Source organism: Salvelinus sp. IW2-2015, linkage group LG35 (assembly GCF_002910315.2).
Source record: "Salvelinus sp. IW2-2015 linkage group LG35, ASM291031v2, whole genome shotgun sequence".
NCBI lineage: Eukaryota > Metazoa > Chordata > Actinopteri > Salmoniformes > Salmonidae > Salvelinus > Salvelinus sp. IW2-2015.
This window is the reverse complement of record NC_036874.1, coordinates 16,359,753-16,430,280: the sequence shown is the minus strand read 5'-3', so window position 1 is coordinate 16,430,280 and position 70,528 is coordinate 16,359,753. Positions and strand designations below refer to the sequence as shown.

Sequence of the window (70,528 nt, the reverse complement as noted above, 5' to 3'; positions counted from 1 at the left end):
GAGGGGGGAAAGGAGAAGATTAATTGTGTGTCGTCTGCATAGCAATGATAGGAGAGACCATGTGAGGATATGACAGAGCCAAGTGACTTGGTGTATAGCGAGAATACAGACAATGACTCTTCATCGTTTCACCACTCTCGCCACCCTGTCTGCACAAACACCAGGAATCTTCCCCTTCAGTTGGTCAACTTTAACATTTACTGCTACCCCAGTAATCACTCATTTCAATGGCGCCCTTTTCTTGACAGCGAAACAATTCACATTTCTTGCCTCCATTCGTTTAACGCTGAGCGTCTTCTCCTTCTGACCAGCAGAAACACAAACAATTATCACAAGACCACTTCTGATTACCCTCACTGATTCCACAGTACTCAACTCTGTTTTCACCCACCCTGAAACCACAAATGGATCAGCCAAAAGGCAAGGGTCCACTTTTTCCAAAAACTTCACTCCTAGTGTCAGTCTCATCTTTATCCTGACCCTCGGTGCAAGCCTCGGGCTCTGAGAACTTCACCACACCTACCGCTTCCGATACCACACCCTCATTCACTTCCATTTCTCCTCCTGTCTTCAGCTCACTCTGCTTACACTTTCTACTATTCTTCTTTAGCAAACCATCTCCATTTTCCAGCCATTTTTCACAGACTCAAGCTCACCATCTTCCTCCCTCTCTCAGACCTCCTCTGCCTCTCTTTCCCCCTCCATTCCTCCTCTGTATTCCAAGTATACATCTCCTTATGATAATACTACACTTGTCCTGACATATATCTTGATCTTGCTTTCTCAAGGGACGCCATTTAACCGGCTGTCACAATCTCCGTACAATCAGCACGAACCCCACGGGACGTAGCGCTTAACAGTGCATTCCACTTATAATGCAGTTGCTTTGTCTTGATGTTATTTTTCATCAAAAGCTACAGCAACACTTTTCAATTTCTATCAAGCGCGCTCTCTGCCTTCCTTCTCCCTTGCCGGTCACATGACAAGTTCCACTTCGTTGAAACCGGACGCTGTCCTAACCTACTACGAAAGTCACTTTTTATCGAATTGGCGTGAAAAGGGTGTGTCCCTGTTGCAGAGGACATGTTCTACTGCTGGCTCATCACACGCTCCATTTTATTGGAACCAAATTGCATAAGAAAACATTAAATCTAGTTGTTGATTAGTGTTACAAATTGTATTTGCTAAAGGTCACAATAAATGTATGTTTATAGCCTATTTTGACAAATATTTTTAACCATATATGCCTCAGTCTATTAGTAGGTGTAAAGGTTTTCTTCCAGGGGTGAAGGAGAGGACCAAAGTGCAGCGCGGCTAGTGTTAAACATGTTTAATGAAGAACAAGTGAACACTACAAACAACTTACAAAATAACAAACGTGCAAAACCGATACAGACCTATCTGGTGCAGAACACAAACACAGAGACAGGTAACAAACACCCACAAAATCCCAACACAAAACAAGCCTCCTATATATGATTCTCAATCAGGGACAACGATTACCATCTGCCTCTGATTGAGAACCATATTAGGCTGGACATAGAAACAGACAAACTAGACACACAACATAGAATTCCCACCCAGCTCACGTCCTGACCAACTAAACACATACAAAACAACAGAAAACAGGTCAGGAACGTGACAGTAGGTCTAATAGAATATAGAGATGAATAAGTATAACTTTAACCCAGCTGTTTCTTATCTTTCATTTTAGAGACTAGGCTATTCAACTAGGGACATGAGTCATGACTTCATAGATTACGGCGTGCACGTCTGCCCAGTGAGTCTACCTTCCCCATGACAGTCACTATGGCTGCGATGCAGACAATCGTCCTGTCCTGTCTTCTTTTCACATGCGGGAAAGTTCTGGGGCTGTCAGGTGAGTGCATAAAATTGCCTAACAATATACATTCAACAATTTAAATAATGTATTTAATATAGCCTAATCAACAATAGAAAACAATGCAGCTATGTGTTGTTAGTTAGATAACCATTCGATAATGCTGTAGTCGATCTATCTGCGCGTCACCAGCACTTCTTTTTCCAGGAAACTTTTGGCACATCACGGATATTCACTGGGACCCAACCTATAAACACACCGAAAATCCTGAGCTTGTGTGTGCATCCAGTGGAAAACGTCCTGCGCCCAGTGCGGGAAAATTTGGACACTACCTCTGCGATGCGCCATGGGACCTTATTAACTCCACAGTGTATGCAATGAAACACATTCTGCCAGATCCGGATTTCATCGTCTGGACAGGGTACAACAAACTAACATTTCTTTTATGTAGCCCTTGTGTGTGTGTGTGTGTGCGTGTGTGAAAATGTAAATACTTGTCCATTTACCTTCTTAAAGTAAAATGTTCCGTTGAAGAACATTGAGGATTGCTGTACTGTATATAAAGCTACCCATGTGATTGACTTTATCTAAAAGAGGCCCTTATAACAACCTCACATTTGCCCTACAGAGATGACACACCGCATGTCCCGAACGAGGATCTGGGAGAAGAGGCAGTTCTCTCCATTATCAGCAACCTCACCCACATCATAAAGCTTGTTTTTCCAAGTTTGTTTAACCTCCATTGCTTTTGAGGGGGAAGTCCCTCTGGGGCAAACTGAAATATATTTTGTTTTCCTTTTGGATATATTCGTCAAAGCCATATGATCAACTCATGCTACCTTTCAGGTACTAAAGTGTACTCAGCGCTGGGAAATCATGACTACCATCCGAAGAGCCAGCTACCCCCAGTCCAGAACAACATCTATGAACAGACAGCACAGCTGTGGCAGGGCTGGTTGGAACCAGAGTCTCAAACAACCTTCCGCACAGGTAAACTACAACAGATCCTGCCTAGGCCTGGTCAAAAGTTAAAAAATATATATATATTGGTCACATGCCCTGAATACAACAAATCAAATCAAATCTTATTTGTCACATACACATGGTTAGCAGATGTTAATGCGAGTGTAGCGAAATGCTTGTGCTTCTAGTTCCGACAATGCAGTAATAACCAACGAGTAATCTAACCTAACAATTCCACAACTACTACCTTATACACACATAAGTGTAAAGGGATAAAGAATATGTACATAAAGATATATGAATGAGTGATGGTACAGAACGGCATAGGCAAGATGCAAGTAGATGGGCAGTATAGTGGTACGAGTATATACATATGAGATGAGTAATTGTAGGGTGAATTATAAACATAAAGTGGATCGATAGTAAACGGGAGCCGTCTATAGTGAACGATAGGAGCATACAAAAGATGGCAAAGCACAGCAATATCTAGAGAATAGCGTTTCATATCATGTATCACGGTATCACTTGCTCTGAAAACCTAGAAGTAGTATTTCCCACCCTTAGGGAATTCATGTCTAAGCTAAAGGTGCCGTGGCTTATGGCTGGTAGCGGCTAAAACTGAGTTATATTAAGTGCATTGTTTAAAGTGGCTTAGCTGATACATTTTTACATACATTTCCATCAATTCCCATTATTAAAGTGTTGGAGTTGGAGCTCAGTCATTTGGCAGCACCACTTAAAATGTTTAGGTGGTGGCTGTTTTAGCAAACTGTATCTTTCGCCACTTGTGAGCGCATAGAAAGCCTGTCTTTTCAGCTGACACCACACTCCGAGGGCCCTCACCTCCTCCCTGTAGGCCGTCTCGTCGTTGTTGGTAATCAAGCCTACCACTGTAGTGTCGTCCGCAAACTTGATGATTGAGTTGGAGGCGTGCATGGCCACGCAGTCGTGGGTGAACAGGGAGTACAGGAGAGGGCTCAGAACGCACCCTTGTGGGGCCCCAGTGTTGAGGATCAGCGGGGTGGAGATGTTGTTACCTACCCTTTATCTACCCTCACCACCTGGGGGCGGCCCGTCAGGAAGTCCAGTACCCAGTTGCACAGGGCGGGGTCGAGACCCAGGTGTAGACTTTAAGTGTAGACTTAAAGTGTAGAGTGGAGACTACACTTTAAGTGTAGACAAGTGTAGACTTGTTTGCTTACTCCCGGGTGGCGCAGTGGTCTAGCTGCGCCACCAGAGTCTCTGGGTTCACGCCCAGGCTTTGTCGCAGCCGGCCGCAACCGGGAGGTCCGTGGGGCGACGCACAATTGGCATAGCGTCGTCCGGGTTAGGGAGGGTTTGGCCGGTAGGGATATCCTTGTCTCAGTATGTAAAATGTAATAAAATGTATGCACTCTACTGTAAGTCGCTCTGGATAAGAGCGTCTGCTAAATGACTAAAATGTAAAACTTTTTTAGACTTTACAGTGAAATGCTTACTTATGAGGCAATTCCCAACAGTTTAGAGTTAAAAAGTAAGACACATATTTGCTAAATAAAAAAAGGAAATAGTAATACAATAAAAACAATATATATACAAGGAATATCAGTACTGAGTCAATGTGCAGGGGTACGAGGTAGTTGAGGTAATAGAGTATGTGCATATGGGTAGGGGTATACCACTTGGGGCCAGTTTCCGGGGCACAGATTAAGCCTTCTGGACTAAAAAGCATGCTCAATTGAAATAATTCATTAAAATAACTTTTTAGTTCAGGACTAGTGTTAATCTGTGTCTGGAAAACCAGTCCATGGAGTCTGGAATGGAATTAGTCAACTCCAGTCCAATTAGTTGTATTGTCTTTCCCTTTTTTTCTTTATAGGTGGATACTATACAGAGAACCTGCTGAACCGACCAGGTTACAGGGTTTTAGTCCTCAACACTAACCTATACTACGACCAGAACAGTGCCACAGAAAAAATTGACGATCCAGCCGGCCAGTTCAACTGGGCAGACCAAGTTCTTACAGAAGCTGCCAACAACAAAGAAAAGGTCTTACCACTATCTCTATGTTGCAAGAAATAGCAAGAGAAGATAAGTGCCTAGTAACTCTGCCAGTAAAAGCCAAGCATCTGTTAGAAAATATAGAGATAACATACTCCTGTTTTCTTCGTATGTAGTGGAGGTGATTTGGAATCAAGCTCTCATGGAGAGGTAGCCCTGTCTGAGACTTGTAAAGCAGATGTTGCATACAGACTTTGAGGATATCCCTTTATGATTTAATCGCAATCCCACACCGATTTCTCTCTTAGGTTTACATCATTGGCCACGTTCCACCAGGGTTCTTTGAGAAGAAGCGGAGTAAGCCTTGGTTTCGACCCAACTTCAACAAACGTTACCTAGAGCTGATCCAGAAGCATCACTCTCTAATTATCGGACAGTTCTTCGGCCATCATCACACTGACAGCTTCCGCATGTTCTACAGCTCGGAAGGTACAGTGTCATTTAACAGATGCACATACTATACATTTTGTTACACCATCTCAAGACATTCAACATTAGACAGGGCCATAGTCTGTTTCTGCTCTTTTGTCAACATTGCAGTAGAGTTGGCAAGAGCACAAACATGTCTGGGACCAGGCCAATTCAACATTTGAACATGATTGTTCAAACATTGGATGCAGAGAAAAATGTATGTGTGCTGCCAATTTATAGTACTTGTGCCTCTAATCTATAGTATCTCACCAACTGTCTTTCCCCAGGTTCCCCCATCAGTACCATGTTCCTTACCCCTGGTGTCACTCCCTGGAAGACCACCTTACCTGGGGTTATAGACGGAGCCAACAACCCTGGCGTCCGCGTCTTTGAATATGACACCCAAACTCTTCTAGTCAAAGTAAGAGCCGTTGGACTCTTCTTAGAAGCCCCAAAAATCTGTCAATTTAATGGTTGCTCAGAAACAAAATCTTACCACTCTGCCTCCTCCATTATTGCCTGATTAATTGAAATGCATTCCAGGTGACTACCTCATGAGGCTGGTTGAGAGAATGCAAAGCTGTCATCAAAGCAAAGGGTGGCTACTTTGAAGAATCTCAAAAACAACATATATTTTGATTTGTTTAAAACTTTTTTGGTTACTGCATTATTCCGTATGTCTTATTTCAAAAGCAGCCAGGTGCAACAAAAAAGCTGGTAGTGTCCAGATGCATCATTCAAATAAAAAAATTACCAGCTAGCAGGGGGTGGCAGGTAGCTTAGTGGTTAGAACGTTAGGCCAATAACGAAAGAACCCTGGTTTGAATCCCGAGGTGAAGAATCGGTCCATGTGTACTTGAGCACCGTTAAGTCGCTCTGGATAAAAGTGTCTACTAAAATGTAATGACTAATATGTAGCTATCCAAGCCAAAAAAGAGTTGACCTGCCAGTCCATCTGCAAAATCTGTGGGTAAAAACCATCAGATATAAGCAATAAACTCACAATGTTCTCCAAAACAGCTGATTAAAATAACTACACATTTACAGCAGCTTTGTGCTTAGGCTGCTACTATGGTGCCATGGCTTCTCTCTTTTCCACATTGTTCCCCTTACTTCAATGCTGTTCCCTATTGTTATTTTTAATGACGTAATGTGTGTTGTGAGTGACCCATGTAAAAAAAAAAAAAAAATCAGACTTGACTTCACTAAAGTAGACTCAGTAGTGTGAAAAAGGTATTAGTGTCTCCAATCTGTCTCAACCCACAGGACATGGTGACCTACTACCTGAACCTGACCCATGCCAACGTGGCCCAGGCACGCTGGGAGAAAGAGTACCGCTTCACTGAGAGCTTTCGTGTGCCTGACGCCTCCCCGGCCTCCATGCACCAGGCCGTAGAGCGCATGGCCAGCGACCGCTGCTACCTGCAGAAGTACTACGAGTTCAACTCAGTCAACTACGACCTGACAGAATGCAACAGTGACTGCCGAGTCGACCACGTGTGTGCTGCTAGAGAGGTAGACTTTGAGAGGTACGAGCATTGTCTGGAGAAAGAGAGGGCATCATCGACTGGTGTTGCCATGTTGCCAGTTCTATCTGTGGTGATCAGTATTGTCTGGGCAAGCTGTTAATGATCTCAATGTGCACCAAAGACATGGACCCATTACTACTGGCTGCCTACAATGAAAGGACTGAACGGCTGCCCCAATCTATGGAGTCCTTCTCCCAAATGTTGCGATTAAGGACATTTACCTTGAATGATTTAATCAGACAGATGAATGTATCCTTTTCTAACATAAGATCTTTCAAGAATGCCTCTTTTTGAATATAGCAATCAGAATTCACAGATTGACTGCATGCGGCATTTTCCAGTCTGTGCATCTCAATTTCAATCATGTACCACGCTTGTTAAAGTACGTTATGCTATGAACATTTTAAAGAAAATAGTTTAATAGGAAGATCCACGACCTTTGATTTCAAAACTCTTTTTGTGACTTATTTTAACTCATGTTAATTGGTGTAAATAAAAATTTATACCACCTGAAAATCTTTTTGATACTCTAGAGAGGCCCATCCTTTGTGGTAGACTGTAGCAAGAATGATCAATGGTTTAATTTGAATTTCTTTCTATATAGTCCCTATTTTAATAAATCACTTAATAATCTTTTGAAGATCAAGTTGGATCATGAAATTGTCAGCCGGTGATAGTCAAGCAAATAACTGTTGTCTCACGGTAACTGACCGTTAATTAATATAAATGGGTTTATGTCCTGGCTTGCACGCATAGCCTACAAGCCACTGATGCATACCTTTGGAACATCTACACAAGTCTAATTAAATGGATATATATAGCCTACACCATCACAATAAATCCACTAAGAAACATGATATGAAGAAAATGTAGTCTATTTTGTCCTTATGTTTGGCACTAATATGGCTGTAGTTCATTTAGCAGACAAGATTTTCTTAGAATTTCGTGGCATTATGTTTTATTATTTTCTAGTATGAAGAATACAATTGAACATAGCTGAATAAAATAGAAAGGATTTTTTCTCCAAACGATTTCCAAGGAAGTCCGCACATGCAGCTATTCTGTCGAGCGGTTAATAAACATGTCCTCCTATATGCTAAATTTAGAGTTATTTATGCAACTTTAGTTGTTACAAACATTGGGCTATATGTTTAGATTAATACATTCTAAGGCTGCATGATGCGACTAATGATGATTTGAAAAAAAGTTACATGAAAGGCATGATTTGTTTCTTGTGCAGACTGCACACACTTCTTCAAGCTCTCATTCACTCACCATGCCTCAAGTTTCCCGGCGGCATCCCCCTTGTGTGGCCATATGTTATGAATTTTATAAATAATGACTAAATGATGTATACATTTAACGTAGAACTATAACTAACAGAATTCTACCCTGTCACTGTATGATTGTATGAAATGTATTAGAATCATAAATCTAAATCTGATGTGTGTAGTTTTAGTCAGAACTAGTACAAGGACTTTTTGTTCCTTTTTAGTATGTAAGCAGGGTGCAAGTGTGAGACAATGTATGAGATAAGAGGAGCTATCGACAGACAAGCTGTACTACTGTGTTCCTTTCAGGACATTCTGTCCCCACCCAGGGAGGGGAGAGATCTTGGGCTTGTAGTAGATTGTATAACAGGTGACAGGCAATGTATGAGAAGGGGAAGACTTGTGAACTATATTGTCATTGTTTCTGAGAGGAGGAAGGACATTTATGACAAAATGTGAGGTATATAGACCAATGTACAGGAAATGATAAGCAGAGCTCTCGTAAATTAACCTGCTGCCTAAGTAGACTGGCCTCTGTCTGTTTCATTTTAATAAGAACCTTACAAATTCTTTGTAACAGACAGAGTATTTTCATTGAATTGGTTAATGAACACGAGAACAAAATTCTCCTAACACCATAACATCCTCAAAAAAAATCCATGCCTTTTGCAGCCAAAGTGGCCATTGTGCCCTTGGGCTGAATATAATAATTATAATTCCCTCCTCCCGGCTGCAGTGCTCCAAGCCACTTTCACTCACATGGCTCTCTCATGTATAAATTCTTATTAGCCAATGCCCGTCACGTGATCGTGTCCTTCTCACAGGCATCTCAGCTAAGAAGTAGGCTACAAGTGAAGACAGACACATCGGGGATGCAACTGCATGCGTCCCTTTTATTGGAGGCGCATATTGAAGACGTTAGAAGAACTGTCCACATTTAGCCTAATTTGTCAGCCAACAAAATGAGTAGGTCTAACAAACAGAAAAAGCACTAGCCTATAGTGCATTCGGAAAGTACTCAGACCCCTTCCCTTTTTCCACATTGTTACGTTACAGCCTTATTCTAAAATGGATTACATAAAAAAAATGCCCAATCTGCACACAATACCCCATAATGACAAAGCGAAAACAGGTTTAGACATTTTTGCAAATTTATAATAAAAAAATATATACTTTACTTACATACAGTACCAGTCAAACGTTTGGACACATCTACTCATTCAAGGGTTTTTCTTTATTTTTTACTAGTTTCTACATTGTATGGAATCATGTAGTAACCAAAATATATTTTATATTAGATTCTTCAAAGTAGCCACCCTTTGCCTTGATGACAGCTTTGCATTCTCTCAACCAGCTTCATGAGGTAGTCACATGGAATGCATTTCAATTAATAGGTGTGCCTTGTTAAAAGTTCATTGGTGGAATTTCTTTCCTTCTTAATGCGTTTGAGCCAATCAATTGTGTTGTGACAAGGTGGTATACAGAAGATATCACATCAGATAGCCCTATTTGGTAAAAGACCAAGTCCATATTATGGCAAGAACAGCTCAAATAAGCAAAGAGAAATGACAGTCCATCATTATTTTAAGATGTGAAGGTCAGTCAATCCAGAAAATTTGAACGTTTCTTCAAGTGCAGTTGCAAAAACAAACAAGAGCTATGATGAAACTAGCTCTCATGAGGACCGCCACAGGAAAGGAAGACCCAGAGTTCTCTGCTGCAGAGGATAAGTTCATTAGAGTTACCAGCCTCAGAAATTGCAGCCCAAATAAATACTTCACAGAGTTCAAGTAACCGACACAACTCAACATAAACTGTTCAGAGGAGACTGTGTGAACCAGGCCTTCATGGTTGAATTGCTGCTAAGAAACCACTACTAAAGGACACCAATAAGAAGAGACTTGCTTGGGCCAAGAAGCACGAGCAATGAACATTAGACCGGTGGACATCTGTCCTTTGTTCTGATGAGTCCAAATTTTAGATTTTTTGTTCCAACTGCCGTGTCTTTGAGACGTAGAGTAGGTGAACAGATTATATCCACATGTATGGTTCCCACCGCGAAGCATGGAGGTGGTGGTGTGATGGTGCTTTGCTGGTGACACTGTGATTTATTTACACTTATCCAGCATGGCTACCACAGCATTCTGCAGCGATACGCCATCCCATCTGGTTTGCACTCAGAGGGACTATCATTTGTTTTTAAACAGGACAATGGCCCAACTCACATAACATTGTTACCAACTCACATACCATGCACTCCTGCATGGTAACCATCCACTGGAAGGTTCTCCCATCTCTACAGAAATCCACCAATCAGACCTTTATGGTAGTGGCCAGACGGAAGCCACTCCTCAGTAAAAGGCACCTAAAGACTCTCAGACAATAAGAAACAAGATTCTCTGGTCTGATGAAACCAAGATGGAACTCTTTGGCCTAAATGCCAAGTGACACGTCTGGAGGAAACCTGCCACAATCCCTACGATGAAGCATGGTGGTGGCAACATCATGCTGTGGGGATGTTTTCAGTGGTAGGGACTGGGAGACTAGTCAGGATTGAGGGAAAAATGAACAGAACAAAGTACAGAGAGATCCTTGATGAAAATCTGCTCCAGAGCAATCAGGACCTCAAACTGGCGCGAAGGTTAATCTTCCAACAGGACAACGACCAAAAGCACACAGCCAAGACAACACAAGAGGGGCTTCGGGACAAGTCTTTGAATGTCATTGAGTGGCCCAGCCAGAGCCCGGACTTGAACCTGATCGAATATCTCTGGAGACCTGAAAATAGCTGTGCAGCAACACTCCCCATCCAACCGAACAGAGCTTGAGAGGATCTGCAGAGAAAAATGGGATAAACTCCCCAAATACAGGTGTGCCAAGCTTAGCGTCAAACCCAAGAAGAATCGAGGCCCGTAATCACTGCCAAAGGTGCTTCAACAAAGTACTGAGTAAAGAAAGGGTCTAAATACTTATGTAAATGTCTGGGTTTTTTTCTGTTTTTTCTAGAAACCCGTTTTTGCTTTGTCATTATGGGGTAGTGTGTAAATTGATGAGGGGAAACAAGGCTGTAACGTAACAAAATGTGGACTAAGTCAAGGTGTCTGAATACTCCTCCTGAATGCACTGCATGTCAGTCTACTATCCCCCATAGTACAAAAGTTGACCTATTCTATTGGTCAACTTGTCCTTCTGCTCAATAAATAAATATTCCAAACATAGCCTACTCTGGGACAGTCGTGGGATGCAATAGAGCCCAAATTAATACAACCCCTCACATCAAAAAAGCTTTTAAAAGCAATGAGGCTTATGCAACAGGTTAGAACGTTTAGATTAAAATGTTGATAAACTATTAGTCTATTTCTTCACATTATAAGCGCAGCAATGCGCAAATGGCAGTAGGCTATAAGCGCAAATGTTCCTAAATGCAATCAATCAGCGGGAAAACTGTTCTCAAAAATGACCGCAAATGCGATTGTGTGTAATGCTTTATTATATAGGTACATTTTTAATGGTGAAAATGATCTTCCCAAACTTGAAACTCACACACCATCTACGTATGTATGCCAGTTTGGCTCTACACCGGTTGTAAAGCAAATGAATGTGCTTAATATTAAAAAGTTATTTTGCCACTTTAGTTGTGATACAAACCTTGTGAAAACACACAGGCCTATGGGCTAGGCTACAGGCGTGCGACTTATTTGAAAAAAAGTCGCAAAAAAAAGGCATGTGCTGTTTCTTGCCTTACTGCACATTCTGGGCATCATTGACAATTGATAATACATCATTCACAAGTGATAAGCTAATATTGTCACCCATCAGACTATTCTTCATTTAATGTTGTCTTTGCATATACTAAATAATGTGTTAAATTAGTTTTGAGTTACACCGAACAAAAATATAAAACGCAATGTGCGAAGTGTTAGTCCCACGTTTAATTTGCTGAAATGAAAGATTCCAGAAATGTTCCATATGCACAACAAAGCTTATTTCTCGCAAATGTTGTGCACACATTTGTTTACTTCCCTGTTAGTGAGCATTTCTCCTTTGCCAAGATAATCCATCCACATGACAGATGTGGCATATCAAGAAGCTGATTAAACAGCATGATCATTACACAGGTGCACCTTGTGCTGGGGACAATATAAGGCCACTCTAAAATGTGAAGTTGTCACACAACACAATGCCAAAGATGTCTCAAGTGTTGAAGGAGTGTGCAATTGGCATGCTGACTGCAGGAATGTACACTGGAGCTATTGCCTGAAAAAGTCATGTTAATTTCTCTACAATAAGCCACCTCCAATGTCATTTAAGAGAATTTGACAGTAGGTCCAACCGGCCTCACAACCGCAGACCACTAATAACCACGTCAGCCCAGGACCTCCACTTCCGTCTTCTTCACCTGCGGAATCGTCTGGAATTTGTTCACGTGGAACTTGACTCCAGTCATGACTCGTGACTGCCGGTGGCGGTAACATGGTCAGGGTAACAGCTCTAGTTGGACCCTGCAGTATTGTTTTTAAAGTAATAAACCTGTCTAATACGTGTCATGATCGTATTTGCTCGTGTCCATACAACAAGTAATGGGAACTCTATAAAATAGCTTAATCTTTCCCAAATGTTTATTAGTGTTTTACCAGAACACCATCTGCTGCATAACCACGTTAGCCTGGTCCCAGATCTGTTTGTGCCATCTTGCAGAGTAATAACCATAGGAGTTGCCAAGACAGCACAAACCGATCTGGGACCAGGATATAACAATGTTACCATGCAGGAGAAATAACATGTAGACAATACATAAAGTTGTCAAGGAATCCATGACCATTCTGAAAAAAAATCCATGAACTGTTGTCAGTAAAGATGACTTAAAGTGGTGCTAATAACATATATAGTGGACTTTGAGCCTCTACGGAAAATACGTGTGCTTGAGCAATGTTTTTCCGACAATGATGAAGCGGCAGCCTTGGGGCTGCAACCGTTGAACGTGCCGGGACTTCGTTTTGTATGCAGGGTCATATTCAATTGGGCACCCAGTGCAAAAGACTGTTTCTTATTAGACAAGTCCAGGTAGTCCCTTCCTGTTTCAGTCCGTTTTCTTCCGTTTGGTGCCAAATGAACATGACCCTGAGAACAGCTGGGGCTGGTCAAAAGAGGGGTCACACGACCAGGACCTGTTTGGCTGAGGTGAACGGCTGCATGGCAGTGTCCAGTGCTTGCCGGAAGTCTTGGAGGCCTACCTCTGAACAGGCAGGGGCGGTCAGTTCCCCTCATCTGGGGAGACAGAAAGATCAGATCAGATCAAATCCACTTGAATCTCAGAACATCAAGCTATGGCAACGAAGAAAGTTCAGTTCAGTCACCTGAATACTTACTGTAAGTGATGGAGGAGTTCCATTGTACTCTTGCCCACAACTCCGTTCAGTGCCAGCTTTGGCCTTGGACAGGTCTATAAGGAAATTAAATAATGATATTTTTGGGGATGTAAATTCACTATCAGATTTAAGCTTTCAGAGCAGTGTTGAAATCAACAGACCTTGAAAAGTTCCTTCATTTCATGCCGCCTCAGGGTCTCCTCTTTGATCACATGACTGGCGCCCATGGCCTTCAGCCTGTCAATAAGCTGTGTGAGGTTTGGCCTGTGAAAAGGGACACACAAGTACATGCAGTTCTTCAACACGGGCCTTCTTGAATACGCAACCTTGCTTAATATAATCACTGCTCTCTACGGAAGTTTCTATAGCAGTCTCTCTCACACATAGACATCACTTTATTAGGGTAGTAGGCTATATTATGACAGTGGGTTACTTACAACAACCCTGTTATAGAACAAGACTCAGTGCTGTTTTCATTATATCAGATTCCCAGCTGATAACCCAGTGTTATCATGAGGGCTGGAATCTCCCCCCTAAATTGTTTTACTTCAGCTGCTGAAAGGTCACATTCTTAAATCAGTCACTAATTCAGATGTTCTCTTTTTGAAATGTAGCTTAGTGCGGTATGCATTGGTTCTATTCACTCGGCACCAAAGAAATCAGACTGAAACGGGGAGGGAGTCGAGGGACTACCTGTGTCACGATCGTCGTGGTAATCATACTCGGCGCAGCGTACGTAGAGTCCCACATGTTTATTAATTGAAACTCACAAAAACAATAAAGAACAACGAAGCGTGACGTTCTGTAGAGCTCACAGGCATCAACACGAAAACAAGATCCCACAAAAACCAGTAGGGAAATGGCTGCCTAAATATGATCCCCAATCAGAGACAACGATAAACAGCTGCCTCTGATTGGGAACCATACCAGGCCAACATAGAAATAAATGCACTAGATCACCCACCCTAGTCACACCCCGACCTAACCAAAATAGAGAATAATAAGGCTCTCTATGGTCAGGGCGTGACAACCTGGACTTGACCCAGAAGAAACACTCATTTTTGTTTTCTGTTGCAAAAGATTTTCAGTTTCGTGCCCTAATGAATATGAACTGTCCGTTTGGATTTACCTGTCTCTGACCACGTTAATGGTTTGGATCTCCCCTGCAGCAGCAATCTGTATGACAGCCTGATCCACACCACTGTTGGCTGCATTCTGGATCACTGTGTCACCTGGAATGAACTCGCATACAAAGAGCAGTGCAATACACATATTATCTAGTGTACTGTGATGAAGGAAGGTTAGGTTCTGTATAAAAGACGGAAGCTCACTTGTATCCTTTTCACACTATTGGGCCAACCCGAACCGACTTTGCTGGCTCTGACATTTTACTTTCATGTTCCTTTTGATAGGTTTGGAATTATGAACTTGAAATCCTTATTAATCATTAGTTGTAATAGAGAAATGAGGGGTGCCATAACCATTAACCTTTGGTGTTAATAGCCCCTTGGCTATCTGAAGGAGGAAAGTATATGGTGGGGGCAATTAAGCTTGGAATGTACTGAGGGTAGGGAAAGCGATCACATGTGGCAGGCATTGATAAAGGGAGAGAGCCATGGATTAGTTATGAAGGGGGGGTTGAGATCAGGTCAGGGAGAAATAAAAGTTTATGGCCCGTATCACTTAGTGTCCTGCCTTGCAGGAAAGACACAATGTTTGTACAGATGTGTAGGAGACTCGGAGGAAGGGTTAAATATCAGTGCTTGTGTGACAAGGTTTTTTGTCTATTGCAACTGTATTGATCCTCTGGGAAGAATAAACTTGGTTAAGCTTTCACAGTGTCTGTTGAGTTTTTACTCTGAAAATCAGAACCTAACACTTTCCAGCAACTTAGGTGGATGTATAACAAGGCCAGAATCATATAGCACCGCTTGGCTTAGCCGCAGTAGTGTGAAAAAGGTATTGGATAAGGGTACAATGGGCAAAAATGGGTAACAGCTAGCTTAGCATCTACATGTTGAAATGGTGAACTTAGCACACCTGGTTTCAGCTCCTCAAAGTCAGAGAGCATCCTAATGGCAGTGCAGGGGTTAACCCCCAGTGTCGCTGCAGAGAACAGGGGGATGTCATTGGGCAGCGAGATCACATCGTCTTCAGCTATAACCGCTGCTGTCCTCCACGTCCCTGCTCATGAGAGAGGGAGAAAAGGACGGGTCGTATTCATTAGGCACCAAATAGAAGAAAACGGACTGAACAGGGAGGGACCACCTAAACTTGTCTAAGTACTTGTTTTTGTTTTCCGTTGCAAAATGTTTGAATATCTGTACCCCACCCTAATGAATAAGGCCCTGCGGCCTAATTTATAAACATTGTGTGGGCACAAAATATGTCCCAAAACATAAGTATGCCAGTTCATGTAAAGGTTGGCATTTAAAAAAACTGGACTTCACGCAAGAATGCCTCCTGCAATTCTTTAGACCATGGATATGATGCATATGATAATTGTGTAGGCTATTGTAGGCACAAGGGTGCGTTCTGAGCCCTCTTCTGCCCTCTCCTGTACTCCCTGTTCACCCACGACTGCATGGCCATGTGTAACGGATGTGAAATGGCTAGCTAGTTAGCGGTGGTGCGCACTATAGCATTTCAATCGGTTACGTCACTCGCTTTGAGACCTTTGAAGTAGTGTGCCCCTTGCTCTGCAAGGCCGCGGCTTTTGTGAGCGATGGTAACGATTGCTCGTGGTTGTCAGTTGTTGATGTGTGCAGAGGGTCCCTGGTTTCGCGCCCGGGTATGGGCGAGGGAGAGACATAAAGTTAAACTGTTACATTTTCACATCGGTTACACAAGCGCCTCCAACTCAATCATCAAGTTTTGCGGACGACACTACAGTGGTAGGCTTGATTACCAACAACGACGAGACGGCCTACAGGGAGGAGGTGAGGGCCCTCGGATAGGTGTCAGTGTAAACCTCACACTCAACGTCAACAAAACAAAGATGATTGTGGACTTGCAGGAAACAGCAGAGGGAGCACCCCTCTATCCACATCGACGGACAGTAGTGGAGAGGGTAGTAAGTTTTAAGTTCCTCGGCGTACACATCACGGACAAACTGAATTGGTCCACCCACACAGACAGCGTTGTGAAGAAGGCGCAGCAGCGCTCCTTCAACCTCAGGAGGCTGAAGAAATTCGGCTTGTCACCAAAAGCACTCACAAACTTCTACAGATGCACAATTGAGAGCATTCCTGTCGGGCTGTATCACGCTTGGTACGGCAGCTGCTCCGCCACAACCGTAAGGCTCTCCAGAGGGTAGTGAGGTCTCCACAACGCATCACCGTGTGCAAACTAGCCTCCTCCAGGACACCTACACCACCCGATGTCACAGGAAGGCCATAAAGATCATCAAGGACAACAAAACACCCAAGCCACTGCCTGTTCATCCCGCTATCATCCAGAAGGCAGGTCAGTACAGGTGCATCAAAGCAGGGACCGAGAGACTGAAAAACAGCTTCTATCTCAAGGCCATCAGATGTTAAACAGCCACCACAACATTGAGTGGCTGCTGCCAACATACTGACTCAACTCCAGCCACTTTAATAATGGAAATTGATGGAAATTGATCAAAAATGTATCACTAGCCGCACTTTAAACAATGCCACTTAAAATAATGTATATGTATATACTGTACTCTATATCATCTTACTGCATCTTGCCATCTTTATGTAATACAATATCACTAGCCACTTTAAACTATGCCACTTTTATGTTTACATACCCTACATTACCATCTACATATGTATATACTGTACTCGATACCATCTACTGCATCTTGCCATTGCCGTTCTGTACCATCACTCATTCATATATCTTTATGTAACATATTCTTTATCTCCTTTACACTTGTGTGTATAAGGTAGTAGTTGTGGAATTGATAGGTTAGATTACTCGTTGGTTAGTACTGCATTGTCGGAACTAGAAGCACAAGCATTTCGCTACACTCGCATTAACATCTGCTAACCATGTGTATGTGACTAATAAAATTTGATTTGATTTGGCTACTTCGAGAATATGAACCCATCATGACCAGAAAAGGTGAAGAATTTATTCTGCAATGGTGATGAAAAATGGATTATGTGTATGAATGCAATATTGTCTACTCAAGAAATGTGAAATTACAGTATTCAGAAGTAAGCTACAGAAGTAACCTACAACTGTCTGTTCCACTGTTAAAAAACTGTGCTCCGGATCGGATGGCATAGAGCAAAATACTTAAATGAGCTTATCTATTTTACTACTGTGAAGTGGGTCCAATAAATGAGAGATAGGACGAATGGTATCCTTGTTGTAGGCCTATGCTAACTATTTAGGCCTATGCTACCTCGTAATTATAAAACCATCACAGAAAAGGTGAGGAATTTATTATGCAATGATCATGGAAATTAAATAAATAATAGCCTAGGAAATACATTTACATTTACATTTACATTTAAGTCATTTAGCAGACGCTCTTATTTCTAAATATTTTAAAATACAAAGAAATCAAATATATTTTCTCTCTTCTCACTAACGGCAAGTTGATTGCATATTGTTATTAACCTGTTTATTGTTATAAATAAGCCTGTCCCTCATATCCCCCATTTGAACAAAATTCTAATCTACTTGTATGCTTGCAACGCAATACTTCAACCACTATAAACTGTCCGTACGCATGGTCTAAAGTTTGCGGGAAGGTGAGCACATTTTCACGTCAAGTTCAGGTTTTATAAATAACAACTTTTTCATGAAAGCTGGCGCATGCATGCTTTGGGGTATATTTAGTAGATTCGCACAGTTTATAAATGAGGCCCCTGGTTTCTAAGGCATGAAGGGCCATTGAAAAGGCTTGAATGTAAACCTAGACAGATATTTCATCTCAGTAGTATCTCGTGAGCATTAAAGTATTAACTCACCTAATCCAGCATCTCTTGGGATCGCCTGGGCCACTCCCTCGTTTCCACCAACTGCTGGAAGGTCAGGTAGGATGGCATAGGTACCTTCCTGCAGGACCAAATACGGACATTGGCTTTGGATATAAAACAACTATGGTTAGGATCAATTTGATCTCGATCCAGTGCATTCATGACAGGAACTAAACAATAAATGTAATTGTGTGTGTCACCACAATAAATGTAATTGTGTGTGTCACCAGTGTGTGTTGTTTTTTTCATGTTTATGTGAGAAGGGTTGACGGGGGGCTGCCAACAATTTTACAAGGACACTCTTAGCACCAACAGAGGGAAGCTCCATGCTCTCGAACCTGTAAAACACACAAGAGATATTTGAAGTCTTCTGGATTCTCTCTTCCGATACATCTGTACCTATGACAATACGTCACGGCAGCATTGCATTTACATCCAGACTCAATGGTACATAGTACTCAATATTTTAACATAGCTAACAGTCTTACTGAACAACTTGAGAAGGCTCCCCGTGGTTTCTGTACAATAGGGCCATTCAGTTGAATACCTACAAATACTACCCCTCGCGCTTGATAGCTGTTGTTGTTGAGTGGTGCATACCCTGGTGAAGGTTCTACATACTGTATGCCTCCTCACCTCGGTTCTTTTACATGATAACCATGCGATACTTGACACCCTCATTTTAAAACATAAATAGCATAAACCCGTAAACCTGGGCATCTTGGATTAACCCTTGGCATGTCAAGGCCCGCCCCCACCATTCATTTTCAACAGGAGCACGCAGAGCAATGCGCAGGTGCGGTGCTCTGCTATACTTTATGCAAATTTCACGTTGCCACCACTGCGGTTAAGCAAGCAGGTGAGTAGTAGAAGATTGCTCATGAAACACAGATCAGCCTGTCATTAGTTCTGAGCAAGCACACCAAAAAAGATGGAGGAAAGCAATGTCTGGTTTTCCAATTCTATAAGATTTTGCTTTGCTATACTCAGCAAATAAAGAAACGTCCTCTCACTGTTAACTGTGTTTATTTTCAGCAAACTTAACGTGTAAATATTTGTATGAACAAGATTCAACAACTGAGACATAAACTGAACAAGTTCCACAGACATGTAACCAACAGAAATTGAATAATGTGTGCCTGAACAAAGGGGGAGGTCAAAATCAAAAGTAACAGTGAGCATCTGGTGTGGCCACCAGCTGCATTAAGTACTGCAGTGCATCTCCTCCTCATGGACTGCACCAGATTTGCCAGTTCTTGCTGTGAGATGTTACCCCACTCTTCCACCAAGGCACCTGCAAGTTCCCGGACATTTCTGGGGGGAATGGCCCTAGCCCTCACCCTCCGATCCAACAGGTCCCAGACGTGCTCAATGGGATTGAGATCCGGGCTCGTCGCTGGCCATGGCAGAACACTGACATTCCTGTCTTGCAGGAAATCACACACAGAACGAGCAGTATGGCTGGTGGCATTGTCATGCTGGAGGGTCATGTCAGGATGAGCCTGCAGGGGAAGGGTACCACGTGAGGGAGGAGGATGTCTTCCCTGTAACGCACAGCGTTGAGATTGCCTGCAATGATAACAAGCTCAGTCCGATGATGCTGTGACACACCGCCCCAGACCATGACGGACCCTCCACCTCCAAATCAATCCTGCTCCAGAGTACAGGCCTCGGTGTAACGCTCATTCCTTTGATGATAAACGCAAATCCGACCATCACCCCTGGTGAGACAAAACCGCGACTCGTCAGTGAGAGCACTTTTTGCCAGTCCTGTCTGGTCCAGCGTCTCACATTACGGACATTGCAATCTATTGCCCTGGCCACATCTGCAGTCCTCATGCCTCCTTGCAGCATGCCTAAGGCACGTTCACGCAGATGAGCAGGAACCCTGGGCATCTTTCTTTTGGTGTTTTTCAGAGTCAGTAGAAAGGCCAGAAATGTTCATTTCTTGTTTATGGTTCATTGAATAAGCATGGTAAACCGTGTTTAAACCCTTTACAATGAAGATCTGTGGAGTTATTTGTATTTTTAGGAATTATCTTTGAAAGACAGGGGCCTGAAAAGGGACGTTTCTTTTTTTGGCTGAGTTTAGAATACAGAGACAAAATCAATGGCATGGAGGAGGATTGCAGAGATTGTTGGTGTTGATGCTGGTTGAAGAGGGATTTGCTCAATGTTTGCTTCTGCTGCTAGCTACCTATGAACATCAAGCAACCTTAACCTCAAAACTGTGATCAAAGCCACCATTTGTGAATGTGTTGAGTAAATTAAATTGTGAAATGTGCCCACCAAAGGACAGAAATCACCAGTAACACACAGTATAACATTGTAAATGATACAGAAAGCATGAATTTACCATGTAATATGCTATCAATTGGATTATGGTATCTTAACATTATGATTCTCATCTATTTTAGCTAATTGCTCTTTCATTAAACTTGTGTCATGATTGATGGTTATAGCTCACTTCCTGTAAAATACATAGGCCTACATGCACATGAATGGGTACTTTGGGTAAAGGAAATTGTGGCTTTGCAAATATATCTTTACCCACCTTCTACACCAATATCTCTGCAATCCTCCTTTATGTCACTGACCCTCTTTTAAATGTACGAACTTAAAAAAAAACTGGCTTCAATTTATTACAATTAGACAGCCCTATTATCTCTCTGTCTTTGTAGTTTTCCTCTCTAGAGACTAAAACTGGAGAATATTTTCATGTCATCCCACAACCTGCCCTATCTAACTACTACACCTACTCAGTGGCGACTCGTCATTCACGGTAAGTGGAGAAAATACCCACCTGTTTTGAGCCCAAAATGTTTTTTTGTTGTTGCCTGTTTTGCATGTTATTTTGGCATTAATACATGTCACGTATCAGTTTGCAAACAAGGTCAAAAAAGAAAATCATTGAGTTGATAAAGCCGCATACAAACATGGTTTCCTTTTTGCTTTCTTGAGTAAGCCTTGTTCAAAATGCAGGTGTTTCAGTCTAGCTCAGTGCTTTCTGCAGTGGTGGGACAGCTTGCAGAAAATACGGAGCATAGGGGTTGCTAATGTTCTCTAGTTGCGCCATGATTGGTTCATCGTTCTGTCAGTCATGGGGACACTACATCACCGCAAAATCTACGGGGAGAGCAAAAACATTCAAGCCCCTTGGCTGCTGCCACAGAGTTACATTAGAAGGACCCATCCAAAAAGGCTCAGGGTCATTGGCCACAGATTAAATTATCTACTGTAGCTTTGATTGGACTGATCATGTCAACATCATACTTTCAAAATCTTAACGAGAAAGCTAGACAAGCAGTCATCATCATGAATAACGTTGACAATCTACTGGCAAAACCTTTCAATCCTTGTGATGTCAACAGAAATGATAGATAAAACGTATCGGTGTTCATCGGCCATTGGACATAAACGTTACACAACAAGTTGGAAATCGCAAATTCAACAATGAGTGGTTTGGAGGGAATCAGTGGCTAACTGCAAGCTTTGCAAAGCAATCACTAGCCTGCTATTCAGTGGAGTGGGTGTGTGGTCCAAGTCAGGGTTTAAGGGTCTCTTTTCCAAGCTTAAAAGGATAAACATTAACATGCCATGGGCCAAAAAAGTTGTAATATATTGGCCGCGTTCAAAACAACTGGAAACTCAGAACTGGGAATTCTCAGACTTCAGTGAGTTCAAGACAACTGGGAACTCTGGGGGGAAAAAAAACTAGCTCTGACTGGGAAAATACGTTTTAAATGGTCATCCAACTTGGAATACCAATTTGGGAACTCTGGCCTTCTAAAGCGCCGACCTGAATATCACTGATGTCATGATTCAACCTTGTCACGCCCCCCCCCCCCCCGAGTTCCCAGTTGTCTTGAAAGCACCATAAATCCAGAGAATGCCAGACTTGATGACAAAGTTTGATGACAAAATTTGCCCACAAGAAATTTGCAACTTTCCTGTTCAAATGAGCGCAGCACAACAGGGTATTGATGTATTGTATGCTGCTGCATAAATTATGTAAGATGCCAGGGAGATATGTACAGTGGCAAGAAAATGTATGTGAACCCTTTGGAAATATCTGGATTTCTGCATAAATTGGTCATAAAATTTGATCTAATCTTCACCAAGGTCCCAACAATAGACAAAAATAATGTGCTTAAACTAATAACAAACAAATTATTGTATTTTTCTTGTCTACATTGAATACATCATTTCAACATTCACAGTGTAGGTTAGGCTAATGACTTCTCCAAAAGCTAATCGGATTCTGGATTCATACTTTTTCTTGCCACTGTATACTGTAGCTTAGGAATTAATACTAAGTGTATGTTGTGTAGTAAGCTGTTAGTAGCCCATGTGCCTCATCCTAATAATCTGGACCCTTTCCCCCTCATAACTTAGTCTACTGTTCTGACTTTGTGATGCACATGTAGCCTATAGCCTATTTTAGAGAAATGTAATCATCGATTATTTTAAGTGCTTTCATTGTCTGCCATCTCTTATGGCCGAAAATAACATCAGAACAGCGATTATTCACCTCGAACTGGACGAAGATTTTTTCTTTTTATGAGCCTGACGCGAAGGATATACTGCTTTCTTGGGAATGGGCCCAAATCCCTGTCATTTGCATTAAGAAAAGACGGCGAAAAAGGGGTCCGAGGTCGGGCTGCCTTCTGAGAATCCGTAGGCTAGTAAGTAAACATCCACTACCATCCGTTGATATATGATCAAGACTATCCTACCAACAGGACATTAAAAAACTGTAATATCTTGTGTTTCACTGAGTCGTGGCTGAATGACGACACGGATAATATAGAGCTGGCGGGATTTTCCATGCATCGGCAGGACAGAGAAGCTATGTCTGGTAAGATGAGGGGCGGGGGTGTGTGTCTATTTGTCAATAACAGTTGGTGTGTGATGTCTAATATTAAAGAAGTCTTGAGGTATTGCTCGCCTGAGGAAGAGTACCTCATGATAAGCTGTAGACCACACTATCTACCAAGAGAGTTGTCATCTATATTATTCGTAGCCGTCTATTTACCACCACAAACCGATGCTGGCACTAAGACCACACTCAACGAGCTGTATAAGGCCATAAGCAAACAAGAAAATACTCCTCCAGAAGCGGCGCTCCTAGTGGCCGGGGATTTTAATACAGTCCAACTTCAATTCATTTTACCTCATTTCTACCAGCATGTCACATGTGCAACCAGAGGAAAAAAAACTCTAGCCCACCTTTACTCCACACACAGAGGTGCATAAAAAGCTCTCCCTCGCCCTCCATTTGGCAAATCTGACCATAATTCTATCCTCCTGATTCCTGCTTACAAGCAAACACTAAAGCAGGAAGTACCAGTGACTTGCTCAATAGGGAAGTGGTCTGATGATGCGGATGCAGGACTGTTTTGCTAGCACAGATTCGACCAATGGCATTGAGGAGTATACTACCTCAGTCATCGGCTTCATCAATAAGTGCATCGACGACGTCGTCCCCACAGTGACTGTACATTCATATCCCAACCAGAAGCCATGGATTACAGGCAACATCCGCATCGAGCTAAAGGCTAGAGCTGCCGCTTTCAAGGAGCGGGACACTAATCCAGACGCTTATAAGAAATCCTGCTACGCCCTCAGACGAACAATTAAACAAGCAAAGGGTCAATACATGGCAGGGCTTGAAAACTATTATGGAAAACACAGCCGCGAGCTGCCCAATGACACGAGACTACCAGACAAGCTAAATGCCTTTTATGCTCGCTTCGAGACAAGCAACACTGAAGCATGCATGAGAGCACCAGCTGTTCCGGACGACTGTGTGATAACGCTCTCGGTAGCCGATGTGAGCAATACCTTTAAACAGGTCAACATACACAAAAACGCGGGGCCAGACGGATTACCAGGATGAGTACTCAAAGCATGCGCGGACCAACTGGCAAATTTCTTCACTGACATTTTTAACCTCTCCCTGACCGAGTCTGTAATACCTACATGTTTCAAGCAGGCCACCATAGTCCATGTGCCCAAGGAAGTGAAGGTAACCTGCCTAAATGATCACCGCCCCACAGCACTTACATCGGTAGCCATGAAGTGCTTTGAAAGGCTGGTCATGGCTCACATCAACAGCATCATCCCGGATACCCTAGACCCACTCCAATTCACATACCGCCCCAACAGATCCACAGATGACACAATCTCAATCACACTCCACACTGCCCTTTCCCACCTGGACAAAAGGAACACCTATGTGAGAATGCTGTTCATTGACTACAGCACAGTGTTCAACACCATAGTGCCCACAAAGCTCATCACTAAGCTAAGGACCCTGGAACTAAAGACCTCCCTCTGCAACTGGATCCTGGATCCGCCCCCAGGTGGTAAGGGTAGGCAACAACACATCCGCAACACGCTGATCCTCAACAATGGGGCCCCTCAGGGGTGTGTGCTTAGTCCCCTCCTGTACTCCCTGTTCACCAACGACTGCGTGGCCAAGCACAACTCCAACACCATCATTACGTTTGGTGACGACACAACAGTGGTAGGCCTGATTACCGACAATTATGAGAGCCTATAGGGAGGAGGTCAGAGACCTGGAAGTGTGGTGCCAGGACAACAACCTCTCCCTCAATGTCAGCAAGACAAAGGAGCTGATCGTGGACTACAGGAAAAGGCGGGCCGAACAGGCCCTCATTAACATCGACGAGGCTGTAGTGGAGCGGGTCGAGAGTTTCAAGTTCCTTGATGTCCACATCACCAACAAACTATCATGGTCCAAACACACAAAGACAGTCGTGAAGAGGGCACGAGAACACATTTTCCCCCTCTGGAGACTGAAAATATTTGGCATGGGTACCCAAATCCTCAAAATGTTCTACAGCTGCACAATCGAGTGCATCCTGAGCAGTTGCATCACCGCCTGGTATGGCAACTGCTCGGCATCTGGTGTCAGAGGAAAGCCCCAAAAATTGTCAAAGACTCCAGTCACCCAAGTCATAGACTGTTCTCTCTGCATGCGGTACGGGAGGCGCCAAGTCTAGGACCAAAAGGCTCCTTAACAGCTTCTTAGACTGCTGAACAATTTATCAAATGGCTACCTGGACTATTTACACTGCTGCTACTCATTGTTTATTATGTATGCATAGTCATTTTACCCCTACTTACATGTACAAATTACCTTGACTAATCTCTACCCCTGCACATTGACTCAGTACTGGGTCCCCCTGTATATTGCCTAGTTATTGTTATTTTATCGTGTTACTTTTTCGTATTTTTTTAACTTTAGTTTATTTGGTAAATATTTTCTTAATTCTTTCTTGAACTGCATTGTTGGTTAAGGGTTTGTAAATAAGCATTTCACGGTAAGGTCTACACCTGTTATATTCGGAACATGTGACAAATAAAGTTAGATTTGATTTAATAATACAGCGTTTTTTAACATTTAACATTAACATTTACTTAGCCTATTTACTAGAATAGGTTCACGCCTAGTTGAGCAGTCTGAAATCCTGGCACTCCGTGTCCTTTCCAACGGCTCTGCTAAAAAACACTGTGCTCATATGAAAAAATACTGCCACTCCAAATTCGCTACATTCATTAAAATCACAATTTAACCAACACCCATCTATTTTTTTGAATACCATTTGGTTTTGAAGTATTGAAACCAAACCATATGATTTGAATGAAAATAATTTTAATAAACTTTTTGGGGGACTTTTTTTGGCAGTATTCGGAAGTTTGGATGACTGAGGTGCCCAAAGTAAACTGCCTGTTACTCAGGCCCAGAAGCTAGGATATGCATATAATTGGTTGATTTTGAAAGAAAACACTCTAACGTTTCCAAAACTGTTCAAATAATGTCTGTGAATATAACATAACTGATATGGCAGGCGAAAACCTGAGGAAAATCCATCCAGGAAGTGGGATTTTTTTGATGTGGGTACTTTTCAATTGAATGCCTATACAGTATGTAATGGGTTAGGACCCAGATTGCAGTTCCTATGGCTTCCACTAGATGTCAACAGTCTTTAGACATTGTTTCAGGCTTGTTTTCTGAAAAATGAGGAAGAATGAGACCATTTTGTCAGTGGACTGTAGAATGAAGCAGAGCTGGTTTGCACGCGTGACCGATTGCGCGCCCTTCATTGTTTATCCTTTCTATTGAATACGCTATTGTCCAGGTGAAATATTACCGATTATTTAGACAATAGACAACCTGAGGATTAATTATAAACATCGTTTGACATGTTTCGACGAACTTTACCGGTACTATTAGGATGCATTCGTCTGCATGTTGTGACCGCCTTTGAGCCAGTGGATTACTGAACAAAACGCGACAACAAAACTGAGTTTTGGGGATATAAAGAGGGACTTTATCGAACAAAATGAACATTTATTGTGTCACAGGGACTCTTGTGACTGCAACCAGATGAAGATCATCAAAGGTAAGTGATACATTTTATTGCTATTTCTGACTTTCGTGACTCCTCTACTTGGCTTGAAATCTGAAAAAGCAGATTTGTATGCTTTTTTGCGCTGTCCTCAGATAATCGCATGGTATGCTTTCGCCGTAAAGCCTTTTTGAAATCTGACACAGCGGCTGGATTAACAAGAAGTTCATCTTTAAGCCGATGTATACCACTTGTATCTTTTTTTTATTGATTTTTTTATTTTTATTTTTAAATCCCATTTTCTCCCCAATTTTCGTGGCATCCAATCGCTAGTAATTACTATCTTGTCTCATCGCTACAACTCCCGTACGGGCTCAGGAGAGACGAAGGTCGAAAGCCATGCACAACCCAACCAAGCCGCACTGCTTCTTAACACAGCGCGCCTCCAACCCGGAAGCCAGCCGCACCAATGTGTCGGAGGAAACACCGTGTACCTGGCCCCCTTGGTTAGCGCGCACTGCGCCCGGCCCGCCACAGGAGTCGCTGGAGCGCGATGAGACAAGGATATCCCTACCGGCCAAACCCTCCCTAACCCGGGCGACGCTATGCCAATTGTGCGTCGCCCCACGGACCTCCCGGTCGCGGCCGGCTGCGACAGAGCCTGGGCGCGAACCCAGAGACTCTGGTGGTGCAGCTAGCACTGCGATGCAGTGCCCTAGACCACACTGAATGTTTATTATGAGTATTTCTGTATTTTAAATTTGGCGCTCTGCAATTTCACTGGATGTTGTCGAGATGGGTCGCTAGCAGAACGCCTATCCCTAATTAATAAACATGAAAAGGTGATCGTAAAAAGCACTCATCATTTCAAATAGGCTACATGCAGGGTTGGGTCGGTTACTTTCTAAATGTAATCCGTTACAATTACTAGTTAGCTGTCCAAAATTGTAATCAGTAACATAACTTTTGGACAGGGTTGGGGAGTACCAGATTACAAAAAACTGTAACTGTAATATGTTACATTACCAGTAAAAATATTGTAATCAGGTGACAGATACTTTTGAAAAACTAGATGATTACTTCAAGGATTACTTTTAAATTCCGAAAGGATGTTCGCGGAAAAAAAATCTTTGACACTTCTCTGTTTTCTCAATGACATTCAAATTAGCATTGAAAAAAGGCGCAAACTTAAGTTTGTTCCACCTAAGTGAGTCTAACCACAAGTCAGAGCCCACTATGATGACACACCAAATGTGTTTGATCGTTCGCGGGAAAAGCACAGGAATAGGCTTTTGTAGTCTACAGTCCAAGGTATGTCTTCCAATGGTGCGACTGCTGTCGGCATCCAAAGATTATCCAACTTGAATAAACACTTGGAGGTAAGGATGACAGCATTGGTATAGTCTACGGCGATAGGGATATCACTTATTATTGATATGTACATAGCGCATTGATGTGAATCACATACTAATAAACATAATTTATGAATTTAAAAGTAATCCTCGAAGTAGTCATCTAGTTTTCTAAAAGTATCTGTAATCTGATTACAATATTTTTTCTGGTAGGGTAACGAATTACAGTTACTGTTTTTTGTAATCCCTTACATGTAACAGATTACATGTAATCCATTACTTCCCAACCCTGGTTACATGTCATATTACACAGCATATAAACACTCTAAATAGATCAGGAGCCAGACAGGGAGCCTAAGACGAATGGAAAGGAATTATTTAGGCTATATTATTTCAATTATTTCAAGGCTTACAAAGCCTACAAAGAAGTACATTGTGAAGGATTTTCAAGTGGGACACTAGGCTGGTAGGGAGTCATGGACATTAAGCGCTCAGCATTTAAACACCATTTCATTGTATTAAATCATTAGGCCTGTAGTCTATAAATTGGCATATAGGCTGTGACTTACTTAGAATTAAATCCAAATTAAACGAAAAAAATGCATTATTATGCTCAGTCTACAGCAGTGTATGTGAGTAGGGGTTGAGTGGTCGGAAATACCGCTCATCATACATGGAGTGGTGTTTAAGCACGACTTGCCACATTCTTTCCAAGCGCTCTGCTAAAAACAGCTCCACTCACAGGAAATAAAACTGTGGCACCAAATTCGCTCCATTCATTAAAATCACAATTTAACCAACACCTATCTATTTTTGTGACTACCTGGACCAACCATTTGGTTTTGAAGTATTGAAACCAAACTATATGATTGGAATGAAAAGTATTTTAATTAACATGAAAAGGTGAATGTAAGAAGCTCTCATCATTTCAAATAGGCTACATGTTATATTAAACTGCATATAAACACTCTAAATAGGTCAGGAGCCAGACAGGGAGCCCAAGAAGGAACGGAAATGAATTATCTAGGCTATATTATTTCAATTATTTCAAGGCTATAGCCTACAAAGAAGTACATTGTGAAGCATTTGCGAGTGCGACACTAGACTGGTAGGGAGTCAGGGACATTAAGCGCTCAGCATTTAATTAAACAACATTTCATTGTTTAAAATCAGCATAGTAATTACATTGCGCACGTAGGCTGACTTACTTATAATTCAATACAAATTAAGCGAAAATACCTTATTAGGCTCAGTCTACAGTGCCTTTGAATTCATTTTTAGAAACACCAGCTTGGCCTTAATCTGTGTCTTCACCCTCATGCGATGGTGCCTGGAGAGCAGGCCAGAAACGGAGAATATCCCCTCAGCGCTTAAGCGCTGGGGATGCTAAACACCATTTTGGTCACTCTTGGCAGTATGGGCAGGGATGCAGATTTTTTTTTTTATATATATCTAGGCCTAAAGGTTTTTTAGGTAAAAACATTTAATTGAAGCCTGTTTTTTTTAATGTTCGTCCTCAGATATGGAGAGCTGCGAAAGCCTGTCTGCAGATGAAGAGGTCCCAGTGAATGTCCCAAGAGACTGCTGGCACATCCTTGTATGCCATGGGTTGTATCTGTACATATGTTAGCAAATGTTGTATATAACACACAATGTAGGCTACAAACGTATTGCAACTGTAGCAGGCCAATCCTTCTCCTGGAGGTATGCTGGGTGTGCAGGCTTCTGTTCCAGCCCAGCACTAACACCCCTGATTCAATTTATCAAAGCTAATGAGTTGACTATAGTGTGTATTATTGCTGGGCTGGAATAGAAGTCTGCTCAGATCAGGTAATGGAGCTCTGGTGGTCACATCTGGTATGGACTTTTTTTCACTCTAAATTATGCTTTAGTTATAATAGTTTATGAAGATGTGTAACATTACCAAACAAGTTAGATTATTTGTACATTTTGAAATATATTTTGATTCATTCATTGAAGTGAAGTGCTTGAACTTGTTTGAATTGTTAACTTAAAAACATGATTCAAAATGAACTAGTGTCAATGTAAATTCATCACAGATCACAATTCTGCAATAAAAAGGTGTGAAGGGGATCTGTCTCTAATATGTCTGTGTTTCTGTGTTGCTTTCGCAAATGAACATGGCCTTTTTATCCTGTTGGGAGCTTTCCAATCGGTTTTATTTGATTGTCACTGTCTCAGGATATCAGCCATGTGAATCAATTTTGCAGCTTATCATAATGGCATGCGTCACTAATGAAGCCAAGAGGCCTACAGTTTGATGGTATAACTGTGCAATCAAAGTGCCCCTTGTCATTGCACATCTGAAGCAGAGAATAGCTAAACTCTCACATAATTTGCATATTGATGAGCTAGCTATATGTTCTCAATTGAAAATTATACCAGTAGATAATGTATAGGAGGCTAACCATAAACCTGATTTTACATGATTTTTCGGACATAAAATTGTTTACTGCAAATCCAATACTTGTATTCTAGGTACAGCACTGCACCTGAAAATAAGGAGCTGGCAATTTGTAGCCTAATTAAAAATATAAAAAAGTAAAATACCTTGTTTATTTTCTGAGAATGATTTTAAAATAAAAAGACAAAATCAGAAGGTCAGTGGCATGGAGGAGGATTGCAGAGATATTGGTGTTGATGGTGGGTAAAGATATATTTGCAAAGCCACAATTTCCTTTACCCAAAGTACCCATTCATGTGCATGTAGGCCTATGTATTTTACAGGAAGTGTAAATGTAAATAACCTAAAATATATAAGAATCCTAATGTTAAGATACCATATTCCAATTGGTAGCATATTACATGGGAAATTGATGGTTAGTGTATCATTTACAATGTTATAATGTGTGTTACTGGTGATTTCTGTCCTTTGGTGGGCACATTTCACAATTTAATTTACTCAACACATTCACAAATGGTGGCTTTGATCACAGGTTGGAGGTTTAGGTTACTTGATGTTCAAAGCTAGCTAGCAGCACAAGCAAATATTGTTGTGCAAATTTCTCTTCACCCAGCATCAACACCAACACCAACAATCTCTGCAATCCTCCTCCATGCCATTGACCTTATGATTTTGTCTCTGTATTCTAGTAAAGCAAAATCATATGGAATTGGAAAACCAGACACAGCGATGACTAGTGGGCTCCCGAGTGGCGCAGCAGTCTAAGCCACTGCATCTCAGTGCTAGAGGCGTCACTACAGACACCCTGGTTTGAATCCAGGCCTTATCACAACTGGCTGTGATTGGGAGTCCCATAGGGCGGTGCACAATTGGCCCAGCATTGTCCGGTGAGGCCGTAATTGTAAATAAGAATTTGTTCTTAACCTGGGGTGGCAGGTAGCCTAGTGGTTAGAGTGTTGTGCCAGTAACCAAACGGTTGCTGGATCAAATCCCCGAGCTGACTAGGTAAAAATCTCTCATTCTGCCCCTGCACAAGGCAGTTAAGCCACTGTAGGCCTTCATTGCAAATAAGAGTTTGTTCTTAACTGACTTGCCTAGTTAAATAAAGGCTAAAAGCTGACTTGCCTAGTTATATAAAAAAATGACTGGCTGTCCTCCATCTTTTCTGGTTTTGCTTGCCCGGAACTAATGACAGGCGGAACAATGTTTCATGAAAGGAAGATTTTCAAGCAAACATCTGCTCCTCACCTGATTGGTTAACGGCAGCTGTGGCGTGCAATTTGCATAAAGTATAGCAGCGCTGACCTTTTTCTATCGCTCCGCTAGCAGGGTTCTCACCGCTCACCTTCCCACAATCCCCTGCGCATTGCTCTGCGTGCTCCCGTTGAAAATTATTGGGTGCGGAACTTCGTTTGTCGAATTTGGAAGTGGTGGAAACCGTCAGCCGCTATCATCTGGCCGCCACTCAAGTAAGAAGAGGACTAGAAAACCTATGGAAAGCGTTATTGAACAGCTTTTGTTAAAGGAAAAATGCAATCTGCGGTCATAAAGAGAGAAAGTAGTATTCAACATCTAGCGAGAGCGCTAAATGGACCAGAAATAATTGGTCTCGTCGCACAGTTCCAGCTGCGCTCTGCTCACATACTCTGGTCAGAGTATAAACAAGAGTAGACTGCCCCTGGCGGATGAATGCGGAACAGTTTTCGACCATTTGATGCAAATAATCAGTGGCCAGACAAACTTTTATTCTAAAGTGTAAACATGTAAATGTATATGAGCAGCATTGTGCATATTGTTGCATTGGGAGAAAAAACTACAACAGGAAACACATTGAATAGTGGCAGATGTTTATTATTCACTAGTAGGAAATTGTATCTTCACAAATCAGTAAACTGTTAGTCACAGTTTTTTTGGAATGCATGCTTTACACCTTAACGAAATGAGGAAGTGAATAACAAATCCAACCAATCATCCCAGTATCCTGAGGTGCCTGAGATACCTGAGCATAAGATTATATGGTTCAAGAGCCAAAGATTTATGGCAGTAAACATTGATACATTCCTCAGTATAATAAATGCACATTCTTTGGAAATGACAGGCAACATCCCCCATAGATACCACACCACTGCATCAAATGGCCTATGATCACAAATGATGTAATAGCACAAAAAGCATAAACATGACACAAGAGTCACTTGTGTATGCAGTAGCCTATATGTTTTTCTGTGGTTTCCATGTAACCCTGAGGACATAATAATATACTCAGTCCTTTGCCTTTTAAGATAAATCTAACTCATCTAACAATCAACAATCAAATCACAATGTGACAACAACACATCAATGGGGAGTCAAAATAGGTTGAGGTAAAACAGTTTTGCTCAAACACACATGGTTCAAAAACGACTTTAGCTGTGCCATACAGGATACCAATTTAGCTAATATAGTTATTGAGGTACAACAAAGCTTTGTTTACATTATATTCATTCAGTTTGGCACTTGCATTGCTTATTTCTACTAGTCCATAACAGTGAAACAGTGTTATGATCTAAGCAATGACCTCTGCAGAAATGAGTAATATTACTTTTCATCAGTCCACAGTGGAGAATTTGAGAGATAGTAGAGGGTTGTGAAACAACTCTGATGTAATTTAATCATCAGAGGGCTTACTAACCAGAGATGAGCAAAATACACATGAGTTGTGTCTCTCTTTTTTAATGGGAAGGGTTTAGGTCATCAGTGGCAATCAGCATTCATTGACATTCATACCGCAACATTTTCTAAACCCGGCAAGTACAAATGTTCATTTAAAAAAAACTTGAATCTTATTATACACAGACGTCTATGCGCGCTATAGTCCCCCACATGACTGAATCAATGGCCATGTGCTATCACCACATTTCTTTACATGACAAAATCCTGAGTTAAAACATGTATCACTTCCTTAAATGTGTACGACTTGGAAAATATTATATCCCATCACCCAATAACAATCTGGGAAATCTTTGATAGTCTGAAATACCATGTTTAGCCACGTATTGAGACGAGACAACCCCAATGTGTATAATACTACTAGCCCCAATCCCTTAATATGGTAACAATATTCTCATAAACTCCCCATCAACAACGATTATAGAGGGAAAAATACAATAATAGAGGAATATTATAGGCCTGTCATGACATATTATTATGTAGGGCAAAATAATACATCAGCAGATGTGGTATTAGATATGTTGACTAAGTATATAATATAGTGTGTAATAACTCATATAGTCTCACATGTCAAAACATTTTAAGACTAGTTTTAAGAGCACGCTATGAATTTGTTTTATTCTTCGTGATTAACTGCCATTTGAAAGCATTTTGTGCGGATTAGAGAAAAAGAGAGTTTTACTGTTATGCCGAGAAATTCAAATCTGGACCCAGAGGTCCTCTACCGTTTTCTTGTCATGCACTTTGATTTGGCACCAGAACACTCCCTTGTCTTTCACTGCACACATACAACTAATATAGACAAACATTGCACCCCAATCCCATCCCTCCCCAACCCTCCTCCATCGCCCCTTCCAAGCCTTCGAAAATAAATCGGAAGTATTCCCTGAGTTTTCAGATTTGTGATTCCTGAGGGACGAGCCTGAGTGGAGGTTATATATACGTTTCGTTCACCACCTACATGCAACAAGTATCTTGTAAATCAAAATATAAAAATATGGAACACATATTCATAAGATTAAACTGAATAGAATAGAATACAATAATGCATCTCCTACATGATTAGTGCAAGAGTGACATTTGCATTGGTTTTGGCATAGATAAAAAGAGAAGATTCACAACACTGGAACGCTAATTGTGTGTAGCAGTAAATCATACAAATTAATTATTAAAAGGGTCATTATAAACTTTGTCAGATATTTTTAGACAACAAAAGTCGTCTTATGTCAAGATGAATCCACATCCTATGCCATTGGTGGTGTAGATGCAGCTATATGCCTCAACTCCAAATGAATGGAAAAGATAAGCACTGCAATTCCATTTTGGATTATGGCATAGCTGGATACAAAACTAGCCTGGGACATGGATTTATCTCAACAGGAGACCCCTTTGAGGTATCTGACAAACTTAGATTTTAGGTGTTACGTCCCTTTAAACTCAAACAGCATTGAACACGATAAAGGCAGACACGAGTAGCTAAGATATCTGATGTCTAGTATGTCTAGTATGTGATGGAAAACCCACCACAGTTAACCTGGTCCTAGATCTGTATTTGTTTGGCGTAACAATGACCATAGGAGTTGGCAAGACAGCACAAACAGAGCTGGGACCAGGCAATCACGGAGTGACCTTAACCTGAATATGAGGAGAAGCTGCAGCGCAATTTAGATACAAATAAATAACAAGCACTATTTTAAAAAGGCTTCATAATAATTCTAAATATATATTAATTGGATGTTAGAGGTCTGTCTTTCAGCTTCTCCTGTAAAACGGGAGTAAAGGCTGATTGGCTTAGCTAGTTCTACATGCACCTCCATGCAGGGCTGGGTCGATATTCATTAGTGCACGCCGTAGCAGAAACGATTCGCAACAAACGAAAACAAGCGTTTCTTATTGGACAAATTCTGGTAGTCCCTCCCTGTTTCAGTCCGTTTTCTTCCGTTTGGTGCCTTGTGAATACGACTGTGGTGTTCCTGTATAGTCCTCACAAGCGGCTTTGGAGGCAATGTCTTAAATAGGTACCTAGTAATTGACGACACTGAATAAAAATGTGTTGCTCCCGCTTTTACTCTTGAAAAAATTTGTTCTCAAAGGGGTTCTTTGTGGTGGGAAAGGGTGCTACATGAAGCCTTTTTCACTCGAAGAACCCTTATGGTTCTAAGCAGCACCTTTTTTTCTAAGACAGTAGACAACGCCTGATGCTGCTGCTGCTTCGACTGTCAAGTATAAACAGGACAAGTATGATTATGTAGATTTATGAATCAACCTCAGTAATCCATTAAAATCTTGCATCTGATTTCTACATGATAAATTACTTATGTTGGATACATTTCACAGGTATTGGTGCGATTACTGGAGTCAGTGATTAAATTCCAAATACTGATGTATGTAGTCTAAGCAGAGGATGATCAAGTTGATTATAGAGATGTAAGATCTTAATTTAAGGCAGTTTGTTACGGCAGGAAAATAAATCTGCAGCAACAGGAAATGTGAATTATTATGTGGATTATAATTAATGGACATTTTATATAAGGGTTGATACATATTTCTTTAGGGCAAATCAAGTCTGACATTTTCAAGTGGAAATCACAAACTTTAGAAGCCTTGAATACACTACAAGTTGCATTTCCTGCTGTGCGGGAAAATTCTCAGAAACAAAAGAGTGATCAAATTAAGATCCTACATCTGTAGGGTTCTAGTGTATGGTTGTAATGTAGCAGCAGAAAATCAGACATGTAACAGAAATGACGCAACCACAACAACAACCGAAAGCTGGCCATAAATGCCATACTTTTTGGTTTGACATTCATTTGTCCCCAGGACATCTGGATGGTCACCTACAATATTGGTAGCCGCCAATACATTGCCTATAGCTATTACCCATTACCCCGTCCCGTTGGTTCGTATGTACCCGCCCATTACCACCTATGAGACTAACATTCATTTGCAGAGGTGTAGTGTCACAACTCTGTCTTTGTCGGATATAGTGGGGTGTAAACAATCAGGAAAGTCAAGAAGTTGTAAGGCAGAAAAAGTGTTGAGCTATCTACTTGACACTGTGATTTTAAGCTTCCTGGTGAGTTTAGTATAGTAGCGTGCTAGTGTGAGTGGTTTCTCATGATCTGCTCTGTGAAAAATAAACAACTTTCTATTCTATAAAGACATCAAAATAGTATGTGATGTGCCATAACTTATTACAAGTTTAAACCCCTCAATAGCGGTTCCATACATTTTTACAAATATTTCCTGAGTGCTATAATAATACAGCTGTATTTGTGAGTGTTACACCAAAAAAGATGAACTTCAGTAACATTCTTTCTTCATGATCGTTTTGTTTACAAAAACCTGAGGTAGTTCCAAAAGCGTCTAATACAGTTGAAAGGAAACTTAGCGGTCATCTATCCAGTAAAGCTTCCCCAAGCTTCCTTCCTGCGTCTCCTCGTTCAATCGGAGCTCACGGGGGGCGGGGGCGAGTGGCCTTGTTCCTCCTCGTCCCCTTTCAAGGAGGAGGGCTTTCCCTGAGAACGTGGCGAGGACTGCTGTGCTTTGATTGGGCAGTTGGCGACCATGTGGGAAATGCTCTGGCAGAAATGGCACTTCTTGGGCTGAGGCGGCAACTTGCACTCCTTGGCATGGTGGTCCAGGCCTCCGCAGTTGTAGCACCTAAAAAACAAGACAAAGTGCGTGTTTGATATTGAAGACACTGCACAGAATCACTGATCTACAAATCCCCTCTCAAATAACTACTCGTTATCTGATGAAGATTAGCGATTCTGCACCTCAGCTCAAACTGATCCCCTAAACCAGGCTGATAAATGTAGGACTGGGCCATATGTATCAAGCGTTGCAGAGTGGTGCTGATTTAGGATCAGCTTAGCCTTTATATCACAATGAATAGGATTGTATGGACAGTGAGGACCTGATCCTACAGATGTAGGATCTTAATTTGATCACCCAGTTGCAGGAGAACTTTCCAGCGATGCAAAAAACTTGTAGTGTATTTGAGGTTTAAAAAGGCTTCTGAAGTTTGTCCTTTCCACTTAGAAATTTCAGACTTGATTTTCCCTGTAAAAAAATGTATCTCATCACCTACACAAATGTCCAGTAATTGTAATCCACAAAATAATTTACATTTCTTATTGCTGCAGGATTATTTTCCTGCTTTAGAAACTGGCTCAAATTAAGATCCTACATTTGATAGGAGTGTTGGGCCAGTAACCGAAAAGTTGGTGGATCGAATCCCCGAGCCAACAAGGTAAAAATCTACCATTCTGCCTCTGAGCAAGGCAGTTAACCCCCAACAACAACTGCTCCCCGGGTACCGATGACGTGGATATCGATGGCAGCCCCCCGCACCTCTTTGATTCAGAAGGGTTGAGTTAAATGCGTTAGACACATTTCAGTAGAATGCATTCTGTTGTACAACAGTTGTACAACAATGCATTCAGTTGTACAGTCAGACCTTTCCCTACATATGGCCCCTGATCTCGTATTGAGTGAGATGCGCTGTCACCTGCAATCCACAAGAGGGCAGCATATGCCAGTTATGCTGCAGCAGCAAACCAAGAAATCTGGCCAGTTCCATGCTGTAGCCCATTTATTTATTTTATTTTATCTTTATTTAACTAGGCAAGTCAGTTTAGAACAAGTTCTTATTTACAATGACGGCCTACCCCGGCCAAACCCTAACCCGGACGACGCTGTGCCAATTGTGAGCCGATCTATGGGACTCCCAATCACGTCCGTTTATGATACAGCCTGGAATCAAACCAGGGTTTGCAGTGACGCCTCTAGCACTGCCTATGACCATCCTTTTTATGAGAATAGGATGATTAAAAGTGGGTTAAAAAGTTCAAATTATCTTTGTTCTACCACATGTGCAAATGCAAATTGAATACAGGATGTACGCTATTTATAAAAGCATGTTTTCTCTGTATGTTTCAGTAGGCTATCTGTTACTTTGAATGGCCTCCCATCTACAAATTAACCACCCGTTTCATTCTTTATCCACAGTACTTTGCTGCAATGAGGTCTTTTTAGCTACATCAATTATATTCCTTCTCCATAGAAAGTACACAGAGTATCACAGTCCATGCATAAGGGTTAAGGTCAATGGTAGCCATAAGAGTAGCCGAACTTTGATAGCTTCGGTTTAAACAGGACCTATAGAATAGCCACGCGTCCAGGGGCGGCTGACAGATGGGCAGTGGGAGTGGGGCTGTCACCGCTGCTATGCCACTGAGGCGCTATTGAAGACCTCCTTCCCCCAATGATGCAGATGAGGCTTGGTCAGGGGAGGCTCAGGGAGGTCAGTTGCTTATACTTGTACCACAGTTGCTTGTACCACTGGCCGTTAGGTTGGTGCCAAGGTGTACCAACACAGAAGCTCTGGCCTGGCCCAACTGTCTCAACATCGATCAGGGAGCACGAGCAGGAAAAGGGAAGTGGTCCTTTGTCTAAACAGCTGCAGCAATGATCTCCCAACTCTGACCTCCGCAGTCCTCTCTAACCCCCGCAACCCCAACCCCCGACATTTTAGTCATACACGGTTGCCATGGTTACAGTGACCTCTAACCCCCTCCCGGGCTCCTACATCTGTTATCAATTAAATGGACAGGGTTTTTTCCCCTCCCTGCATCATATTTACCTACTAAAGGCGTCAGCATGCTTCAGTTCGGATGGCAACTAGCTAAAATCAAATCAAATCAAATTTTATTAGTCACATACACATGGTTAGCAGATGTTAATGCGAGTGTAGCGAAATGCTTGTGCTTCTAGTTCCGACAATGCAGTAATAACCAACAAGTAATCTAACCTAACAATTCCACAACTACTACCTTATACACACACAAGTGTAAAGGGATAAAGAATATGTACATAAAGATATATGAATGAGTGGTGGTACAGAACGGCATAGGCAAGATGCAGTAGATGGTATAGAGTACGGTATATACATATGAGATGAGTACTGTAGGGTATGTAAACATAAAGTGGCATAGTTTAAAGTGGCTAGTGGTACATGTATTACATAAAGATGGCAAGATGCAGTAGATGATATAGAGTACAGTATATACCTGTCTCTTATACACATCTAGATGTGTATAAGAGACAGATGATATAGAGTACAGTATATACACTGTCTCTTATACACATCTAGATGTGTATAAGAGACAGGTATAGAGTACGGTATATACATATGAGATGAGTACTGTAGGGTATGTAAACATAAAGTGGCATAGTTTAAAGTGGCTAGTGGTACATGTATTACATAAAGATGGCAAGATGCAGTAGATGATATAGAGTATAATATCTGTCTCTTATACACATCTAGATGTGTATAAGAGACAGGCCTTCCTGTGACATCGGGTTGCTGAAGTCGGCGTGGCGAACCGAACTCGTGTGATTGCACACTCCCTTGAAATACCTTCGCAATAGTAGTCGCAATAGTACTGTTTGTCCATTTTGAGTCGCCGTAGCCAGTACACTTCCTCAAAATAGTCTGAATTAATCTAGGATAATGCAAGAAATCTGTCATTAATTTTGACGTTTTTGCAGAGGAGATCTTAGTCACGCAATTTTACATCTAACTAAGATGTTTGGTGCAGTAATTCTCAATTAAAAAAAATGTGCATGAAAACGAGTCGTCTCTCGTTGAATGACAACAAAGGCTTTACTGACGAACCCTTATTGTTGAGCAATCACCGACGATGGGGCGTAGACTTCGGCTACCGACTTCAGCTTGTCTCAAGAAAACATTTCGTATGGCCGAAAAAGCCCTTACCGAAGTCCAAAATGAACAAAAACATCACAAAATGTCATCATAATATATGCACAAACTTTTCCGAACTGTTTCAGCACGGAAAAATGTGGACACCTTAAGGTGGAATCAGAAAATAAATTGTGGCTGACTATGGCCATATTTGAAGAAATATGGAGAGTCCAGATAACACTGTTGAAACGAGTGCCAGGGCCCTCTGTTTCTAATCCCATGCTAACACCGCCACCTAATAAAGAACATTGAATATGCCATTGACGAAAATCATTGACAAAAATCGTTTAGAATCTTAGACCTATGTACTGACTAATCATCAAGAAATAGTATAAAACAGTTGATCTTATTCTCCATTGAAAATGTTGGAGTTGGCCACATATGAATCCTCTTATAAGGACCAGCATAGTCTTGGGAGAGTGAATCGTGCACCACAGGCCTCCCAGGACTCTTTGAGGCCGTAACAATCTCCATTCTCACCCTGACTACACTCTGGGCATAATCACAATTGACAGGAGGCCACATTGATACCCCTCTCTAACCCATCACAATATCCACAACGGACAAAGGACCCACAATGTTGGCCCTCTCACTTTTACTTTACGGTGAGAAAAAGTGAAGGGATTTGTGGATTTTAAAAGGAATGCATTATGCAAGTAGTGGGGTATGGAACCTTTTTCATGCAAAAGGGTTCTTCGGGAACCTTCTCAATGGAAAAAAGGCTTCTAGAAGGGTTCTTTATGGATAAAATGGTTCTACCAAGAACCATTAAGAGTTATTTTAAAGGGACAAGCCCAAATAACTCTTAGTTTTGTAGATTGGTTATTATAACTAACATGAGTAATATTTCAACATCAAACACTTTTTTTTATAAATAAAAAACACCTAGAATTAAATATTTCATATTTTACTGTAATGACAGGATAATTATAATTCATCAACTGAATCATCAATCATCAGAAACATTCATGTTACCAGTTCAGGTTACCACCACAAAAACACATTTTGTGGAAGAGGTTTGGAAAAGGTTTTTCAAGAGAGAACCACTGGGTTTAAATCCACAAGGGACGTCCAGAATTAAACAGCTATTGATCCAGGTCACACGCCAAGCCTGCCTGTGTGACCCTAACCCCGGCCAGGGGTGGGGGTCAAGGAAAAGAAGAAGAGGACAGAACAGGATAAAACGGAAACACCATTTTGCATCATATCCAAAATGGATGCACTATTGCAGATGTGAGATCCAACCACAATAAAGAAAATACTTTGTCCCACCATCTTTTGAGTATGTTAGACCCCTACTATGAGACGATTAAGTACATTGCTGCTTATCTGATAAGGCATTTTCTGTCCATTTTCGTTTTGTGAACCACCTCTTTTTCACCTGACATCCGTGTTATATAGCTTTTTTGAATATTTGCAGGAATTACTTTCTGTTTCAGTGTATTAGTGTATACCTTGTCCCCATTCGATGTACAGAATGTGCCTACAAGGCAGGCACTCACCTATCTCCTTTGGAGTGACGTTTCTGGACGCTCTTGCCTTTGGGTCTCTTCTCGCTGCCCACACAGTGTGTGCCCTCTGGCCCAGTGACTCTCTGGGACTCCAGGCCTTTGGCTGACTTCTTGAAGGTGAACTCGACCGCCTCGCCCTCCTTCAAGCTGCGGAAGCCCTCCATGTGCAGCTTACTCTGGAGGGGAGAGAAAGACAGTAGAAGGAAACATCATAACACTATTAGAAGTTTCACCTTCATTCCTGTGCCCCTTTCCAAATTCATCTCAGAGTAGGAGTGCTGATCTAGGATCAGCTCCCGCTCTCCATATAATTCTAGTCATTATGATCTAAAAGGAAAAACGTATCCTTTAATAGCACTCCTAATTTGAGACTCTTGTGAATATGGCCCTGTAACCTTTTAGAGGTCATATCAAACGTCACATTTTGAACATAGAGGGACTTTCCAAGGGGCATTTCAAACATATCTTGGAGGATTGTTTAGTCGTTACACATCCTTACGAACAGATCTTACGTCTCGCTGCATGATATGCTCCAAATCAATGACGACGCAATCACAAAAACCTTGCAGCATCAGCTAACAAATCAACTAATAGTCGGCCAAGGGAGACGCTGAGGAGTGACCCTCTGTGAACACTATGCTATCTTCAAACTTTTCGAACAGAGATAGGCGCTATCTGGCATCTGTCCTAAGTCTCCTGACTGTTGATCATTCTGTCTAACCTCATAAATAAACAACAACTACAAAGCCTCTTATTGTCAGACGGACTATTTGTCCTCCCCTCCCTAGTCTGCATTGGTCTGTTGCCCAACACTGGCCACAGTGGCCTGTGAGTTTCTTGTGTTTGAGTGGTAAACCTGATGTGATAACCTTCACCCATCCCCCTCTGCCAAAGGACCGGCATTCCGCACTACAATGTCCCCTACCCCCCAACCTCTCTTCCCAACTACATCACAAAGAACCACTAACACACTAACCACCACTGCAGGATTCTTGCTGGGAGGGATAGGGTTGGGGGTGGGGTAGGGGGGAGGGGGGTTTCAGGGAAACATTCCTTGGATGGTTGTTTGGCAGAGAGACACGCAGATAAGATGAGAATTAACACATCGTCACTCCAAATGATAGGTACCTGCATGCTTTGAGTTAATAATCGATTGATTGTTTTGCTCAAATGTGATACATTTAGCATGGAATCAATATAAACTCAAAGCCTGAACGCATTCAACAGCTCAAGAGTAGGGACACAATCAACACCATGATCCTTAGATTAACGCTAAAGACTATGCTAACATCAAACCAGGTTCGTGTTCATAGGGGCACACAACAGAAAACGTTTGAAACGTTATGAAGCGCGAAACTAAAATAGTCCCATCCTGTTTTATTGGTGCCAAATTAATACGACCCAGTACTTTAAGCTACAGTATCCTACAGACCCTTTTTTCGGATCCCATTCTGCTGCCTTCACCTCAGTTGACCCAGGTAGCGCTGTTCAGCAGAGAGAAGTTCAGCCATGAGATGCCTTGGAGCCTTGGAGGAGGGGAAAATGAGGGAGGGAGGGATGAAGAAATGGGGGGAGGAAAGGGGAGGCTATGAAAAAGGGGAATGGGCTGTGCATTAAGGGGTAATGCCAGAGGCAGCCTGGGTAAAACAAGAACCCTCCAAAAGAGCTTTTGGATTGGTGGTATGGTATATCTGCAACCAGGCAGCAGATATCATTGATTTTGATATGATTAGCAATGAAACCTGGTGTTTCCTATCAGAAGTTTCAACTAACCTTTGAGAACTAGAGGGTGATCAATATTTAGCTGCGAACAGAATTCCACAATTGTAGAGCCAAAAACCCAATTATTTCTCTCATGCTCAGGTCAGTGTCAGGACAAGACTGATGGCTATGCCACCTCATGTAGGTATTTCCTAGGCACCAAGTGCCATTTGTCTGATTTCATGGACCCATTTTAGGAGAGGGAAGACATCAGCCATGCTCACCACAGAGGATTTCCTCTCCAGAACTGTCAATGGCTACCATTGTCAGGCTGGGACGATCTTATATTATTTGAGGCCCCACCTCTTTAAGGAATACCTAGGATAGGATAAAATAATCCTCCTACCCCCCCCCCCCCCCCCCTTAAAAGAGTTAGATGCACTATTGTAGTGGTTGTTCCACTGGATATCATAAGGTGAATGCACCAATTTGTAAGTCGCTCTGGATAAGAGCGTCTGCTAAATGACTTAAATGTAATGTAATGAGGCAATCTTAAGGATATATGTAAAAGACTAGGGGGTGGAGTCCCAGAGCCAGATTGAGCCTCGTCCTTGACTAAAAAGCAAGCTCAATCAATTGAAAATGCATTTTAGTCCAGGACTAGGAATAATCTGTGAATGGGAAACTGCCACTATCTGATTTATCCTTCTTTGACAGCCTTCTCTGCATATTGCTTCAAATATCAACAACAACGTGTGTGTAACTGTGCAGTTGCTTTGAGGTGGAAGGTTTAAACAGTTACAATTAGGCTAGCTTGAAAATAAAAGCATCACAAAATTTGGTGCCATAGATCGTATTTTAACCAGGACACTAATTCAAATACAAGCCACATGGCCTACAAAGAACTGCATCTATTGTGTCATGAAAAATAGCAATGCAATAGCATCTGTAATGAGGAAAATTACAGTAAAGTGAACCGTTCCTTCATACTTTAATGGTCACTGATGAGCATCTGCTGTGAAGTTACAAGCAGATCTGGGACACACGATGGGTCATCCATAACTCCATTTGGGTGACAGAAGTGGCCCCTTGAAAAGCTGCTCCATTGTGCATTGGCCCCAGTGACTGTTAACCCACTTCCCCTCACACGTGTGACCTCCCCTGCTCCACAGGAGTGGGTAGGTTCATCCATACACACCCCCAACACAGAGAACATACCATGTGGAAAGAGGAAGGAGACTCCTAGTATGGCCTTAAACCCTACCAACCTGGTGAAGTGCATTGGAGGGCGATATGAAGCTCTACTGTAGGCTATGTCCATACTAGCTTGAATAAAACAGAGTGGGGTAGATGAATGAAGACATACGATGAGAGAGAGAAAGAGGACAATGGGAAGGGATTGCTGCTAGGACAAAGAGGGGCTGAGGGGCTCGGTCACAGCCGAGAGGAGCATGCTTCATTGGGATTCGTGGTCCTATTGTTCACCTGCACACAAAGGCCAGCAGGCCCCGGGAGTTCATGTTCTCTACCTGACACGCAGTGACTCATTTCAGGGCCAAAGCCCCATTGCCATAATACACCGTAGCCATATGTCATTTGGACACACATGATCTCGCCTTCCTAACAATGGCTAGCAGGGTTGGGGTCACTACCATTTCAATTGAAAAGGTAAACTGTAATTCCAATTCCGAATTTTTCAAGGTTTGAGTTTGCTTCCTGAATTCAAATGAAATGTAATTGACCTGAACCCTGATGGCTAGGGGAGGAAATCAGCGGAGAAGTCACTACTTAAGATGTCAAAGGACAGGGTTCAGGAGGACATTGTCCCAGTTACATCGTTAACAGATATTGTTCACTTATTCAAACATATGCTTTAAAAGGCTTGGAATCTAGAGTGGCAGCACTAGAAGAGAGATGTCCGCATTCTGGGAAGAATTAAATAAGTATTTAGTCATACAAATTACTTAATGAGAAATAGATTTATATTAAAGGAATGTTTTTAGGAACAACGCATTCATTTGGAGCGTGATTGTAGTCCTGGCCATTTCAACAGATTAAAAGTTAAAATAGTTGAAATAAATGGTCTAAAAGGCAGTGGTTCTGAAAAGGAGGAAAGAGTTATAATTACATATAATGGCTCAGATACACCAATACTGTTGGAGTACTTCACACTTCTGAACGTAATTTGCGAAGCGAGCGTGCACTGATTTTTGTAGAATCGGATTTAAAATGTTGTCAGTCAGAGGTCTACAGCTGGTGGTTATTCACATACATATTCAGACCGTTTGCTATGAGACTCGAAATTTAGCTCAGGTGCATCCTGTTTCCATTAATCATCCCTGAGATGTTTCTACAACTTGATTGGAGTCCACCTGTGGTAAATTCAATTGACTGGACATTATTTGGAAAGGCACACACCTGTCTATTTTTATTTTTTAAATATTACCTTTATTTAACTAGGCAAGTCAGTTAAGAACAAATTCTTATTTTCAATGACGGCCTAGGAACAGTGGGTTAACCTCCTTGTTCAGGGGCAGAATGTCACGTTCCTGGCCTTATTTTTCCTTTGTTTAACTTTGTTTAGTTGGTCAGGACGTGAGCTGGGTGGGCAGTCTATGTTTTGTGTTTCTATGTTGGGGTTAATGTGTTGCCTGATATGGTTCTCAATTAGAGGCAGGTGTTTGACGTTTCCTCTGATTGAGAACCATATTAAGGTAGGGTGTTCTCACTGTTTGTTTGTGGGTGGTTGTCTTCCGTGTCTGTATGTCTACCACACGGGACTGTTTCGTTTGTCGTTCGTGTATGTAGTCTGTTCCTGTTCGTGCGTTCTTCGTGGTTTGTAAAGTTCTCAAGTCAGGTCTGTCTACATCGTTTATTTGTTTTGTAGTTTGTTAAAGTGTTTTCGTGTTTCGTTCTATCATTTAAATAAATCATTATGTCAAACTATCACGCTGCGCTTTGGTCCAATCCCTACTCCTCCTCTTCAGACGAAGAGGAGGAGAACGACCGTTACACAGAACAACAGATTTCTCCCTTGTCAGCTCTGGGATTCGATCTTGCAACCTTTTGGTTACTAGGGCTCTAACCACTAGGCTACCTGCCGCCCCACTAAATAAGGTCCCACAGTTGACAGTGCATGTTAGAGCAAAAACCAAGCCATTCGGTCGAAGGAATAGTCCGTAGAGCTCCGAGAGAGGATTGTGTTATGGCACAGATCTGGGGAAGGGTACCAAAAAATGTCTGCAGCATTGAAAGTCCCCAAGAACACATTGGCCTCCGTCATTCTTAAATGGAAGAAGTTTGGAACCACCGAGACTCTTCCTAGAGCTGGCCGCCCGGCCAAACTGAGCAATTGGGGGAGAAGAGTCTTGGTCGGGGAGGTGACCAAGAACCCGATGGTCCCTCTGACAGAGCTCAACAGTTCCTCTGTGGAGATTGGAGAATTTGGACAACCATCTCTGCAGCACTCCACCAATCAGGCCTTTATGGTAGAGTGGCCAGAGGGAAGCCACTCTTCAATAAAAGGCACATAATAGCCCACTTGGGAGCTGGCCAAAAGGCACCTAAAGACTCTCAGACCGTCAGGAATACGATTCTCTGGTCTGATAAAACCAAGCCTGAATGCCAAGAGTCACGTCTGGAGGAAACCTGGCACCATCCCTACAGTGAAGCATGGTGATGGCAGCATCATGCTGTGGGGATGTTTTTCAGCCGCAGGGACTGGGAGACTAGTCAGGGTCGAGGGAAAGATGAACGGGGCAAGGTACAGAGAGATCCTTGATGAAAACATGCTCCAAAGCGCTCAGGACCTCAGAGTGGGGCAACGGTTAACCTTCCAACAGGACAGCGACCCTAAGCACACAGCCAAGACAACACATGGGTGGCTTTGGGACACGTCTCTGAATGTCCTTGAGTGGCCCAGCCAGAGCCCGGATCTGAACCCGAATGAAAATCTCAGAAGAGACCGGAAAATAGCTGTGCAGCGACGCTCCCCATCCAACCTGACAGAGCTTTAGAGGATCTGCAGAGAAGAATGGGAGAAACTCCCCAAATACAGGTGTGCCAAGCTGTATCGTCATACCCAAGAAGACTTGAGGCTGTAATCACTCCGAAAGGTGCTTCAACAAAATACTGAGTAAAGGGTCTGAATACTTATGCAAATGTTATATTTCAGTTTCTTATGCAATACATTTTCTAAATTTTCTTAAATGCTGTTTTTGCTTTGTCATTATGGGGTATTGTGTGCAGATTGATGGGGGGGAAAGCAATTTAATCAATTTTAGAATAAGGCTGTAACGTAAAAAAATGTGGAAAATGTCAAGGGGTCTGAATACTTTCCGAATGCACTGTAGAACCACAGTATGTAGAGAACGGCGCAAACGGACCTCCTTCGGCTTCGTTTGGGTAGACTGTGTAGACCCCTCTAAGGAACATTTATTCCTGGCTATCTTAACAGATCAAATGAACACTTGCCTAGTTAAATAAAGGTTAAATAAAATAAATAAATAACAGATTAGTTAAAAAAGCTTATTTCGCTCAAATTTTGTTCACAAAATTGCTTAAATCCCTGTTAGTGAGCATTTTTCCTTTTGCCAAGATAATCCATCCACCTGACAGGTGTGGCATATCAAGAAGCAGATTAAACAGCATGATCATTACACAGGTGCACCTTGTGTGGGGACAATAAAAGGCCACTCTAAAAGCAGCCTCTAATGTCAATTTAGAGAATCTGGCAGTACGTCCAACCTGTCTTCACAACCACAGACCAGGTGTAACCACGCCAGCCCAAGACCTCCACATCCGGCTTCTTCACCTGCGGGATCGTCTGAGACCAGCCACCCGGACAGTTGGTGAAACTGTGTGTTTGCACAACTGAAAAATTTCTGCACAAACTGTCAGAAATCATCTCAGTGAAGCTCATCTGCATGCTAGTTGTCCTCACCAGGGTCTTGACCTGACTGCAGGTTGGCATCGTAACCGACTCCAGTGGGCAAATGCTCACCTTCCATGGCCACTGGCACACTGGAGAAGTGCACTCTTCACGGATGAATGTCGGTTTCAACAGTACCGGGCAGAAGGCAGACAGCGTGTGTGGCGTCGTGTGGGCAAGCGGTTTGCTGATGTCAGCGTTGTGAACAGAGTGCCCCATGGTGACTTTGGGGTTATGGTACACCTCAAATCTCCCTCCCTCCTTCACCATTAACATAGACTTGGCAGAGAGGAGACAGCAGCACGGAGGATTTATTAATCACTTAGATTTCAGGAATCTGAAGTGAATGAGCAGCTATAGTGGACTTCTCAAAATGAGATGCTAAGCCGTTATCTTCTCAGCTAGTAGTGGAAGGGTCTCACTCACATGGAAACTAGGAGGGAAAAGGGTGCCTCCCCTTCACTATTGGTCAGGGTGGGTTAACCTGGGTAGTTTCTCAATTCACTCATGGGACCTGGACACCATGAGGATGAAAAGACACTGGTCGTGTTCGAGAGCTTCAAATTCGTGATGCGTAGTGGGTCAATTGCATCTGACTGATCTACAAATAATGAGTAGTTATCATTGATGCAAAGTGATTTGTTGATTAGTCAGTCGGCAATTTCCTGCAATGTCGAACAAGCCCATTGCCTCATAGGTAGGCCAGTGGTCTTCACTTGGAATAAATTACCATGCAATGAACGTTCAAGTGTCAAGACAAAAACACAGTTAAAAGGAAAAATCTGTGTTTTGGATGGCTCCTCACCTTAAAACTAGCCTATTTGCCAAAAGAAATTGTAAAAACACATCAAACTCCAGATAACTTCAGCCATCACTAGCAAAACATCAACGTAAGTGAATGAGGCATGCATTACCTGTGTACAAAAGTGACTAAGTCACTTTTAAAGCTGCACTATGCAGAAATAGCGCAGCCAATTGCTGATTGCTAAAATTCGAATAGTTCGCCTAATTTCAGTTTGTGACAAAACAAACACGTACAGTGCATTCGGAAAGTATTCAGACCACTTGACTTTTTCCACATTTTGTTACGTTACAGCCTTATTCTAAAATGGACTAGATTATTCTCCCCCTCATCAATCATCAAATCAAATGTATTTATATAGCCCTTCTTACATCAGCTGATATCTCAAAGTGCTGTACAGAAATCCAGCCTAAAACCCCAAACAGCAAGCAATGCAGGTATAGAAGCACGGTGGCTAGGAAAAACTCCCTAGAAAGGCCAAAACCTAGGAAGAAACCTAGAGAGGAACCAGGCTATGAGGGGTGGCCAGTCCTCTTCTGGCTGTGCCGGGTGGAGATTATAACAGAACATGGCCAAGATGTTCAAATGTTCATAAATGACCAGTATGGTCAAATAATAATAATCACAGTAGTTATCGAGGGTGTAGCAAGTCAGCACCTCAGGAGTAAATGTCAGTTGGCTTTTCATAGCCGATCATTCGACACACAATACTCCATTTAAATATTTTAGCAAATTTATTGAAAATAAAAACTGAAATATCACATTTACATAAGTATTCAGACCCTTTACTCAGTACTTTGTTGAAGCACCTTTGGCAGCGATTACAGCCTCGAGTCGTCTTGGGTACGACGCTTTAAGCTTGGCACACCTGTATTTGGGGAGTTTCTCCCTTTCTTCTCTGCAGATCCTCTCAAGCTCTGTCAGGTTGGATGGGGAGCGTCGCTGCACAGATATTTTCAGGTCTCTGCAGAGATTTTTGCTCGGGTTCAAGTCCAGGCTCTGGACATTCAGAAACTTGTCCCAAAGGCAAATCCTGCATTGTCTTGGCTGTGTGCTTAGGGTCGTTGTACTGTTGGAAGGTGAACCTTCGCCCCAGCCTGAAGTCCTGAGAGCTCAGGAGCAGGTTTTCATCTTTCCCTCGATCCTGTCTCCCAGTCCCTGCGGCTAAAACACATCCCCAAAGCATGATGCTGCCAGCCATTCTTCACCGTAGGGATTGTGCCAGGTTTCCTCCAGATGTGACACTTGGCATTCAGGCCAAAGAGTTCAATCTTTCATCAGACCACAGAATCTTGTTTCTCCTGGTCTGAGAGTCCTTTAGGTGCCCTTTGGCAAACTCCAAGCGGGCTGTCATGTGCCTTTTACTGAGGAGTGGCTTCAGTCTGGCCACTCTACCATACAGGCCTGATTGGTGGAATGCTGCAGAGATGGGTGTCCTTCTGGAAGGTTCTCCCATCTGCACAGAGGAACTCTGGAGCTCTGTCAGAGTGACCCTCTGGTTCTTGGTCATCTCCCTGACCAAGGCCCTTCTCCCTTGATTGCTCAGTTTGGCCGGGCGGCCAGCTCTAGGAAGAGTTGGTGGTTCCAAACTTCTTCCATTTAAGAATGATGAAGGCCACTGTATTCTTGGGGACCTTCAATGCTGCAGACATTTTTTGTTACCCTTCACCGGATCTTTGTCTCAACACAATCCTGTCTCGGAGCTCTACGTACAATTCCTTCGACTTCATGGCATTGGTTTTTGCTCTGACATGCACTGTCAACTGTGGGACCTTATATAGACAGGTGTGTGCCTTTCCAAATCATGTCCAATCAATTGAATTTACCACAGGTGGACTCCAATCAAGTTGTAGAAACATCTCAAGGATGATCATGGAAAACAGGATGCACCTGAGCTCAATTTCAAGTCTCATAGGGTCTGAATACTTATGTAAATATAGTATTTCTTTTTTTTTTTTAATCTTTTAATACATTTGCACAAATAAAAAAATAAAAACATTAATACATTTGCAAAACAAATGCGATTTTTTTATTTTAGAAATTAACAAACATTTCTAAAAAACTGTTTTTGCTTTGTCATTATTGGGTATTGTGTGTAGATTGATTAGGAAATGTGTTTATTTATTCCATTTTAGAATAAGGCTGTCACGTAACAAAATGTGGAAAAAGTCAAGGGGTGTGAATACTTACCGAGTGCACTGTATAGTGTAGAGAATTATTGTACCATCTAAACCGCTGTGAAATGTATTTTCCATAACCCAAAATATTGTATTTTCAGCTGTTTGAAGCTGAAAGTAAACAATGCAAAAACAAAACGTAAGAATGGGAAGCATAGAAATTGCGCACATAGAACTGTTCTACCGCTTCTTAGACTTGCTTTTAATGAGAATGACAGATCTTTAACTCACATTTCTATGTGAATTTGGTCAGGTTAAACGTTAAACCCACTAGGGAGCCAGGCCCACCCAATCAGATCGAGCAAATATCTCTACTTGGCAGTGTTCCAAACTGACATCATTTGTATTTTTACCTATACATGCAAACACCATCAGATATAATTCATAGCAAGCAATGCACTAGAATGACATACAGATGAACTGGAATGACATTCACTACCATAGGATTGGTGGACAAAAATAACTAACTGAAAGCCACATACCCAATAAGCCACAAGTATGAACGCAATGAGGCATATGTCACTGTGCTTCTATTGCTATATGCACTATGCCACTGCCTTCTTCGTTTGATCATTTAGCAAACAAGGCAGCCCATCATACAGTGCCTTTATCAGCCAATAGGATCCCAAGTGGCGCAGCGGTCTAAGGCACTGCATCTCAGTGCTAGAGGCGTCACTGTGGGGGGAATGCCCACATGCAGGAACGGCCCGAATTGCTGGCTGCAGTTGCACACTATTGGAAATTGTTTACACCCTTGATAAAGATGAACAATAATGACTGTATAAAATAAATAATTCAAATACTGAGCTATATTGTATGTACACGCATTTAAAAAATATAGATATATTATTTCATACTAATACAATTGTCAAAATTACTCTTGAATGAATTGTGAATAATGATGAGTGAGCAAGTTACAGAGGGTCAAAGATCATAACCCCAAGACATGATAACCTCTCACTATTACCAATAACAGGGGAGGTTAGAATGTCTTGGGGGTATGATCTTTGATCCTCTGAAACACAACCAAAATGAACTGCAAATGCATCCAACAAGTTTGTAAAGTCACAAGCTTGATGTAGTTATTGAGTGCTAGAGACATGGGACCAAATATTAATATTTTGACTACATTATTTATAAGAATCTCTAGGGGTGTCAATTATTTTGACCCCCCAAAATATCACTTGTTAAACTAAACTTTTATTTAACTAGGCAAGTCAAATTCTTATTTACAATGAAGGCCTACACCTGCCAAACCCAGACGACGCTGGGCCAATTGTGAGCAGCCCTATGGTACTCCCAATCATGGCTGGTTGTGATACAGCCTGGATTTGAACCAGGGTTTCTGTAGTGATGTCTCTAGCACTGAGATGCAGTGCCTTAAACCACTGGGCCACTCAGCTTCATTCTTTCCTTGTTTTTCCTCAGCATGCTTAGCTAGAAAACGGGGAGAAATCGTTGCAAAACTGATCGATATGTTACGATGTGATTTATCAAATCACCCAAACCAATTTGATCAATAACCAATAATATGTATTTCTCTGAGCAATTGTATTAGTATAAAATAATATAATTTATATTTTCTTTATTGCATACAATATAGCCTAGTATTTGAATGATTTATTTTATTCAGCCATTATTGCTCATCTTTATCAAGGATGTCCATGATTTTGGACCCCACTGTACATGACCACGAGGTCACATGGTAAGCCAGCAACGCGTGTTCGTTTGAGATAGAAAACTGCCTGAATATGTTATTCTGTGTCAATGTATAGTGGGCCACCATTCACCACATATTTGGTTTGAGAATTAGACGGTAAGGCAGTTCATTTTAAAACCAAGGCGCCCCTCTTACCTGATGGACGAACACATCGACCGGAGACTCGAGCGGGACCCCCTCTCGGTTGGTCATGGACAAAAACCCAAAGCCCATGCGCACGTTGAACCATTTACATACGCCGACACCGTGGAAAGATTCCGAGTCCTCCTCGGTACTTGGTCCTTCATCCTCTTCGGTCTTGCAGACTCCTGTAATTTAGAACAATATGTTAAACAATGTTCGTTGTACTATTTACCAGAACACTAAGAAAGGAGTGGACGCGTACGTAAAATTGCCATTCAGCTTTGTTCTGTCCTTGTTTTTCCTCACGCATTCATAACCATTAGGTAGAAAACGAGGAGAAATCGTTGCAAAACCGATCGATATGTTACGATTTGATCAATAACCAATCATATCCACAGGTCTAAATATAGACCTATCTACAAATCATTTCAATACATAAACAACAATATTGTAAGTGTCCGTAATAACAATAAACTAGAATTCTATCTATGGATAGAATTATTTGTTATTCTCCCATCTTATATTTCAATCTTTCACAAGTAGGACCTATATATTTCACACTCATAGTGAGTATATATTAAGTGTACTAGTATGTGAGGAAACAACACAGGCCGACACGAAACGAACGACGAAACCTAGTATATCTCTAAATGGCTGGCCAACGTTGAACTGAATTATATGTGCCTCTCGTTAGCTGCGTTTGTGCGACAGAAAAAAAGTTACGTCGTGAAAATAAAACCAATTCATTTGCATTTACAAGACTACATTTGAAAATTCGTGTACAAAAATTACATTTACATTTATAAAGTGCCTACTTTGTCAACAACACGATAACTTAAGTCGGGTTAGCCTATTGCGAACAAAATAAAGCATGTTTTGGTATTGACTAGACAATTTAAAAAGGAAAATAGTTCCATACTGTACACAATTTTAAATTCGTAAGCTGGTATTCATTCTGTATCTCTTTAGAGACAGAGCCTACAATAAACACAATATATCGTCAGATTTCTACTCAACCTGGGAATTCCTGGTTAGAAACAGAACCCATCTTGCCAATTCACGCCTTGAGTCAAAGGAAGAACCCAAGTTAATGTTGGCTATCCTTTTCCCCTTTCGAGCAGCGTAATGCCCACGGTTTCCCACTTTCATGCCAAATGCGCTGAAAAGCAAAAGCTTAACTTCGGTGGGAAAGTGGGAGGGCGAAATAAACAAAAGGGTCTGGCAACTTATCGCCCCAAACAATGAGGGGTGGGAGTCACAAGGAAGAATTTGTAGAATAATTACCCAAGATCTAAAAGACAATGCAAGGTAACCCAGCCCCCTAAACCTCTTCATCTATGGCCAACAGAGACTCCTTGGCTCTATAGCGTCAAACCAAATAACCAATCAAAGTGTTTTAGTCCAAATTGTTGGCCTACCTTCTGCCATTTTCGGTCCCGCTTGTCTTTAGTCTATATCAGTCCCTGTCCCCCCTGTGTTTTTGCCTGGACGTCTCGGGCCCCGCTCCGCGTTGGATCACGTCTTTATTCCTCCTCTGGTCAGGATTCACTCTTGGTCAATATAGAAAGGACCAGGGAGCATCTTCTTCCTACCACCAACCAACCCCAACCCTCTCGGCCATGTCCACGTGATTCCCAATTAGCCTACATGATTAATTGCACGTTCTTGATGTTGGAGGGCCCCACATATGTCGAGTGACCAATCACAATTCAGAGAGACCACCGCACAGTTGCTTATGCAGAGAGACCACCGCACACCACACCACTGCTTATCACGGCGCTAGCTCTGAGCCCCCACCCCCTTCATCTCTCTCTGTCCTGAGTGCGTATTTAGTGGCCATCGACCCCACACAGCCTAATAAAATACAACGCAAATGGTCAGWGGCAACTGCAAACCCACCAGACAACATTACACCCGAACATGGTCCATATATGGGAGATGTTGAATTTGAAATGTATAAATCAAATGTGTGCGTAATTTATGTTTAATAAATATCCCTTAAATAATAGAGGATATAATAGGCTATTGAAAACAACTCCATGTTATAACTAGGTCTACTTTTATTTCGAAATTGGGTGACGAGATTAGGTGTAACGTGATTGGGTTAATGTTGAATACTCGATGTGTTCCATCGCAATCAGTCATTTTCCTGCTGTCGCAGTGTTGCTGACGGTTGCAAAAAGTTGGTTTGGAGAGGTAAGTAAACCAGTTGTGGTTCACTTGAGGTGACGCATGGGAGGGGGATGGGACTGGATGGCCACTTTGGCCACGAAGAGGTTTGGATCGGTCATCATCAAACCACTGCATTTTGATGTAGCCAGTGGATTTTGACTCAATTAATAGCCAAATCTCCAGCAGGAAGTCCGAAGAGTAGCCTAAAGAAATAAAACCGCAACGACTCAAACGAAACAATTGTCTTTAGCGTACACCTCTTCTGGAATTGTGGCACGAAAAGACAGGCCTATCTGGTCAAACGAATTCCCAGATCGATGATGACTGATCACATAATGTTAAGTTGTTGTTGACTGTTATCCTTGTAGAATGATTAATGAAGCAAAAATAAAACAAATAACTTCTCCTATTTAATGCTCTCATTGACCTTTCTCTGAGGTGGTATAAGCCTAGTAGTTATATAATAATACAACATTTGATGGTTCAAATATAGTAAAAATATAATAATACAATATAATTATTTGTATTATTATTGTATTTATTATATATCTGCACATTATTTAATTAATATACCAATGATATTAACGAACATGTCATAAGACTTTATTATAATGACTACGTTATGCTGTTAAGCCCTGCAGTGTTAATTAGCTAACTTTTTTACAATCCTGTCAAACATAATAATGACAGGGAAACGTGTTTCAGGAAGAGATAAACCATTTTAGCTTCCACATTTGGTTGTGTTAGATATCCTTATCACCACGACCCTCTGTGGGTATTTGAAACAACGTGTTCGAAAAGATAACCAAGACAAGTGATTTAAACGAAGGAGAGAGGTTGAGGTTGACAGAATTCAATAAACTTTGTAATTATATTCTTGATTACTGGACCTAAGAGAGTTTTCTTATGTAGGCCAATGGTTTGTGTATTCCCTTACCGAAAGACTGGAATTAGGAACCAAAACCAATGCGTGGATGACACAGACAGGGGCGCCATACTAATAAAACTAACGGTTTCTTTTTCTTTTCTTGTTTTTGGCAAAAAGTAAACATCCAGAGAGCCTCTTGGAGATGGATGGGAGTCTCTCCTGTCTGAGGCAACACTGATTGCTATGCAAATGCGGGTTGCACCTCAATTTAGCAAGGAACACAGCCGCCAGAGGAAAAGGAAGAGATTCCACGATGAGACCTCTCAAGAGGAGATAGCTCAGGACAGTGCAGCTACGGTGTTTCGAAACACAGTGTTTGTTACTGCTATGGACAACATCCTATTGCAGTGGTGTGGACACTAAGTTCCACACCACTGCAAAAATTGTAGGATCATTTTCTGCTGTTTTGAAAGTTGGGCAGATTAGTGAGGATAAAGTCCCTTCTGTGTGCCAACCACTGGTCATGAAGCATTCCAGAGATCTTACACCTGAGTTTCAACATGAAGTAAGACACCTGAACACTGTATATGCTGCTACTTTCCCTCCTAACTTGTCCCCTCTTGGTCTCCTGAATGCAATTTGTAAGATGCAGCTGCAAAGTATTTTTGGAGAATTGTGCATTGCTTTACGTATATTTTACACACTGTCTGTAACTGTTGCTGGTGGCGAGAGAGCTTTCAGTAAGCTAAAACTTATAAAAAAACTATTTGAGGTCCACTATGTCCCATGACAGGCTTTGCAGTCTTGCCATTGAAAGTCAGTTAGCTAGAAAGCTGGACTTCAAAGACTTGATCAGTGACTTTGCGGGCAAGAAGGCTCTGGCGCTGGGCCCTTGGTGAGTAAGGCTGAGCAAGGGCCAGTGATAACTGTTAAATGGCATGACTATGGATATTGGATCACTACACACATGATGCCCACAGGCTGAGAACAAGACTGAGAACAGACTGAGAACAAGATATATCGCAAAGTAATGGCTGGATTGCCATAAAATTTGTTGTGCACAATCAAGACCCCAAGTGGAAGAAACCTATTGATTTGGTGACCTCTTGACCTTTCCTCTAGCGCCACCATCAGGCCTTTTCATTTCCATTTCCATTTTGTTTTCCATTTTCCATTTCCACTTTTACAGCTGCTTATTTTCTATTTGGTTTGTATACTTAATTGAAAAATCTGCTGCTGATTTTATTATTTTGTTTGTTATATAATTATATAGATGATAATGTTACTTTATTTCAATTGAAGAAGTTAATGTATATTTAAGTTATATTTATTTTAAGTTATTCATTAATGTTAAGAGAATTTTCCATTCAAGAATTTTACCATTAAAATTACATTTAGACTGTAAAAGATGGCCTTTAGCACATTTCTTATAGAGGGTATCAGTCTTGCATCAAATAGTGAATTCCACTGTATGCAGAATGTTGCATGCATGTCTGCACAGTGTTATATTTTCACAGCTCACTGTCAGTAAATATCGTACAGTAAATATTGGACTACAAAAGAGTTGCAAGCCTGCAAAGGTAGAGATATTTAAAGCTTTGAATGGGTCGATTGGGTTCTGGAGGTGTGTGGTTACAGAAACCACGCAGGGTTGGTGTGGCCTGTGGTGGTGGGGCCCAATGTGATATCTTTTCATGGGGCCCAAAATCTCTGGCGGCGCCCCTGGATACAGAGAACGCCATCAATCGTTATCTTCATTGGTTAATAGCCCATGAGCCATATATGGATGCTTCTGTTCATAACTTTAATTCTAGTTGGCAGTAGGTCCTATGTCATCCATATAAACTTAGTTGTCTTGTTTATTGTACAACCTGCTGTTTCTTGTTCGAAATAATTGTATAGCTTGATTAGGTTGCGTCATACACTTATGAATTGATTAATAAAATGTAGTTGAAGAGAACAATGGCAATTGCTTCCAGTGGGAGTAAGAGGACACTGTCATTTCTGCAAAGTTTTAATTCTAAAAACAAAACACGAAAAAAAAGCATTTTAAGCTATAGGCTACAAAGTGCTTATGTTAAATCTCTACTGTAAACAAACGGCTGTATACGGTTCCACACATCAGTAAGTGTTCATAAATAGCACAGTTGCACATAAGCTCCACACATTGAACTGGTTCACAACCTGTTGCTCAACTAAAGCTGCGTTTACACAGGCAGACCAATTCTGATCTTTTGCCTAATCATTTGCAAAAAATCTGATCTGATTGGCCAAAATACTATTAGTTGAAAAAGGTCAGAATTGGGCTGCCTGTGTAATGCAGCCTAAAACTACTAGGGGAATACAGACAACTGCCAATAGTGTTGTCAATTACAGTGGAAACCTCAACGCCATCTGCAAAAATAATGATTTACTATTTCGAACCAAGGATAAGACATTCCGTCATTTACCAATATGGTCAAACATAATATGCACTGCCCCCCAAAAAATGGTGACCATCATTTATAGGCATATACGATAGTATTTCATCAAATGCTTTTGCTATCCCTTATGGATAAAAAAAATACACATGGACAAAAGCATGTGGACAGTCAAGTCAGGGGTCAGGGCTCTGTGCAGGCCAGTCAAGTTCTTCCACACTGATCTTGACAAACCATTTCTGTGTGGACCTCGCTTTGTGCACGGGGCATTGTCATGCTGAAACAGGAAAGGCCCTTCCCCAAACTGTTGCCACAAAGTTAGAAGCACAGAATCGTCTAGAATGTAATTGTATGCTGTAGCGTTAAGATTTCTTTTCACTGGAACTAAGGGGCCTAGCCCGAACCATGAAAAACATACCATTATTCATCCTCCACCAATCTTTACAGTTGGCACGATGCATTGGGGCAGGTAGCGTTCTCATGGCATCTGCCAAACCCAGATTTGGCAGTTGGACTGCCAGATGGTGAAGTGTGATTCATCACTCCAGAGAACTCGTTTCCACTGCTCCAGAGTCCAATGGTAGCGAACTTTACAACACTCCAGCCAATGCTTGGCATTGCACATGGTGATCTTAGGCTTGTGTGCGGCTGCTCGGCCATGGAAAACCGTTTCATGAAGCTCCTGACGAACAGTTGCTTACAGAGGCAGTTTGGAACTCGGTAGCCACACCTGTCAGCAACAAGTGTGGCTGAAATATCAGAATCCACTATTTAAAAGGGTCTCCACATACTTTTGGCCATGTTGTGTATATATAAATATACATGTAGTGTATATATAAATAGGACACAAAGGCATTATTCCTACATCTACATCAAGAGTATGAAGACATAGTTGCATTATTGTGTATTTTATATATCAACTGAAGTTGAAAAGGTACTATCCTGATTTCAGTCTTAACCATGCCCTTCCCACCAAATACACATATGAACGTTTTTAGCACATTCACATAGATTGATGAGCAAATCTGAACAAATAGGCTACAACGATATGCAGAACCATCAAGGAACACCCTGGTGTAGGCTACTGACAAAGCCAAACTTTTATTTATTTAACCAGGTAGGCCAGTTGAGAACAAGTTCTCATTTACAACTGCGACCTGGCCAAGATAAAGCAAAGCAGTGCTACAAAAACAACAACACAGAGTTACACATGGGATAAACAAACGTACAGTCAATAACACAATAGAAAAATCTATATACAGTGTGTGCAAATGTAGTAAGATTAGGGAGGTAAGGCAATAAATAGGCCATAGTGGCGAAATAATTACAATATAGCATTAACACTGGAGTGATAGATGTGCAGATGATGATGTGCAAGTAGAGATACTGGGGTGCAAAAGAGCAAAAATAGATAACAATATAGGGATGAGGTAGTTGGGTGGACTATTTACAGATGGGCTGTGTACAGGTGCAGTGATCGGTAAGCTGCTCTGACAGCTGATGCTTAAAGTTAGTGAGGGAGATAAAAGTCTCCAGCTTCAGTGATTTTTGCAATTCATACAGTCATTGGCAGCAGAGAACTCGAAGGAAAGGCGGCCAAATGAGGAGTTGGCTTTGGGGATGACCAAGGAAATATACCTGCTGGAGCGCGTGCTACTATGGTGACCAGTGAGCTGAGATAAGGCGGGGCTTTACCTAGCAAAGACTTATAGATGACCTGGGGCCAGTGGTTTCTGCGACGAAATATGAAGCGAGGGCCAGCCAACGAGAGCATACAGGTTGCAGTTCGGGGTAGTAATATGGGGCTTTGGTGACAAAACGGATGGCACTGTGATAGACTACATCCAATTTGCTGAGTAGAGTGTTGGAGGTTATTTTGTAAATGACATCGCCGAAGTCAAGGATCGGTAGGATAGCCCGTTTTACGATGTTTATCAGCATGAGTGAAGGAGACGTTGTTACGAAATAGGAAGTCAACTCTAGATTTAATTTTGGATTGGAGATGCTTAATATGAGTCTGGAAGGAGAGTTTACAGTTGAACCAGACGCCTAGGTATTTGTAGTTGTGAACGTACACATACACAGGCCTACCAAGACATAGTTAAAAAGAGGAAACGATCCATTCACAATTCTCCCATTAAAATGCCCCGGTATAAATGAGAGTGAAGATCTCGTCCTTGAGTTGTTTTAGAATTTTTAGAGTTGAGCACACTATGCTGGATGTTCATGTTAATGACGCACAGTGAGCCAAATATAATCTACCACTAGAGGCCAGTGTAGTTCTTCCACAATACAGATAAGGTTTGCCATGTGGAATTGGTGAGATAATATGCTAATGACCACACAATACACGTTGGTTATACAGTAGGCCGCCCCCTACCATTAAAACGAAAACAGTGTGTAGGTTTGACTTTCCAAAATGATCAGATGCACTTTGAAGGAATACCCTACTATGATGCTTGATGAGATTCATTCTGGGAGGATCGAGACTGAAAGAATGCCATGCACTCAGTTATAAAACCTAAAGGTTCTTCGGCTGCCCCCCTTTGAAGAACCCTTTTTGAACCCCCGTAGCTTACTTAATAAACACAATAGTCTTATAAAAATGTTCTACGGCTGGCTTTATGCAGTATAATACAGTAGTCCTAAATCTGCTTTTTTACAATATCCACACACAAATAGTTCAGGAAAGTCAAGTTGTGTACGGCCCAGTACATCACTGGGGCCAAGCTTCCTGCCACCCAGGACCTCTATACCAGGCAGTGTCAGAGGAAGGCCCTAACAATTGTCAAAGACTCCAGCCACCCTAGTCATAGACTGTTCTCTCTGCTACCGCACGGCAAGCGGTACCGGAGCACCAAGTCTAGGTCCAAGAGGCTTCTAAACAGCTTCTATCCCCAAACAATAATAATGAACATCTAATCAAATGGCTACCCAGACTATTTGCATTGCCCCCCCTGCTACTCTCTGTTGTTATCATCTATGCATAGTCACTTTAATAACTCTACCTACATGTACATATTACCTCAATTACCTTGACTAACCGGTGCCCCCGTACATTGACTCTGTACCGGTACCCCCTGTATATTGCCTCGCTATTGTTATTTTACTGCTGCTCTTTAATTATTTGTTACTTTTATTTCTTATTTTTCAGTAGTTTTTCTTAAAACTGCATTGTTGGTTAAGGGATTGTAAGCATTTCCCTGTATGGTCTACCTACACCTGTTGTATTTGGCGCATGTGACAAAAACAATTTGATTTGATTATTGATTTGATTTGATGATGCTTTTGAAGTTTTGCAAACCAATGAACAAAAGCAAACAAACAAGCATCAGTCCCTATGCGTTATCAACAGCCCTTGTTTCCTATGCCTACTCTTATGTGCCCTTATTTGACACCCGATGTACTGACGCTGCGCTGCGGTTCATCCGTTGTAGGTAGACGTACGGCTGCTGATGAGGATGTTGAAACGATGTGACAGACACCCTGGAGCTTTTTCCCCTTTCACGAAGGTTAGAAATATTCCAATGAGCTAATGAGTTCATACTGTCTGTGTGTGAGTGTGTGAGTGAGTGAGAGTCGATGTCCGCGCCCCTGTGGAAATCGAATTAGCATAATAAAAATATCCCCATAAAAATCTGTCATTTTAAGGTAGAGATGTATATCTTTTTTGCATTGGATGCGCCTCAATCCACCACATCTGCTGATGTCGCAATTCTGCATCTGTGGTGAAAGGTGGCAGAGCTAGTGCTATGTTTGTCAGACCATGAGACATCCCCCAAAAATTGGTCTTCTCACAAAATCACCTGTACAGTCCGAACGGTTTGGCCTACAAAACTATGCCCACAGGCCTCACAAGACTAATCTGAAGGTTCCCGGTACCAGTTAAAAAAATGTGTGGAAGTATATATGGAGTCTGTTTAGTGGCAAAAAAATAAGTGGTTAAATACATGTAAAAAATATATACACTACACACTAAAAGTTTAGGGCCACTTAGAAATGTCCTTGTTCTTGAAAGAAAAGCAAATTTTTGGTCCATTAAAATAACATCAAATTGATCAGAAATACAGTGCAGACATTGTTAATGTTGTAAATTACTATTGTAGCTGGAAACAGCAGATTTTTAATGGAATATCTACATAGGCGTACAGAGGCCCATTATCAGCAACCATCACTCCTGTGTTTCAATGGCACGTTGTGTTAGCAAATCCTAGTTGATCATTTTAAAAGGCTAATTGATCATTAGAAAACCCTTTTGCAATTATTGTCACACCCTGATCAGTTTCACCTGTCCTTGTTATTGTCTCCACCCCCTCCAGGTGTCGCTTGTTATCCCTGGTGTATATATCCCCGTGTTTCCTGTCTCTCTGTGCCAGTTCGTCTTGTACATACAAGTCAACCTGCGTGTTTTTACTGTGCTCCTGCCTTTTCTATTCTCTTTTACTAGTCCTCCCGGTTTTGACCCTTGCCTGTTTTCTGGACTCTGTACCCGCCTGCCTGACCATTCTGCCTGCCCCGACCTCGAGCCTGCTTGCCACACTGTACCTCCTGGACTCTTTTTGCCTGTCCACGACCATTCTCTTGCCTATCCCTTTTGGATATAATAAATATCAAAGACTCAAACAATCTGCCTCCCGTGTCTGCATCTGGGTCTCGCCTTGTGCCCTTATAATTATGTCAGCACAGCTGAAAACTGTTGTTCTGATTAAAGAAGCAATAAAACTGGCCTTCTTTGACTAGTTGAGTATCTGAGGCATCAGCATTTGTGGGTTCGATTACAGGCTCAAAATGGCCGGAAACAAAGAACTTTCTTCTGAAACTCGTTAGTCTATTCTTGTTCTGAGAAATGAAGGCTATTCCATGAGAGAAATTGCCAAGAAACTGAAGATCTCGTACAACGCTGTGTACTACTCCCTTCACAGAACAGTGCAAACTGGCTCTAACCAGAATAGAAAGAGGAGTGGGAGGCCCCGGTGCACAACTTAGCAAGAGGACAAGTACATTAGAGTGTCTAGTTTGAGAAACAGACGCCTCACAAGTCCTCAACTGGCAGCTTCATTAAATAGTACCCGCAAAACACCAGTCTCAATGTCAACAGTGAAGAGGCAACTCCGGGATGCTGGCCTTCTAGGCAGAGTTCCTCTGTCCAGTGTATGTGTTCTTTTGCCCATCTTAATATTTCCTTTTTATTGGCCAGTCTGAAATATGGCTTTTTCTTTGCAACTCTGCCTAGAAGACCAGCATCCCGGATTCGACTCTTCACTGTTGACGTTGAGACTGGTGTTTTGCGGGTACTATTTAATGAATCTGCTCCAGATACTCAAGTAGTCTTAAGAAGGCCAGTTTTATTGCTTCTTTAATCAGCACAACAGTTTTCAGCTGTGCTAACATAATTGCAAAAGGGTTTTCTAATGATCAATTAACCTTTTAAAATGATAAACTTGGATTAGCTGACACAAGGTGCCATTGGAACACAGGAGTGATGGTTGCTGATAATGGGCCTCTACACCTATATAGATATTCCATTACAAATCAGCCGTTTCCAGCAATAAAAGTCATTTGCAACTTTAACAATGTCTACACTGTAGTTCTGATCAATTTGATGTTATTTTAATGGACAACAAATGTGCTTTTCTTTCAAAAACAAGGACCTTTCTAAGTGACCCCAAACCTTTGAACAGTAGTGTGTGTATATATATATATATACGTTTCCTGGTCTTTCTTATATATTTCTCAGATATAGGACAGACACTTCAGAACGAACTTCCTCTAGATGTTTTTTGGGACTCGCTGTTGTCCCGTGTAGTGAATATGTTATGCAATGCGTTTATATGGTCTAATAGAAGTTAGGCCAAAAATAATTTTGCGTCAAATAATTTTTTAAATATATTTTTGTTATACTTCAAGGGGTCTTAAAATTCAAAATCAAATAGCAAAATTGTCCTTGGTATGACCTTAAAACAATTCAAATTAGCTTAGTAGACCCCCGGCTTAGACAGGGCTTAGACTGTTAAGAGTTAAGGCAATACCACTTTCACCGATGACCACCTCACTGGAAAGGAAGAAGGCATTAAGTATAAGTTATGAGTTAAAGACTGGAGTCTATATGGCTTCATTGTTCATTTGACAGCATGTTCATCCTGTAGGTTCATCCTGTAGGCTACACTGCAACTTTGCAACTCTGGCCTTATTGTGTATGTAACTTACAGTCTATTATCATCATCAATAAGGCTCCAATATCCTACTTTGTATAGGTACATGCATAGCCTATAGTTGCCATCCATCAGTCCCCTTGCGCCAAACATAATGTAAAACAAATCTCAGTATAACACCAGGCCGGCCAAAGCTCCGCCTCCATGTAGCAAAACATGGACGGTAAAAAGCAGCCATCGCTGATGGCGTATTGCTACCATGGACAGCGACCACGGAGTGTGCACGTCCAGGATCTTGTTGCATTGAATTTAGAACGTTTTCGTTGCTGTCACTACGTGGGTTTACTTCCGAGCCTAATGTAAAGCATTAGGTAGGCGATACATCGAGCCAGCAGCGAAATAGCGTAGCAGCGAAAAGCGAAATAGTGTAACAGAGTGACAACAATTCAGCCATCAGGAGCCAACGTCTGACTGTAGCCTATAGACGATAGAAAGATATCAGAGAGATTTGATCACTTGACATGGAGGCTATTCTTAACTCGAAATGTGCACATTTTCTCCAGAAGCGCATATAATCAGATGGTGGTATAGCCTTCACCATTGCAATTGGGGAAAACTAATCAAAATGTGCCATGAATCCTTATTTCACATTCTCCACTACAACAAGGTAAAGTGGGCTCCTTAAGACAACGTATTCTGTTAACTGGTTGAATTGAGCAAGTTAACTCCGCTTGAGAACCTGATAAAGAGACAAATAATTTCACATCACTCAGATCTAAATGCAATGCCAGATTCCACTGCGTCATGCAACGCGACCACTAGGCTTCGTCCGCAATCATGTAGGCTAATAGTTATTAGGCTATTAATCATAAAGTTATACATTTTCTGCGTTCCCGACAGCGACTACATTTATGAATAGTCTATATGAAGGCCTGCATTGTATACTTTTCCAGAGTGTAGTAGGTGAACTTGTAAGATAGGCTAACTGTTATAGTATACTGCCTATAGGCTATACGACGTTTGGAGAAAAGCAAGTCTTATCCACATCGCTGACTTCAGCCGACCACGAACCCCCGGTTCACTCCAGCAGGAATCACATCTGAGAGACAATCTATCCGCAATGGCCAGGCTGCGTAAGAAAGCGTGCATAGCTCTGTTTTTATTTACACTCTTCGTTTTTGGAACCATGATGGGTTTGAGAACTCTGAAGCCCAGCGATGGGTTCTCAGACCTGGCCCCGGGGTTGGGCCTCCTGCCGATGATTGGAGGAAGGATGGACCGGCGCTCGGTGTCTCAAGACGTCGTCTCCTCCCCGGGGCAGGTGCGCGCCAAAGTCGTTTTATCAAATTCGGGACCTGAAGGAACCATATTTTACGACGTCCACATATTCTACAGCGTGTGGTACGGGAACCCGTTGATGGATGGGAAATACATGCACTGGGACCATGTCCTCGTGCCACATTGGGACCCCAAAATCGCCGCAAGTTACCCGAAAGGGAGGCATATGCCGCCGGAGGACATAGGCTCCAGTTTCTACCCTGATCTCGGTCCGTACAGCTCGAGAGATCCGGATGTATTGGAGTCACACATGGAGCAGATTGGAGCGGCTGCTGCAGGTAGAGTGCAAAGGTGCAGTGGTTATTCTATACTGAAACATACAAACACGTTTTAACATTCGTATTAGTTGTGTTGCTGCACTGCCTGTCCAGTTAACTTTAAAGTTTTAACAATTTGTTCTACTTTGAGCACAGCTACAATAGGATATATATGGGCCAAAGATTTGAATGACTAACTTTGATGCATATAGGCTATATATTCTGCCAGATGTATACTGTTATGGCTCATTTGAATCCATTGCTTGTGTTGCATATTGCTCGTGCTGTCTGTCTCCCTTATTCCAACAGACAACCATTCTACTATATCCTTAGACAGAATAAGTGATGCCTTATGTCTGAGTGATGAAATATGCCTTCTTACATGCAGTGACTCTTTAGACCCCTTTTTTTAATCGTAATGGTGCTTATCTTTCAGGACACGCATGAAGTGACAGCTCATAAATGCATATGTTGCAGCCAGAGAAATGATTGTCCACACCCTGATAGAGGGGAATATCAAAAACGGTTTCTGTCAAGCAGCCAGCACAGCAGGCCACTGGCACAGACATATAGTATGCATGCAGCTAATTGATCAAGCCATGTCCGTCACAAGCTGTGTGGAATATTTGATTACAATATCTAAAAAGCCATGGATTAAAAAGTTATGGCCACACAATTCATTTTATTCACTTCTCTTGCGCTCTGCCAGTTTATTTCAGCACTCCTGTAGTGGACAGCTCCGCACGCTCACCTAAGCCCACCAGCAGCCTTGTAAGGGGTGCGTAACCGGTGGCAGGGAAGTCAGACGCAGGAGAGCAGAACTTGGTAATAGCTGGAGCAGTTTAATAGCAAAACCAACGGCATAAAAATAACAAGATATTGGGTACAAAAACCCGTCGCGCACCAATAAACATGTGCACAAGCACTTACAATAAACAATCCCACACAAAGACATGGGGGGAACAGAGGGTTAAATACACAACAAGTGATTCAGGGAATTGAAACCAGGTGTGAGGAAAAACAAGACAAAACACATGAAAAATGAAAAGTGGATCGATGATGGCTAGAAGACCGGCGACGCCGACCGCCGAGCGCTGCCCGAACAAGGAGAGGACCCGACTTCGGCGGAAGTCGTGACAGTACCCCCCCCCCCCCTTGACCACGCCGGCCTCGGGACGACCCGGAGGGCGAGGCGCAGGGCGATCCGGACGGAGACAGTGAAACTCCCGCAGCATTGAAGGGTCCAACACGTCCTCCACCGGAACCAGCATCTCTCCTCCGGACCGTACCCCTCCCACTCCACGAGGTACTGAAGGCCCTCGCCCGACGCCTCGAATCCAGGATAGAGCGAACGGAGTATGCCGGGGCCCCTCGATATCCAGAGGGGGCGGAGGAACCTCCGCACCTCAGACTCCTGGAGCGGGCAACCACCACCGGCCTGAGGAGAGACACATGGAACGAGGGGTTAATACAGTAATCAGGGGGAAGCTGTAACCTATAACAAACCTTGTTCACTCTCCTCAGGACTTTAAATGGCCCCACAAACCGCGGACCCGCTTCCGGCAGGGCAGGCGGAAGAGCAGGTTCCGGGTCGAGAGCCAGACCCGGCCTCACTGTGGTGACGGTCTGCGCTGGCTTTCTGGTGCAGCACGGCCCGCTGGAGGTGAACATGGCGGGGTCCCATGTCTCCTCCGCGCGCCTGAACCAGTCGTCCACCGCAGAGCCTCGGTCTGATTCTGATGAAAAGGCGCCAGAACCGGCTGGTATCCTAGTACGCACTGGAAGGGGGAGAGGTTAGTGGAGGAGTGGCGGAGCGAGTTCTGAGCCATCTCGGCCCAGGCACGAACGCTGCCCACTCCTGTATTAACTGCACCTGTTTAAACTCGTTACCTGTATAAAAGACACCTGTCCACACACTCAATCAAACAGACTCCAACCTCTCCACAATGGCCAAGACCAGAGAGCTGTGTAAGGACATCAGGGATAAATTGTAGACCTGTACAAGGCTGGGATGGGCTACAGGACAATAGCCAAGCAGCTTGGTGAGAAGGCAACAACTGTTGACAATTATTAGAAAATGGAAGAAGTTCAAGATGATGGTCAATCACCCTCGGTCTGGGGCTCCATGAAGATCTCACCTCGTGGGGCATCAATGATCATGAGGAATGTGAGGGATCAGCCCAGAACTACACGGTAGGACCTGGTCAATGACCTGAAGAGAGCTGGACCACAGTCTCAAAGAAAACCATTAGTAACACACTACGCCGTCATGGATTAAAATCCTGCAGCGCACGCAAGGTCCCCCTGCTCAAGCCAGCGCATGTCCAGGCCCGTCTGAAGTTTGCCAATGACCATCTGGATGATCCAGAGGAGGAATGGGAGAAGGTCATGTGGTCTGATGAGACAAAAATAGAGCTTTTTGCTCTAAACTCCACTCGCCGTGTTTGGAGGAATAGAAGGATGAGTACAACCCCAAGAACACCATCCCAACCGTGAGACATGGAGGTGGAAACATCATTCTTTTGGGGATGCTTTTCTGCAAAGGGACAGGACGACTGCACCGTATTGAAGGGAGGATGGATGGGGCCATGTATCGCGAGATCTTGACCAACAACCTCCTTCCCTCAGTAAGAGCATTGAAGATGGGTCGTGGCTGGGTCTTCCAGCATGACAACGACCCGAAACACACAGCCAGGGCAACTAAGGAGGGGCTCCGTAAGAAGCATCTCAAGGTCCTGGAGTGGCCTAGCCAGTCTCCAGACCTGAACCCAATAGAAAATCTTTGGAGGGAGCCGAAAGTCCGTATTGCCCAGCGACAGCCCCGAAACCTGAAGGATCTGGAGAAGGTCTGTATGGAGGAGTGGGCCAAAATCCCTGCTGCAGGTGTGCAACCTGAGGTCAAGAACTACAGGAAACGTATGATCTCTGTAATTGCAAACTAAGGTTTCTGTACCAAATATTCAGTTCTGCTTTTCTGATGTATCAAATACTTATGTCATGCAATAAAATGCAAATTAATTAATTAAAAATCATACAATGTGATTTTCTGGATTTTTGTTTTAGATTCCTTCTCTCACAGTTGAAGTGTACCTATGATAAAAATTACAGACCTCTACATGCTTTGTAAGTAGGAAAACCTGCAAAATTGTCAGTGTATCAAATACTTGTTCTCCCCACTGTATATCCTCAGGCACCCCGTAGTGCCGGAAGACGTGCGTAAACAACCCGTACGGCATGACGAGGTACTCATAATGCCCTGAGGTCGTAATGAACGCCGTCTTCCACTCGTCTCCCTCCCGGATACGCACCAGGTTGTAAGCACTCCTGAGATTTAGTTTGGTGAAGAAGCGCGGACCGTGCATTGACTCAATTGCCGTGGCGATAAGTGTTAGCGGGAAACTGTGCCTCACCGTGATCTGATTTAGGCCTCGGTTGTCAATACACGGGCACAGACCTCCCTCCTTCTTCTTCACAAAAAAGAAACTCGAGGAGGCGGGTGAAGTGGAGGACCGAATGTACCCCTGACGCAGGGATTCGGAGACATATGTTTCCATAGCCGCCGTCGATGGGGATTTATCGCACAATCGCCCCGTCGATGGGGTGGTAATTGAGTCGCCTTCTTTTTGGAGAAGGCGAGAGCCAAATCGGCATATTCAGGGGGAATGCGCACGGTGGAGACCTGGTCTGGACTTTCCACCGTAGTAGCACCAACGGAAACCCCTAAATACCTCCCCGAGCACTCTCGCGACCACCTCATGAGAGCCCTCCGTTGCCAAGAAACAGTGGGGTCACGGCAAGCTAACCAGGGTAGGCCTAGCACCACGGGAAACGCAGGAGAGTCAATGAAGAAGAGACTAATTCTCTCCTTGTGACCACCCTGCGTCACCATACCCAGAGGAGCGGTCGCTTCCCTAATCAACCCTGATCCTAATGGTCGACTGTCTAAGGCGTGAACGGGGAAGGGCACAGCCACGGGAACAATGGAGATCCCTAAACTTAGGGCGAACGATCTGTCTATAAAATTCCCAGCCGCGCCTGAATCGACAAGCGCCTTATGCTGGGAATGCGGGGAAAACTCAGGGAAAGAAACATACAAAACCATGTGTGCAACAGAGGGCTCTGGGTGAGAAGGGTGCCGGCTCACCTGGGATGACGCCAGAGTGCCCTGCCTGCTGCCTCGACCCCCAGAGGAACCAACCCGGCACCGACCGGCAGTGTGACCTCTGCGGCCACAGATGGTGCACGAGCCGGAACCTCCTCCAGTCTCCCTACGCACAGCACCTCCCAGCTCCATGGGTACCGGAGCGGCGGTGCTGGGGGATGGAACCGACAGAACCCGA

At 42.4% G+C, this 70,528-nt stretch overlaps 4 protein-coding genes and 1 long non-coding RNA gene across 6 annotated transcripts in view; 2 read left to right on the top strand and 3 right to left on the bottom strand.

The window, feature by feature from the left end:
• The first annotated feature begins 1,055 nt into the window (after positions 1-1,055).
• Positions 1,056-7,496, top strand: smpdl3b (sphingomyelin phosphodiesterase acid like 3B). The gene is made up of 9 exons (XM_023979954.2): positions 1,056-1,202; positions 1,715-1,879; positions 2,048-2,261; positions 2,469-2,566; positions 2,687-2,830; positions 4,662-4,831; positions 5,092-5,272; positions 5,542-5,675; positions 6,521-7,496. The coding sequence occupies exons 2-9, from the start codon at positions 1,798-1,800 to the stop codon at positions 6,881-6,883; spliced, it is 1,386 nt and encodes a 461-aa protein (XP_023835722.1). The 5' UTR covers positions 1,056-1,202; positions 1,715-1,797; the 3' UTR covers positions 6,884-7,496.
• Positions 7,497-11,781: 4,285 nt separating this feature from the next.
• Positions 11,782-17,278, bottom strand: LOC111958705 (enoyl-[acyl-carrier-protein] reductase, mitochondrial-like). The gene is made up of 6 exons (XM_070437417.1): positions 17,260-17,278; positions 15,464-15,607; positions 14,553-14,655; positions 13,585-13,687; positions 13,424-13,497; positions 11,782-13,322 (listed from the first exon to the last, which is right to left on the bottom strand). Exons 1-6 carry the CDS (start codon positions 17,276-17,278, stop codon positions 13,319-13,321), a joined length of 447 nt encoding a protein of 148 aa, XP_070293518.1. The 3' UTR covers positions 11,782-13,318.
• A 1,096-nt stretch (positions 17,279-18,374) lies between these two features.
• On the bottom strand, positions 18,375-32,176 carry LOC139023721 (uncharacterized). Its single transcript, XR_011474861.1, has 3 exons — positions 31,885-32,176; positions 18,612-18,722; positions 18,375-18,463 (listed from the first exon to the last, which is right to left on the bottom strand). It is a non-coding gene; the product is annotated as an uncharacterized lncRNA (long non-coding RNA).
• Positions 32,177-32,369: 193 nt separating this feature from the next.
• On the bottom strand, positions 32,370-54,710 carry LOC111959030 (protein lin-28 homolog A-like). 2 transcript variants are annotated; one of them, XM_023980441.2, is made up of 4 exons: positions 54,400-54,710; positions 52,994-53,166; positions 41,520-41,704; positions 32,370-36,911 (listed from the first exon to the last, which is right to left on the bottom strand). In XM_023980441.2, the coding sequence occupies exons 1-4, from the start codon at positions 54,407-54,409 to the stop codon at positions 36,692-36,694; spliced, it is 588 nt and encodes a 195-aa protein (XP_023836209.1). In that variant the 5' UTR covers positions 54,410-54,710; the 3' UTR covers positions 32,370-36,691. The 2 variants fall into 2 exon arrangements, with proteins under 2 accessions (XP_023836209.1, XP_023836208.1); XM_023980440.2 differs by lacking the exon at positions 54,400-54,710 and adding an exon at positions 53,999-54,221.
• Positions 54,711-64,642: 9,932 nt separating this feature from the next.
• LOC111959042 (glycoprotein endo-alpha-1,2-mannosidase-like protein) overlaps positions 64,643-70,528 on the top strand; it is a 36,975-nt gene continuing 31,089 nt past the window's right edge. Inside the window, exon 1 of the mRNA XM_070437359.1 lies at positions 64,643-66,209. Within this exon, the coding sequence (XP_070293460.1) occupies positions 65,714-66,209 (496 nt within the window). The 5' untranslated portion in view covers positions 64,643-65,713. The remainder of the gene's footprint in view (positions 66,210-70,528) is intronic.

Bases quoted from the DNA above. Each gene is read 5' to 3' on its own strand.
- smpdl3b (XM_023979954.2), top strand. From the start codon at position 1,798: ATGACAGTCACTATGGCTGCGATGCAGACAATCGTCCTGTCCTGTCTT. The intron at 2,831-4,661 runs GTAAACTACAAC...TTTTCTTTATAG, and splicing joins TCAAACAACCTTCCGCACAG to GTGGATACTATACAGAGAAC. The intron at 5,676-6,520 runs GTAAGAGCCGTT...CTCAACCCACAG, and splicing joins CCCAAACTCTTCTAGTCAAA to GACATGGTGACCTACTACCT.
- LOC111958705 (XM_070437417.1), bottom strand. The intron at 13,688-14,552 runs GTAAATCCAAAC...CCCTTTTCACAG, and splicing joins ATTAACGTGGTCAGAGACAG to GCCAAACCTCACACAGCTTA. The intron at 13,498-13,584 runs GTCTGTTGATTT...ATTTCCTTATAG, and splicing joins AAATGAAGGAACTTTTCAAG to ACCTGTCCAAGGCCAAAGCT.
- LOC111959030 (XM_023980440.2), bottom strand. From the start codon at position 54,029: ATGGGTTCTGTTTCTAACCAGGAATTCCCAG. The intron at 53,167-53,998 runs GTTGAGTAGAAA...TCTAAATTACAG, and splicing joins TTCTAACCAGGAATTCCCAG to GAGTCTGCAAGACCGAAGAG. The intron at 41,705-52,993 runs GTAAGAGGGGCG...TCTCCCCTCCAG, and splicing joins TCGATGTGTTCGTCCATCAG to AGTAAGCTGCACATGGAGGG.